The sequence below is a fragment of the Clupea harengus genome, chromosome 2, assembly GCF_900700415.2.
Source record: "Clupea harengus chromosome 2, Ch_v2.0.2, whole genome shotgun sequence".
Taxonomy (NCBI): Eukaryota; Metazoa; Chordata; class Actinopteri; order Clupeiformes; family Clupeidae; genus Clupea; species Clupea harengus.
Genome location: NC_045153.1, coordinates 11,397,834 through 11,468,299, shown reverse-complemented (window position 1 = coordinate 11,468,299; position 70,466 = coordinate 11,397,834). Strand labels below are relative to the sequence as shown.

Sequence of the window (70,466 nt, the reverse complement as noted above, 5' to 3'; positions counted from 1 at the left end):
TGTGTGTGTGCAAAGGTTGGGGGCGTTTGTGTGTCAGAGTGTGTGTGTTGCGCTGTGTGAGTCTGTGTGTGTGCCAAGGTTGGGGGTGTTTGTGTGTGTCTGTGTGCAGGAGTAGAGTAGTGATAGAGTTGAGTATTGAAAGACCGAACTGTTGAATGACAAAACTTGATTTTAAAATGGGAAATATTCTGCGGTAACCCAGTATATATTTGCCAATTGTATAACTCGTCATGTAAGAATGGTCTCACGCTCAACCCTTCTAGAAGAAGACTCGTAACTCCACACATAATTGCCATACTGCTGCCAAAGATTCAAGCAACAGAACATTCCTGTTCATGACTCTTGATTAGATCAGGGGGAAAAAAGAGTATACTCTTCTCTTCACGGCATCTTCATGACCTCTGTTTACCACACTCTGAGCTTTATCTAACTTTGCGTGTTCACCTCAGGAAATGCACTTCAAGGATGGGAGCTGAGGGAAAGGTACCCAAAAGAGTATCAGTGTTACTCAAGCTTGAGCTTCACAACGCCACTGAGCCGCAGCGGTCCTTGCCTTGTTTTTGATGTACGAATCCTTTAAGAACACTCAGAGGATAACAGAGTGGCTGAGTTCCTCCAGAGTTGTCTGCCTTAGACACTAGAGTGTGAAGTATATGTGAGGTTTGTTGTTGTTGTTTGTTGTTGAATGACAGCTAGAATGAAGTGACTTCACACCTTTATGTGTAAGCACTCTCTGGACCACCCAATGGTAAACATAGCATCTCAAAACACACACACACACACACACACACACACTTGCACATTCCCAAACTCACACATATGAAGCCTAGGTGGTCAGCAGCTGCACATACACACACATATGCACACACACGGCCTTCTCTGTGGCAATTGGTTCCTATTTAGTAAACTTTGGGCTCTTAAACACACAAACTGTGTGTTCTCCCCCTGCTCTTGAAGTCTTGATATTCACAGCAGTGTGTTGACTGAGAGCGGTGTGATCTGAAGGCACAGACAAAAGCCCACCATCCTCTCACCACACAAGTAGCTCATTACCAACACAAACACAGTAAAAGTGACCCGGTCTAGTAATACAACACACACACGCACACACACACACACACACACACACACACACACACACACACACACACACACACACATTCTTTCAGCTTGAGGGATGATGAAGTATGCCTGACACGATGAGAACCATTATCATTGTATCAGCTGAAAAAATAATGTGGTTGGTCCACTGCACATCTGTCTTATTTGAACGGCTGACACACTTTCATGTCTTCTCTTTCATGCAGTCACACGCACTCTCTCACACACACACACACACACACACATAGCCTACACAAAGTCCTCTTCTGAAACATCTTAACTCGGATAGCAAGAAGGCAAAGATTACACTAACTAATTTCGAACAGTTAATTATTTGACACCAGAGATCGTCTCATTAGTTGCATGAGGATTTCAGCGCGGATAAGCTGCGCGTCGGTGCCTTTTGGTGATTACTGATAATTGCTTTAATAAACCCAGTTCTACGAGGCATTTTTCTAGGATTTTAAAATCGTTTATGTTTTTTGAGGAAAATATACAAAATATACAATACAGTAGGCTATGGTGTTTCTTCCTTACAATGTATAGCGATGAACAATGAATTGTAACGGGTTGAAGAACGAAATTCAACACAATTTGAAATTCAGTTTCAATTTCAAAACAGTTGTTCACTCGTCAGCGGATATACTTTGCAATTGACTGGGAGTCGTTAATGCTGCATCATAGCATATATACAACAAAATTGGATGATAAAAATCAGGTCGTAAACTTACCTCGGCGTGGCAGCAAACTATGGCAAGCAGAACAACTAGAGGGAGACTTCGGAACATCTGCACGGAGAAATGGAGAGGGATAGACGGAAGACGGAGAAATGGAAACGGTAGAAAAAATACATTAGTTGTAGCTTTTCTAAACGATATGTATACAGTTATGTTTACAAACCTTGCCGAAGACTCACCATTCTTGATTTTGTTCCCAATGGGCGCCTGAAGAACAGCGAAGGAGAAAAAGCTGTGCTTGTCGTACAAAGCGGACGGGAGGAATGTGCTTAAAGGAAATTCGAGCAGCGCTCAGGAATCCGTAGGTCGGCGGTCTCTCCCCTCGGTATGACGTGGCCAATAAAAAAACCCCGAGCCGAAGGAACGTTAAAACTATTCAAAATGCCCCAACGTCGACGAGAACCGACTCCACAGCGCCACGGCCAACCACACAAGACAAGGAAAAATAAGCTAGTAGGTAGTAGGTCACAGTCTAGGGAATTGCGTTGTTGGCCCGTCGTCCCGAATTATTAATTACTTAGGAGGTAATTTTGTTTCATGGTTCGTTCTTGCATGAATAATAAATCAAGTGCTTAAAAAGTGCTTCCCATATTAGTGATAGATTCTACCCTGTAGTTATCATGCGAAGCTCATTCATCATAAATGTTAATTCAATCTTCTGAATGATCCAGCTCTATAGATTTTTTCTGGCAGAAAGTTGACTTACACACACAAACACACACACACACACACACACACACACACACACCCAAAGGCATGAGAACTAAAACATACACACTTATAGAGAAAATCCATACCGTTGCAGTTTCACAAATACCAGAATGTCCCACTGGTCCACAGGGCAAAAAGAGGTACCAGTCTTAACTCTTAGCATTTTTCTAATGGTCGTATGGAAGATGGCCTAATTATAATTGGAAGAACTGTAAGCCTCCTGCATCTCCCCCAGCTACAGCATGTCCCGAAAGATTGAAGCAATTAAAATGCGATTAAAAATAATGAAAAACAGTTCCCCCCAACACAGTTAGCATCCAATGTGTCATTTTCCATTATGAGATACTCTAAATTCAGAATTTAGATGAGAGGGGTGTATAAGGCTTGTGTGTGTGTGTGTGTTGGGTGCATTGAAGAAATTCTCGCAGGACTGATAAAATATAAATGAATCGCAATTCCACCAAGGTGGGCAGCAAACACACAGAGCAAATTAAATTTGCCAACGAGACAAGTGGGATAAACAGTGTTTGTGCTTTTGAAGAAGAAAGAGGACAGGTTTGTTTGGTGTTGACTTTGTTGGGACGTTGAATCATTTCCTCTCCTTTTTTCCATTTGTTCACAGCGATGTGAGATGCATGGGGGATGCCTCGATCTGTCACTCAAGCTCTGCAGAAGCTGAGTTCCTAAGCTCTTTGGATAACTAATGCAGCTACTCATGGTGATGATAATGCTGCTGTGACAATGATGCTACTGCTGAAATGGCAACCGCCAGGACACATAACAAGGAGCCATCCATACCTTCTCCTCCTCCTGGATGGATTGATGGAAATCATTGAAGCACCATAGAGTGCACGGCAGCCATAACCCAGACTGCAGCTCAGCTGTGCAATAGATCAGATACAGATCTGGCCCTGATGTGGCTCACATGTGGCCCAGATCTTGAGTGGATGAGGCCCAGGGCTGTCCTGCAGCTGGCCCTGATTCTGTGTGGCTGCGCTGTCAGCTGTTTACCTGTGAAGAGTGTGGAGCACATACTGTCACAGCACTTTGTTTGGGCTGCAGTGTGATGATGGTGTGATTGACCATAATGACCGTAATTCTGAGGTCATAAGAAGTTGTCACGCCACAGTCTGAGAACAAAAGGGATTGTTTACCTTTGGAACCAAGGATTAGTGCTACTTAGAATACTTAGAACATTATTTACCCTAACTTAGTTGTACTTAGAAAAGGTGTGTTCTCTTTTACTTAGTTCTACCCAGGAATCTCTGAAGAAGGGGTCTTTCAATAAAACTTTTGGAATCCTTTTGGTTGGCAAGTGTATAGAAGTTTTAAGGTGTGAGGAACCTTCATAAGCCTCCATGATTCTCCACGGTTCAAAAGGGGGTCTTCGTATCTCCTTAAAGAGTTCTCAATGGCATCTTTATTTCTCTCAGGAGTGTGCGACGGGTTAGGCTCTTCTTGGCAAACAGGCTTCACGCTGTGAGGTGACAAACAGGAAGTAGTTGTGCTGTGTGTATCAGCGAGGCCTGAAGAGAATGGAGAGGCCCAGGAGAGGTCTGGTGGGTCGTGAGGTGAATTGTGTTTTCCGGGGGAAAAAAAGCGTGTGTGTGTGCAAGAGTAAGGGGGATACGGAGAGCCCAGAGGCGGGTGAGGTGGAGATGGGAATTGTGGTGTTGTGATTCAGAGGGTTTGTATTCCACAGTCATGTTTTATCTCCCTGGGCCATACCTGAGTTATTATTATTACGAGCGAGTGACTCTGTGTTTATGTGTGTGTGTGGGGGGGATTTGTTTGTGTGTGCGTGTGTATGCTTGTGTATGTTGTGTCTGGCTGTGGCATTTGTAAAGGACTCTACTCTGTACAGCACACCTGTGTTGTCGATTTGATTTCAGCCACTGTCAGAGAGACATTATTTCAAATTGGCAGGGCTTTGACCTTTGACCTATAAAGCGAGGAAAAGGTTTTGTGGCACTCCGATGAAGCAGCCAGTCCCGGATGGCAGCTGTCAAAGAGGGAGGATATGAGTGCAGGTCCAGTGACACTGATCTTTGGCAGCCATGCTGGCCATCTTAACAGATTGACAGTCAGTGACCTACCAAGCTACACAGTTGAGACAATTCCGCTCTACCTCATTGGTGCGTTACCCTTACTCTATGGAGCACCAGTAACCACAATACATTATGAAACATTTGAATTCCACGTACAAGGATGATATTTGGTATGATATGAATATTTGAATTCTGTATACTAGGATGTTATTGGTTATAACAAAGACATTGAGTCCCTTATACTAGGATGTGATTGGTTATGATATAGATATTTGAATCCTGTATACTAGGATGTTTGTGCATTTGCTTGGTAGTTTGTGGTTAAAACATTGAGAAAAGGAAAGGGGAGACAAAACAATGAACTGTTCTCAACGACAACCTCTTCACAACAAGACATAAAATAGATTACTACATAAAAGGAAATCTATGAAATTTCTCTCTCTCTCTCTCTCACACAAACACATACACATACACACACACACAGACACACACACACAAGCAGACACAGTGGGAGCGAGAGAGACAGCATAGAGGGAGTCCATGTCGGTGAAAATCAGAGCAAAAGAAAGATCTATTTGTGATGTCTTTTGAAGCCCGACAAACACAAAAGGTCAGATATCACTGATGGCAGAGAATGTGATTATACCCATGAGTCTTTGCATCAGAGGGTGGATATTTCACCATGCTTCTTCTCATCAAACTCTGTAGAAACTGTGCAATCACATTTTATTTTTCTGAGGCGAGCAGAATAGAAAAGGTAACTTGGATTACATTTTATTATTAAAACACAACACAAAATATTGGTGTCACAAGACAGGGCATTTCAATCTTGTGTTTCTTTTACACCCAGACATTGGAACTCGTAAAGGTTGTAAAGACTAGTTTTCCTCTGCAAATCCTCCCTATCACTGAACATGAGCATTTTGATTTCAGTTCTGCATGTGATGGAGAAATACAAGGTAGTGTGTAATACTGTTTATTATACTTACATACATTTTATTTATTATTATGTATTACTATTCATTGTCTTAATGATCCCGCTTGTTTACACGGCTACTTTCCAAAACGATAAAAGATATTCCTCCAAAATATCTCTTTTTGAGTTTATTATTTAAATTTTTTACTTATTTTTTTATTATTATTTTGTTGCCGTTTTGTGGCTTCGGCTGAGAATAAATAGTTCTTCACACAAATAGAACTTTAAAGTTTCAGGTGTGTGTAGCAGTGTTTTACTTACTAACTTCAAGTTACAATGACTTTCCATTCAGATACCTGAACAGACTACTGTGAATCAGAAACACAAAATCCATAGTCAATACCAGCGGCCATTCATTTTTTACAGCAGTCATTATCATGAAATATCGGACCTCTGAACATTGTCATAGCCCGTTCAATTCATTCGAACTTTCTGCACCATTCTGAGGAGCCGTATAATAAATATACAATAATGCATAAGGAGCCATAAAGGAATGCATTACAAAACATTGTATTTACTCCGAGTTTACCTTCGCTTTTTGCAGGCACTGTCACAAAGATACTGTTTGATACTGTCCTGATATGCCCTGAACCAGCCTAAGGCTCCAGCACTAACAGACTATGCCGTTGTAACAATCAGAGAAAAATCACTTCAATTCACCATCTGCAAGTGATACATAGAGGCACTTGATATTGAGGGAAGTAGTGCTAGCAGTATTAGAAGTAGAAGTAGCAGTAGAAGTAATATAGTAAAGACTTAAAATGAACATCAGTGGATCAGAATGTAGCATTTGGAGCTTAAAGTTTGTAAATGTGATGTAGTATTATTATTATTATTGTTGTTATTATTATTATTTAGTACATCTGAGGTAGGATATTTCCAGATCACTACTGATCATGGCTGGACTCAGCATGAGCACACAGTCGTTAAACACAGCTAATTAAGATTGGCAATGACAAAGGTTCTGGACAGCATTCATTAATTAGGAACTAATCAATGTTGGGTGCTGTAATCATATATGTAATTTCACATTACGGCCACTCTTATTGGACAAATTGCCTGTCAATCATTTTGTCATGCACTGCTCAGCCTATAATTAAATCCCTACTGAGGGATGAGGGAAGGGCTTTTGATAGGGATATGCAGGAAAGGGGTAAAGTCTAAGTGTTTTTAACCTCCTCCTCTCAGTTACAGACTGTCGCAATCTTTCATAAAAAACATTTGCAGGGATGAACACCAGAGACAATACTGCTAACAGCTGGCTATAACACCTGGTTAGAACACCTGGCTACAACACCTGGCTGTAACATATAGGAATGCTGCTGGGGAATTCTTTAAACGGTCTAAGAACAGTGAGTCAACTTAATCAACCTTACAAAATGTGGATTCTGACACAGAGTGAATCGTGGGTGGCAAGCTAGCCATCATAGCTAGACATCAAAAACTCATATTATTACCAGTACCGATGTCCTTGTGTGTTATGAATAAAAACTAGCGAGTCGACCACTTTTCAGTCAAACATCAAGCAAGCTCCACAACACAAGACATAAGAAGCTAGCTGATACTGTATGTTATCACTAGTCCAAAAGGAAGAGGGCTAGCTCGCCATCTGTCTTTCATCCCTTTTATCTCGTTTACCTGTCACTAACGAGAAAAGGCCAGTCCAAGATTTACTCCTGCCAGTCTCTTGCTGGGTCACTCTTTCTTTCTCTCTTACTCGTTTCCTCCGACAACATTTCAACAACTTCAGACTCTTCACACCCTCTCCCGCCTCAGTCCTTACTGAGAATACCGAGCTAATGTTAGCTTATTCTTCAAGCTAGCTGTAGGGTCTGACTCATAGTTGTTGGTGCGTGACGTGTGCCATACAGCCTTATGCAGTTCTTGCGAGAGGTATCCTGTATTGGTCCACCAGAGTGACATAGTGCAATTCTAGGCACTCTGGGTGTGAGGACAATGTCTATTGCGAGTCAGTGTAACATCAAAATTATTCTGAAGCTGTTATTTTAAGGTCAAATTGTTACAAAATGTTGCTGTATAATGGTGCAGAGCAGAAGGCCTCCAGATGCAGAGAAGGGTGGAGAAGTTACATGCTTTAAACCAATCACAGCGTGCCACAGAGAGAGTGAGAGAGAGAGAGGGAAAGAGAGAGAGAGAGAGAGGTAGAGACAGACAGAAAGTAATCTCATTAGTCAGGCTGAGGCAATGCCCAACAGAGCGGTAGTACACACGCCATCGCCTCTTCACCCTATCCTGAAGTTCAGTGCACCGGAGGGTCTTTATAATGAACTGATAAACAGTGCCTGCGTAACCCTTCCACCCCACAGGCTCTGTGGAGGAGATTTACTTCCTAAGCCAGATGGTGAGAAACCGACTGCCGCTAATCATTCTGAGGTCTTTTTTTCCCCTTCTTTTCTTCTCTCTGAAGGCTTTTTTTTTTACCAACCAGTGATGGGTCTGATGTACTTGTTTTTAGACAGAAGAAGTTGCACGTATACGTCCACATGAAGAGTTTCATACCGTCTTCTAACTTGGTACAGAGAGGTGATGTACTCGTTTTCTAGACAGAAGAAGTTGCACGTACAGTATACGTACACATGAAGATTTTCATACATGAAGAGTTTCTTCTGACTTGGTACAGAGAGCTGATGTACTCGTTTTTAGACAGAAGAAGTTGCACGTACAGTATATGTACACATGAAGAGTTTCATACTGTCTTCTAACTTGGTACAGAGAGCTGATGTACTCGTTTTTAGGAAGAAAAGGTTGCACGTATACGTTCTGACTTGGTACAGAGAGCAAAGGAGGCGTGATGTAAACCTGTGCAAACCTTGCAGCAGCGTCAGCTGTGTCCTTGCCAGCTTTAGCGTTACTGTGCAGTCATGATATCATCGAGCAGATGAGATTTTCATGCAGCTCGTTTATCTATATGGCCTGCTATATGTGGCTTAAAAAGTGTGTTTTACAATTGCATCTCTTTATCTCACACTTATGCTTAATTTGACAATAAAGGTTGGTAGACACATTTAAGTGGAAGATTGATAATGACTTTATGTGGACTATCAGATACCGGAGTCCTTTCAATTATGAGATATCAATTATGTATCAAGACAAAATGTCATGGTGTTCCAGAGTTAGTAAATCATTATTTTAAAGATCTGTGACAGTATTATGCATTCATTTTTCTATAATGCTTTTTCTATAATACCTCAAGACTGAGGCTGCTACAGCTGCTATTTTTTTTCGTGACTTGCTATCAGGATTTGACATATTGTCTCCTGTTTGACTATCAAATATATATAAATATAGTACATGATCCATAAAATGATGATTTATTCCAACAAATGTTTTAAAAGGTTTCCCTCATATAATAGGTAATTTATATAACATTCATGAAGTGTTTTAGAAAGTGCCCTCTTGAGCCTGACGAGTCTTCTTGCATATAAACGAAATCAGATCACTGCCTGTGTTACTGAGCAACCCCATCCCTATATGTTGCCTGCTGCAATTTCTTTCTGAGAGACTGAGGGAGTCTCCATTTTAATGAGTTAGTGAGAAGGAGAAGGCAGTTTGAGAGAGTGTGAGCAGTGGGGGTGGAGAGGGGGAGAAAGTGAGGGAGAGAGGAGAAGGGGAATGGAAAAAGAGAGAGCATGAGAGAGAGAGAGATGGAGAGAGAGATGGAGAGAGAGAACAATGGTGAGATAGAGCGAAAGAGAGAGAGCGAGAGAGAGAGAGAGAGAGAGAGAGAGAGAGCGAGAGCGAGAGCGAGAGAACTAGTGAGAGAGAGGCAGGCAAGGTAGGCAGCGGCATGATTGAAATCTTGCCCCTGCCCCCTGTGCACAGCGAGTCTGTGTTTTACAGCAGATCAGTGTCAGCGCGGGGTCGCGATAAAAGCCACCGCCTTGTTTCCCTTCGCTTTTGTCTTAATCCCGCTATCTCACCCCCACACACCTCCACTAAACTGACTGCACAGCAGGTAGACAGGAAGAGAGAGAGGAAAGGAAAGGCATGAGAGAAGAGAAGAAGAAGAGAAGAAAAGAGGGGAGCCGAGGGGAAAAGAAACCATGGCATATTTTAAAATACATTCTGAACACATTTATATTACTGATCCACACACTGCATGTAAAATGTGACTTTGATTATACTTTTTACCCCATGCTCTCTGTTACATTTTAACAATATGTTATATATTATATTATATATGATATTATATATTATTATATATTATATATATATAAGTAATAACAACAGTTATACATTAATGATCATTAGGTAATCTGTTTGTGTTCTGTTACTCATTGTTAGTCACTATGTGACATTGAACTCTAACAGTGTAGTTACATGGCAACACAGACTTCTGCATGTGATACCAATGTTGTACCAGCAAGAATGCAATTCACCCATGTCATCCAAAGGTCAAAGGTCATGACTGGTGATAAAAGTTGGCTGGTGTACTGTATAGGAGAGGAAGGGACCAAACACAGAGAATGGAGGAGATAGGAATTCTAGAAAGAGAAAAAATAATTAGAAGAGAAAACAACATGAACAAGAGGATGAGAGGAGAGGAGAAGAGAATGGCAGGCCTTTCAGCAGAGAAAATGGGTCTTATTTCAATACTATTAGAGAAGGGGAGGCCTTTCAGCAGAGAAAATGAGTCTGTTTTCAGTACTATTAAAGCAAGACAGCATAGGAGAGGAGATGAGAAGAGAATGGGAGGATTTACACCAGAGAAAATGAGTCTGTTTTCAGTACTATTAGAGAAGGTCAGGACAGCAGAGGAGATGAGAGGGGAGAAGAACAGAATACTGAAAAAGAAACCGAGGTAAACAGAAGACCAATGGAGAAGTGGTTCAACCCAGCACGAGGTGAGCACAGTAGAGATGTGTGTATGACTGCTTCAGATGCCACCACCATCACACCGTGACAGGAGTGACAGCCTATAATTTCATCAGCGGGAGTGTGTCGTTTCCTCCATACTGTAATCCACTCTGATGAATCACTCCCCACTCCCAAATTACATGGAGACAGAGGGGGGGGGGGGGAAGAGAGAGAGAAAAACTGAGATATGACAAACAGATAAAAGACTTGTGAGATGCTGCCCCTGCGCTCCATATCTGCTGGGACAGTGAACAGCTGTTTCCGGAGCGAGGAGGAGAGTTTTGTTGGCACTGGGGATAATCCTCAGGAGAGTGTCTGCCGAACTGGACGCCCACTTGGCGCCTTGGCAGACCTTGTTGTGTCACATCCAGTGACAAGGCACTGGCAGTGATAGACTAGCCTGCCTGCCTGCCTGTTTGACACGGCTTCTCTAGGCTAGATCACACACACACACACACACACACACACACACACACACACACACACACACACACACACACACACACACACACACACACACACACACACACACACAATGACATACACACAGACACACAGACACAATAATATACACACACAAACACACATGCGACACAAGGGACACATATGGAACAAAGATGAAAACAAGTTCAAGGTCACATATGGACAAACACACACATACACACTGCCATGTTAAAACACACACACACACACACACACACACACACACACACACACACACACACACACACACACACACACACACACACACACACACACACACACACAGAGGGCAAATGCACTATTCTATGTAGGCACATGCACACACACACAAACACATTTTCAGTTGCTCACACCAGTCTATTTAGGCCAAAGCATGTACACACAAACACCCACATACACAGACACACACACACACACACACACACACACACACACACACACACACACACACACACACACACACACACACACACACTCACAAACACACACACGCACAAACCAAGCCACTCACACACGTCTCACTAGTTGCCTGTCAAGGCCAGACAGCCTGCCAAAATGGAGAGAGAGAGAGAGAGAGAGAGAGAGAGAGAGAGAGAGACGGCATGACAGACACATCAAAGTTAAAGGCACGTCTTCAGAGCGAATGCTAGATGCCGTTTCAAGAAAGCCCCCGAGACACCTAACGCCACCGACACCAAATCAGATTAGTGATTCTCGTCCCCACACCATACCGAAAAGAAATATCGACATCTGAGTGTAATAGAAGAACCTTGGCAGATCTGTGTGCCCGGAGCTTGGAAGTGAGATACTGGACGCACACGCACACGCACACGCACACGCACACGCACACGCACACACACACACACCTTTGTGCTCAGAATATCAATCGCTCAATGGTTGGAGGCCAGCAGTTATCTAGTCACAGCAATCGACACGGCCAGCTCTCACTGAATAAGTGCTTTTCCACTGCAGGAACCATGGGCCATCTAAGGGAAGCTGGCAGCTTTAGGTGCTTTTCCACTGCAGGAACCATTGGCCATCTAAGGGAGGCTGGCCACTTTAGGTGCTTTTCCACTGCAGGAACCATGGGCCATCTAAGGGAGGCTTGCCACTTTAGGTGCTTTTCCACTGCAGGAACCGCCCCAGTGGGACCTCTTTGCGGGCTGTTTTCAAGGGAGAAATAAGTACCTACTCCTACATCTGCGCGGCCCTGAAACTGCGGGGTGGCATTTGCAGTGATGGCCGAAGCTTATTGTTTACCGCGGTGTGAGTGAGAGACAACAACAAGCCTTATTTTTTTTAAACGAGCAGGATTTACCAGAGGTTACACTGTGAATACAGAAAAATATGTTATAACTTACGCAGTTAGCTTGTTTAGGTTACAGTCTTCGAGTGAACATGAGCGAAAATGTAATCGATTGTTAGCAACTTTATAGCAAAATTCAACTGTGGACTTGACATTGAGGTAATCTTTAACATTATCTAGAAAATCTCTGGTTTAACGGTCTAATGTTTGCACTGTGGAGAAATCTATCATTATTTTGTAGCGCTTGAAGAGGAAAATATTACAGTACGTAAGGTAAGTAAGTACGTAAGGTCTGTAGTTCCTGTAGGTCTGTAGTTCCTGTACCGCAAAGGCTGAACAGGCCGTTTAGGGGCCATTCCTGTAAATGTTCGGGAGGTGGGAAGTGCTCCGAGCTCTTGCAGTGGAAAAGCACATAACAATATGGAAAAACTAATATGGAAATTCACCCTCATGCTTAATGCATGCAGTGCAGGTACAGGTACAAACTCTTAAAAATGAATTTAATTCTTGTCCTCTCCTTTCTTCACACATAGACACACACACACACACACACACAGACACACACACACACACACACACACACACACACACACACACACACACACACACACACACCAAAGACATTGTAAGGCCTTGTCTCCTGCAGTCAGAGTACTTGTTAAGACATCAGTAATTAGTGAGTTCAAAGAGACTGGGACTTGCTCTTGATCTACTGGATGTGCTCTCTGAATACTGCAAGCCACCCACTAGCAGAGTAGAGTGTGTGTGTTTCTCTGCATGAGTATGTGCATGTGTGTGAGCGTGTGTGTGTGTGTGTGTGTGTGTGTGTGTGTCAGTGAGAGTATGCATGTGTGTAGATGTGTGCGGTTGCAGTGAGAGAGTCCGTCTGTAGCCTGTGTGCTGTTGTCTCTCTTTGTGTGTAGTGTCCGACCCTGTGGTGGTCTCTGTGTGCGTTGTCTGTGTGTGTGTAGTGTCTGTGTGCTGTTGTCTCTCTCTCTCTCTGTGTGTGTGTGTGTGTGTGTGTGTGTGTGTGTGTGTGTGTGTTTTGTCTCTGTGTGCTGTTGTCCTGTGTGTGTGTGTGTTGTCTCTGAGTGTGTGTGTGTGTGTGTGTGTGTGTGTGTGAGTGTGTGTGTGTGGTCTCTGGCCCTGTGGTGGTCTCTGAGTCATTGAGGGATTAATGCACATAATGGGTTTCCTCAGCCTAAGGTCCCCATAAACCTCCATTCTCAATTTTATATCCCACAAATCGAACAGGTGGCTTTTAATGGCCTTGATCAGAGAAGCAGTGGAAGAAGGACAGAGAGGGATGGGATAGGGCAAGGGAGAGAGAAGGTGAAGGACAGAAGAGAGAGAGAGAGAGAGAGGCAAAGGTAAACAGAGGAGAGAAAGTGAGGGAGAGAAAGTGACGGAGAGATAAGAGAGGGAGAGATAAGGTGAAGGACAGAAGAGAGAGAGAGAGAGAGAGAGAGAGAGAGAGAGGCAAAGGTAAACAGAGGAGAGAAAGTGAGGGAGAGAAAGTGACGGAGAGATAAGAGAGGGAGAGATAAGAGAGGGAGAGAGAAGGTGAAGGACAGAAGAGAGAGAGAGAGAGAGAGAGGGAGAGATAAGAGAGGGAGAGAGAAGAGAGACAGATCACAGGAGTCTTAAAAAGCGAACAATGAGGACAAAGAGGTTGGGAGTAACAGCGACAGATGGACAGGAGGGAGAGAAGGAAGAAATAAAGAGAAGTAGGAGGAGTAGAATGTTTCCTCCACACACACACACACACACACACACACACACACACACACACACACGACAAGGTGAGGTGATGTTGAGAGCAGGATGGTTATTAAAATGGTGATGTGCTCCCAGGGTGGAAGGTCCAGCTGAAGTCTCTTTGAGGGTAATCATCTCTTCACCTGTGATAACAAACAAACACACACACACACACACACACACACACACACACAAAAGGGCACACCTCTGTCCCCCCTCTAATTTATGTGGTGTACAGTTTATGGAAACATGTGCAGGCTGAATAACACTGATATGTGCACAAAGTTACACGCACACACACACACACACACACACACACACACACACACTCTCTCTCTAATAAATTACACATAAATGCAACCCTTGATAACCAGTCCAGTCCTTCTTTCTCTATCACTCAGACACCATCCTACCTCCCCCTACACACACACACACACACACACACACACACACACACACACACACACACACACACACACACACACACACACACACTCATGCACCCCCACACATACAAACATAAACAAAAGGTCATGCTCACAAACGAATACACATAAGGAAATACAACCAAACACCCTCACAAACTCACACATAGCTGCACAGGTGAACTAAACCAAACACTCTCACAAACTCACACTTACCTGCACAGGTGAACTAAACCAAACACCCTCACACTCACACTTACCTGCATAGGTGAACTACAACAAACCGCCTCACTAACTCACACATACCTGCACAGGGGAACTAAACCAAACCGAAACAAAGTCATAGAAATACAAAGACAAAGCAAGCAAAGACAAATCCACATCTTTAGCTTCAAATTTACAGCTTAATACAAAATCACACATAATTATAAATTCAAAAAACAGATAGACTAATCACATTCAGACATGCATATTCTATTCTTGTCTAGTTTAATCTATTCCCTCAGAGTTGGTAGTAGGTTTGCTTATTGTTTATTCAGTACTGTTTTCTTCCCTGACTCTCAGAGAGCAATCTTCTGGGTCTAGAGCGAAACTTATTTCTGAAAATGCATAATTCATGACTCGCTCAGTTTGGGGTGGTATCCCCATAGTATACAAACACCTTTCCAGACAGCTATCCCTCTCCCCAGTGTGTGTAGTTACATACACACCATGCTGAGATTCACCCTTCTGAAGCCTCCCTATTGAAGCTACACAGTTTATATCCTGGTTTGGGAACTGGGCTGGCTTCATGGCGGACTGAAACAAGAAGCTATTGCTACACGCTTCATGAAGGTCAACCTCAGATACATATGTTGTATCGTAATACATTACAGTACCATTAGGCATGGTTTATTGGCAGCGTTACACTGAAACATCTTGACAATGGCAGTTAGGTCTACAGCGGTATAGAAATTTCCTTAGTGCTGTATTTGGAAAATGCCATCTTGTGGTTTGCAGTAGTACTGCAACTAAACCCCATGTGTTTAATCACTTCTGCCAAAGAGGTTATGTTTTCGTTAGTTTGATTGTCTGTTTGTCTGTCTGTAAGCAGGATTACACAAATAATATCGACCTGATTTTCATGAAACTTGGTGGAAAAGTCTAGCATGGTCCAAGGAAGAACCAATTCAATTTTGGAGCAAATCCGAATCCCACAGGGTGGATCTACAAATTGATGCACTTGGTGGATACAACAAGCTACACGAGGATGGCAGCACTCTCAGATAAGGGGAAAATCTGTTATGCTGTTAATGAGGCTCAATAATCAATAATGTCGTTGATAGGTTCAACACCGCGGGACACCTCCTAGTATCACGGAAAGGCGGTGATGCGGTTATTATTACAGCCCTAATGGCAATGATAATAGAGTTTAACAGGTTCAATCTTTAATGTGAATGAATATACATGCAATGATAATAAAGTTTAACAGGTTCAATCTTTAATGTGGATGAATATACATTCAATGATAATAGAGTTTAAACAGATTCAATCTTTAATGTAGATGAATATACATTCAATGATAATAGAGTTTAAACAGGTTCAATCTTTAAAGTAGACGAATAAACATTCAACCATCATGCTGGGTTACCATAACTCAACAACTACTTGCTCAATTCAGTTCTCAATTTGATTCATTGATATCGCGCCATTGGTTGCCATTGTCTCAAAGCTCTTCACAGAGCCCAAGGCCTGAACTCCCTAGAGCAAACATGTAGCTGACAGTGGCAGGGAAGAACTCACTTTTAACAGGAAGAAACCTTGGGCAGAACCCAGTTCAAAAAAGCGTGTGACCTATCTGTCCGAGACCAACATATTCTTGCTACCTCCCCTACCTTCACAGAACACTCCGAAGAGGTCACTAGAACCAGCACCGCCATAAAATGTATTCTTCAAATCACACCGCGGTCCGATTAGGGTTTGCCATCCAGGTTAGATTTGGTGGAGGCGATGCTGACACGGCCCTCGACTGGTAGCGTCGTGCCCTTGGACAAGGTTAACTCCGGGCAAACGGCAGCGAGCAGCTGTGCATGAGTTTCACAATTACCCATGAATACAAAGCACGGCCTTGGCAGCGCCGACGCGCGAGCCTTCGGTGCACACGGCCTCATGAATCATGTAGAGGCGTAATAGGATGAGCTCTGGACCACTGTTTTAGCCCGGCCGCTGGATGTTTTATTCAGAGTTTCGGTAACATGGAGGGAAAAAAGGGGGGGGATGTAAAAGATAGGGGGGAGGAGAGAAGAAAGCTGTAGATGATAAGAGAGAGAGAATAAGAAACGAAGAGAGGGTAAAGTGAATGAGAGAACAGTTCTCTCCATGCCTTGTGGCCTCTGACTTTTTCTCTTTCTCCCTTGCTTTCTAAGTTTCCACCCTCCTTTTCTCACTCTCTCTCTCTCTCTCTCCCTCTCCCTGTCTCTCCTTCACTGTCCCCTATGGGACAGAGAGGCAGAAATGAATCACGGAAGCATCAGCATCAGCCTCAGCATCCTCCACTCCAGAGCTTGGCTCCAAGCACAGCACAATTCTTCTCCTTCTTGGAGGAAAATAAATAAATAAAACAAGCGTTTGACCTTTCTGAGTTGTTCACCTTCATAGTATCCTTGTAAAAAGAGCTGGGTTTAAAAGCTGAATCAACACAATCAGGTCCAGCCTCCACACCAGATGGAGTTTATCAAGAATACAAATGCATTGCCTGCCTAGAACGCAGAGGGTCACTCTCAATTCGGTGGTCGCTTATGTTTCTGTCTAGGTGTGTGTGTGTGTGTGTATGTCTATAAGAGTTGAAAGTATGAACACAAAATCCTAAGTAACTAACTGCCTGAAAGCGACGCCAATGCTGATAGAGCGCACACACACACACACACACACAAACACACACACACACACACACACACACACACACCACTGTACCACTGAAGTTTCAATACACAACTCTGAAAACATGGTGCTCATGAAATCCTTTCTAAATCGCTGGCAGCCCAGTGCAACTCTGCCATGAGCTCTGATTGATGTAGTGAGCTGCGCTGGCCAGGAGAAGGCTGGGTGTTCTTGCCCCGGAGGGAGGCTACGTCTCTGCAGAGGCAGATAAACTCATGCTAATGCTATTCGCTCATCTGCACATGCATGGGGAAGCAGGCTTGTCACTCTCAATCATTGGTCTCTTTTTTCTCTCCCTCTTTCTCCTTTCAATCCATCTTTCTTTTTCTCTCTCGCGTAGTTCATTGTCTTCCTTTCCATCACCGTCTGTTAGGTGCACGTGTTTTTTTACTCCTTGTCTGTGATGCTTTTCAAATCTATCTTTCTATGCCTCAATGTCACAAGAACACTCAAACTCACATTCACACGCACACAGACACACACACGCACACGCACACACTCACACAAACACACACACACACACACACACACACACACACACACACACAGACAATGACACACTCTCTCACACACACACACTCACAGGTCAAGTCAGTAACATCTTGTCAGAACCATCAAACTGCCAGTAAGTATAGCCCTCCATTGTCCACTGTAGACAATTCCCCCATGCCTTAGCATAGAGTACCATTAGCGTCACCGTAATGGCACTGCGTCAAACAAGCTAGCAATTTTCACATGGAAAAGCAGGTCATAATAAAGGACATTATGGTGGTTAGCATTGCTGCATATCCGCGCCTCCCACGGACAAGCACTCATAGCACTGCTGAATCGGTTAATGGAAGTAAAGATGGGGGAATGACAGCCGTTCTTTTTACAGCCAACAAATTAAACACTAATTAAGGAGAAGTGGCTAAATAGGCTTCAACACCTTTATAAAAATCTCTACACGCAGTGTAGCTGTGATGCAGGCCATTACTTTGATTTAGCTAGAAATGTATGCAAGCCCTCCCTCCATATCATCAAAGGAACGATGGGACACATGTATATCATCAGGCAGTCTGCCAAAGGGCTCTTCCAATGATGTTTCCCACACACACACACACACACACACACACACACACACACACACACACACACACACACACACACACACACACACACACACACACACACACACACACGATGAAACAGACAGAGGCCCAAATTAGCTTCTGAGAATGAGCAGTGTGCCATGCAAAATCAGGGATGCAGGGAACAGTCTATCTCTTTTTTTTAGCATTTTATTTAAATGTTTAATTGACTTGCCTGGTTCAAAAGACTCACATATCAGTTATGACTTCTGGGCAGCATACATTCAGTTAAATGTAATTAAAAATCAATCACAATGTACAACATTAACTCATTTAATTTCCACTGAGCTATCCTAATCTTGTTTTTTTCTTTATCTGTAGTGTCATTGCACAATTCAAGTTAGTTCACTTCAGCTTGTAACTTACAGTAGATATTTCAGCTGAAAGTCTACTCTTTGGACTTTGTGATGGGGAGTTTAAAACTCTTCCTGTGACAGTGTATTGAATGCACTCAAGGGCAAGAACATCATCATCTTGGCCACAATGTCATTTATTAATAAACTGACACATAAAAAGAAGCGTTCACGCCCACAAGGGCACGGAGACAGGGGCTGGCGAAGCAGCATGCTCGTATAGCCAGGAGCTATCAGCCAGCAAGCACTTTCATTACAAAGAACCACACACACACACACACACACAATACACACACATACACACACACACACACACACACACACACACACACACACACACACACAAACACATACACACACACACACACACACACACACACACACACACACACACACACACACACACACACACACACACACACACACTGCTCCAGAACAGGCCCTGCCAGGCCCGGCTGGAGATAGATGGACAAAGATAACTCGGCCAAAGAGGAAACCAGGCTGTGAACCCAGAACTGCGTCCACTTTGATCTGTAGTTCTGCCGCTGCGTGGTCATTATGGGGATTTATAGAAGTTGGTCCAACACATTAAAATGCACTGGACATGGCAGGGGAGTTGTGGACGGTGGGCTGTTGACTTGCCCACTTGTCTGGCAACCCCCCCCCCCCTCCAGGGCAGCAACTAGAAGCTGGCCTTCAATGGTACATGGAACGTTGGATGATTCTAAGGGAGTGGAGCAACTGGAAACAGTAGGACGCAGGATGGACAATTTACATGCAACACATATGGCTTTCAAGCTGACAGTCAATTTTGATGGCCATGACGGTTTACTGGAAATCTGTAGTTCACAGCAGAGTCCTTTTTTGAGGTCAATCTCTATCCTATATTTCTGATCAATTTCATGTTATTTTATCAGAAAAAAAAAATGGACACGTGATTCCAGAAAAACAAAGTTTAGAAAGTAGTGGAAAAACCAGTGAAACCAATGTTTAGAACGTATTGGGGACAGTCACAGACAGACCCTCTGTAAGGTAAAGCTGTTTGGCCTTCCCTCTCCCCTGTCCAGGTCCAGTCACTTTTAAAATATTTGGGACAGTGTTCTTTACTTACAATCCTGTACGAATTTGAATCGAATGGAACAGTTCCAGACCATAATAAACACAGTACATGACTCTTGACACAGTACATGATCACTTACAAAAATAAAATTTTTTGCTAAACAAGACAAACCCTGACAGCACAACAGATTCTGAGCCACCTCTGAAGTGCAATGTGTAGATTTCTGGTGTTAAAATGTCACCAGACAGACACATTTTAGCAGTTCTGAATATGAATATATGCTGTATGCATCAAGCATTTTTAATAGGTTTTTTTTAAACTGATAGTCAGTATGGGGCAATAGTGCAGAAATTCAGAAAAGCTCACATTTATTTGACAGTTAAAACACAATACACAGATTCCGTACTTAATATTGAGGAGAAGGTCTAAGAAAAATGGATGTCATTATAGCCTTGCAATGTGCTCAGGAACTCAGTCCTGAGATAGACAACAGACCTGTCACAAGGCATGTCATCCCTGAACGGTCTGGCCTTTAATTTTATTCGTTCCTTAAGTTAATGTCCACAATGACTAATTCGTTTCACATCACCATGGAAACATGTAACTCCACTAAGAGACTGCCTGTCTGTTTGACTTACATAGCAAAGGCAGCTGGGAGCTTGAGACAAGTCAATATGAGTGTACTTTGTCAGGTTTCCCCCCAATTAGTATTCTGTGGGTGATTCTTAACACAAGCAAAGAAATTGTCACATGTCATACAGTATCTTGTCTATGAATACCATGTAATGATAAATATTTCTTTGCATAATTTATGATAAAGAATTATGCATTTGTATTTGTATTTTATATATATGCATTTGTAATTTATTTTTTAAAAATTCCAGAAAAATGCTCCAGGTGTACTACTCTTAGTAAAACTTTTCAATAACTTTTCAATAACTCTACCCCGAACTATAACTTTTCAATAACTCTACCCCGAACCTAATTCAAATCTTCACTTAATACACACCCCATACCCACAACTAACGCCTTATTTAAAATCCTAATCCTAGACCTATACTTACATACACACACCAACTGGCACCAAGAGTTTGCAGAGTACTTGATGCAGGAAGAGTGGAAGAGTCTGTAGCGCCATCTGCTGGCAGGGTTAGGGTTAGGGTTAGGCAGAGTAATTCCAGAGTTTTTGCTACAATGGCTACAAACCTTTTTTGCTTTCCTGTTAGCGCCATATCTCTTTTTCTTTTGCGGTACTTTGAAGAGTGGCTCCTCAGTTTCCATTAAAGAGCTTCTCTCTTCATCAACATTGTCCAAAATATTTCCAATATCTGCTACTGAGCTAGTGCTGTTTGGGGTGTTTTGCATGCACTCATCGCCCAAGGACTCTTTCACATTGTCCTGGTCGTAATTAAAATCTTTTGCCAAAACAATCAGCTCCTTCGACACATCATCTTCCACTGCTGGTCATCACTAATGAATGGTAACACATTCAAGAGGGCAACTTTTTTTAGAAGTTGTTGGCAAGGGCAGAACAGGTGTATAGTCGCCATTAGTAACAAGTCCACTTTCAACCACGGAATTCGCCATTTCCATTCAGAAAATAACAGTGGCATTGTTCATTCGTTCTGCAGATAAAATATTCCAATGAGCAATTATCTTCCCAATTGCAAGACTACAGTGTAAGAAAACCTAAGTCCTCCATACCTGGGGCAGTCATACTCACATAAATGAGGTGGAAGCAGACACGGCTACAACATGCAACATGACACATAACCTCACCTAACACATCATTAATCATATTGCAACATGCAGAACAAGAAAATTAAAGCACACAAAAAATAAGCATAGAAGAAATAGAAAAAAGATAGAACAGACAGAGAAGACAATTGTTCGTGGCACAGCGGCCACGCTCCACAGCCCTCCGCCCACTCGCTCGCATCAAGCACTCAGAGAGAGAGAGAGAGAGAGAGAGAGAGTGTGGAAAGTCCCATATACATACATACAACCCACCAAACTGACTGACCACACATGCACATTGTCACTACCGGATGGTAGTGACACACACACACACAGTCTCAGACATCTGAGAACATGTCTGTGCTGCTGATCAGAGATTAGTTTATTTGAACCATTTGATATGTACATATTTGGACATGTCAAAAGTTCTCTGTAATCAGTAATAAAAATGTATGTGAACGGTACTATTTCAAAAGTCTTAACACAACAAGCAACACTAAGATGTTATGGACTATCTATCCATCCATCCATCCATCCATCCATCCATCCATCCATCTATCTATCTATCTATCTATTTACTCTCAAAGGCTTTCCATAAACAGTAATACAAATGTACCATGTGAACCGTGCTGTTTTAACAACAAGCAACACTAACGTGTGATGGGCTTGAGGGTGTCAAACCGCCAGTCAAAGTTTCGAGCCCACAGGAGGCTGAGCTCATTGAACACATTTGACCAAAAAGTCTTAGACCTGCAAGCGATGACTTAGGCCTTGTCACCGAACACAGCACATCTCTCTGTAGAGTTATCCATCTATCTATCTATCTATCTATCTATCTATCTATCTATCTATCTATCTATCTATCTATCTATCTATCTATCTATCTATCTATCTATCCATCTATTTATCCATCCATCCATCCATCCATCTATCTATCCATCTATCTAACGGTGCTGTTTTAACAAGCTCGACACAACAAGCAACACTAAGGTGTTACTTCCTGTCAAATAGGTGACCCTAGGTCTCTTGAGTGCAGCTCTTCTGAGTGCTGTAGGGTGAAGTTCACAGACGCAGCAGACCGGAGAGTTATGAGTCCTGCACGCTGTCGCTACAATGAACTCCTGAAGTTGTTCGTCACAGTGAATTTTGCCACCCTAAATCTTGCCGCTACAGGTACTGTTCCAACACCGTTGTGTGATATTTATTGTTTGCTATATAACAAGTTTCCAGGTGTCTTCTGTTAGGACACTGCACGTGTATGTATCCTAAATACTAAATAAGTCTTCTGTTAGGATACTACAAGTGTATGTATCCTAAATGCTAAATAAGTCTTCTGGTAGGACACTGCACGTGTATGTATCCGAAATGCTAAATAAGTCTTCTGTTAGGATACTGCAAGGGTATGTATCCTAAATGCTAAATAAGTCTTCTGCTAAATGCTAAATCACCTTCCTGGACACATTTGAGTGATATTGGGAAATCAGATGCCCTGGAAAAGTGGAATTATATTTTGGGAGATTTTTGACTTTTGTGTGTGTATATAGTACAGTATCATACATTTATTTGTATACATATAGTTCCTGATTAATTCACTCAATGAACGAATTCCAGGTGTACCTACAACTATAGTGTAGCACAAAAATAGTAAATAATCTGATAGAATCCAGTTATGCAATAATTGCCCAAGAACTTAATAACTTTCAAACCTAGTCACAACCAATGGCCTATTATTTGACTTATAATGTAGGTTATCTATAAATGTTGTTATCTGGTACTGATTAACACTGGACTTCATGCCACGGGTAGTCCATGGCTCTATTATCTGTGTTCACATTTGATTCTACTTGAAACTGTTGTTTGATGTTGTGCTCTTGTGTTCACCAGTATTTCAGAAACGTGTTACCATGTGGTGAGAAATACAGTGAGGAACGTAGTATTACTACGAGCATATAATAATTGCATTGATCGTGTTGGATGTTTGTGGAACAGATGAAGTGCTTTCGATCAACAAACGTCTTGGAGAGAACGTTACTCTGCACTGTAACGGATCTGAGAGTCTGATTAAAATCAGATGGGAGAAGGATGGAATCCAGGTGCTTTTACATACCCCGCGCTTGGAAACACACCATACCAAGACAAACTTCACTTCTGAAAGGATGAGTGTTGATCCTGCTAATCCAGCGATACTGCAGATATCTGATGTGCAGGTGTCTGATGAGGGAATATACATATGTGAAGTAACAGATAAGAAAAACGTGAAGACAGAAAAATGGAGCCTGACCACTTCTCCAGGTATGTCCTTTGCTTTTTAAGTGTGTGCATGTATGTATGTTATGATTTTATTTTAGTTGTAGTTCTCTTGCTTTGTTGATGTGACTTAGTTGGGCACGACTTATGGTATGTGGCACATAATTGGTAGGCTACAGTGTGTGTTTGTGCTTTCTTACGTACAAATAAAACACATTGATCACAAAAAGGAAGAAGAAATGGCAAACCTTTCTGTTCAATGTACTTAAGGAGCATCGCTAATGTAGCATCCCTAATGGTTCATGCCTTACAGATCATTGGCTTTCACCAAACCGATCCAAACTTTTCTGCATCAGTACTGCAGCCATATTCTCGACAATGATCATCGTGTTGTGTATTTATCAGTAAGTGCACACAAATTGTTTACCAAACCTATTTCCTCAAACACCAAAATATTTCATGTTCTTTAGTAGTGCAAACTGTTTTTTTTATAAATATGTTTGTAGGCAAAACATGTTAATGTAAAGGTGTACATCCTGTTTTTCTGCTTTTTTATTCAGCTTACAATTACAATAGGCAATTGTCCCTCATGACTCATGATTCCCTTTAGAACAGGGGTGTCAAACTCAAATACACAGAGGGCCAAATTTAAAAAACTTTGTCCAAGTCGAGGGCCGGACATATTCAATATTTATTGAAAAAAAAAAGAAGATATATTTTTGCATATGTAAACATGCACTTAAGTTTAACATAGGCCTATTGAATCTGGGACAAGCAGGCTTAATCTTAGGCCTATTAGTTATTGCCTATAAACAAAGAGATCAAATTTCTAAATAAAATAAACATCAGTGGCATTCATTTCTAATGCCTCTCTTTTCTGCATATCGCAGGCGCTCCATTTGTGGTCAGTCCAACAAGTTTGTCCCTAGGCAGCCCCATTTTATTTACACATTTGGATACCTCTTCAAATAGATCTTTCCCCGTAGTTGTGCCATGCATTGATTTGAATCCCAAAAGTTCCTCTATAACGCAGAGAGTCGAGTCCACTCCACGGATGAAGATTGACAGCTGGGCAGTATCAGATGTGTCGCTGCTCTCATCCACAGCAAGGGAGTATGCGATTCAATCTTTTCCCTTTCCCATCAGCTGTTGTTGTAGATCGGGGGCAAGGTCACATACACAATCAGCAACGGTGTTTCTGCTCAGTCTCACATTTAAAAATGCTTGCCTTTTATCAGAGCACACGATGTCGCAAACATTTATCATGCAGTTCTTGACAAACTCTCCCTCGGTAAAGGGTTGGGCTGCTTTAGCGATCTCCGCTACTACAATAGAGTTTGCCTTTGCCTCACTTTGTGATTTTGCTTTTACCAACACAGTCTGCTGTGACACCAGTCTTCGTTTCAACTCCTCTAACCTCTGGAGGTTCCGTTTCATGTCCAGATGTTTGTACTTGTCTTAAATATATTCTTTCATTACAGCCACATCGAATCCGCCCACAAAACAAACAAGTTTGCCCTTTACATCGGTAAACATATATTCTGCCTCCCACCCCTGTTTTCAAACTCCACCTTTAGTTTGGCCATTTTTTGGGGGGAGAGAGACAGGCCACAAGCTAAACTTTGACTTCAGGTGATGAGGCTGCAGACAGTGGGGCACGGGCTTGCGCTTGCACATCTAAATTGACGTAGGCTAACAACTAGGTGACAGTGTATTGTGGGACTTGCAGTATTTGTGGTGCGTGCGACATACCGGTGGCCGCGGCAGACCAGCACTGATAGACATTCCATATTATCCGGCGGGCCAAATAAAATTACACCGTGGCTCATTCAAATCAATGGATTTTTTTTGCAACATTCTGAGGAGCCTTGAGTTTGACACACGTGCTTTAGAACATCTTAAAATGAAACAACTTTTACTTTCAACACTTTAGCACTTTAGCATTATTTAGCCATTACTAAAGAATGTTGCCATGAGTCTGAAAATGTCACCCTATTACAGCATTTGACCCCATCTCATTTGTTGTACTGCAGCAAAATCTCAAACCTGAACCATGCTGCAGGAAATGAAGGTGAAGATGAAGAAATGGCAGCTGTTTCTTTTCACAATCAAGCATCAAGGCATGTTTAGTTGTAATGTGGACCTCACAGGACCTCACAGGACCTTCATTTCAAAGAATGATTACCGCCTATTGGCTCTGGTATCGTTGTTGTCATTGCCTCAATGATTCGCATGAATAAAACGGCATTATGAATGCAGTGCCGTCTGTTGATAAAACTGTGTTGTGACTCATTACTCATATTGCGTTTTCCACAGTTCCAGCTCAGTGGATTTCATAGGCCAACAGTTGCTCATCGGACAGAACAAATATCAGTTAGTTGTCTGCATTCCCTGGTGTTCCATAAAAAAGTAAAGTAGGTGAAAGGTAGTTCTTTCTGACAATTTTAAATGTATTTGCAGGCACGACAAGCAACAACATTTGTAGAGTTATACCTAATGGCCATCATGATAACATGCACTGCATTACAGTTGGACTGTTCTGCTCACCACTTCCTGTCACAGACTGTCTAGCTGCTTGGTGGTACTGAGCAACATCACTGTCACTCTGAGGGCTCGTGCTGGCCCTGACTTGGTCGCCACATTTATAGAGTTATACCGAATAGCCTTCATAATAACGTGCACTGCATTATTTTCCACAGCAGTGCATGCATGTTTGTACTTTTGGGATGCAAAAAAGTATGAAAGCTATGCAATAACAGTGTTACTGACTCCATAAATTAAAATAGCCAAATACAAGCTAGTTAGGTATGTCAACACATCTATGTCGTATCAGTGCTTATGGGAAACATCTCATCCAAAACATGCACACATGCAGATAGAAGAGGCCTCCTGTGTCTCTTTTCCATCAGCCTCCACTGTGTGGTGTAATGGAGGAGTTTCCTCTGAGAAGTGACTCTCCCCCCTCTCTTTCTCTGCCCTCTCTCTGTCCTCCCCCCTTCTCTCTTTCTCTGCCCTCTCTCTGTCCTCCCCCCTTCTCCCTTTCTCTGCCCTCTCTCTGTCCTCCCCCCTTCTCCCTTTCTCTCCTCTCTTTATGAGTGGTAGTGACCTGAGCTGTCTTAACCACACAACAGCAACTTTCTGTTCACACAGATTTGCGCCCAAAAGATTAGCTTTAGCATATTAGCATTTATTATCAAATATCTAGGACAACAAGATAAACATTATGAACACTTTTATGTAAATAATCTTTGCCTGATGTGGTTCTGAAATGGTTCTCATTTTGAGAATTGCACATCACCGACATTTAAGGGTGGGCAGGAATATAATGTGCACAATTTCCTGTCTCTGCACTGACATCTCAGCTTGAGGGCTGTGTCTTTGCACTGAAACCTCAGCTTGAGGGCTGTGTGGGTAAAGGCCACTTGTAGGTGGGTTTGCTGAACTCCTGTGGTCGCCTAGACAGATGAGTTCACAGCGCCACGTTGGGTTGATGGAAAAAACAACGAAATGCATGTGAACAGCACAGCATGTGGTAACACAGAGACATGCAGGATCGTTTTACATTAATAGCATTTTAACAGTTACTTCATGAAACACCACTGTGTGGATGGACAGTGCACAATATCAACATCTTATGTGAAGTTCACGGCCAGGTGCTATTTTGCAATCTCTGGCCTTAGTGACCCAAGGGATGCTTCTCTTTGCAAAGCTGCCAAAACATTCACCACTTCCTCTCTACTACCCTTCTGAACACAGCTCAGATTTGCTTTAGCTCTAGCACATCCTGTGTTATTTGCTTTAGCTCTAGCACATCCTGTGTTATTTGCACAACATTGAAACGGTCAGAGGTGGTGGAGGTGGGAGGAGGGGGCTGCATGGGTAAAGGGGGCCTACAGGTGGGTCTACACTGATGGGTTCACAGTGCTACCATGGGTTGATGGAAAGAAATCGGTCGATAATCGTGGACTGCATTTTTATATTCAGTGCCCTCTCCCTAATGCAAAAGGCAGCATCCGAAGCGTCCAAGACATGTTCATGTAATGTTGTATGCCACCCTGGGTTTCCATGATAGGATGTGGGATGAAATATTCAATGTATTTTTATATCTCACAGTTTTAGCCTAGCGGCTCGCATACAGCTCATTGGACGGAACAAATGTCAGTTAGTTGTGTCTGGTCCATTTAGGATAAGGCATTTGAGCATAGATACTGTATATTTGTGGGCCATTGAATGTCATGAATTTTTCAAGGTCATGGGTGTTTAAGGGACTTAATGGCAATCCCCATGGTGCCACACTTAATCCACCCGTCATGGACTGTACATTGAAGGTCTGTTGCATATCTGTAAAACTGGCACTTTAGTATATGAAAGGAGTTGTCTAAGAATATGTCTTTAGTCTCTATTAATTGTGCTCTTCTATTAGGTTTTAAGTATTGTTGTTTATGTCTTTTTTTCCTTTACACGTTTGTTCCTTTTTATTGGTTTTAGTTGTTTATTTTACTTTTATTTCCTTAATTCTTGTTTATTTCTATTATCAATGTATATATGGAAAGCACTTACAACTCCTATGGTTCTAAAGTGTATGCTACTATATATAAAGTTGACTTGACTGTTCAACCATCTTCCTGTGGATGAGGTCAGTATGTGGTCAGGATGTGGTCAGAAAAGTGTGACAATAATATAGTGTTTTTTTTTTCTTTCTTGTGTTTCCTTATGTAGGTCGCTTATCAAAATAAACTTTGTTGATTTATGTTTGCCTAATTACAGCGCAGGCCATTAAATGTAGCCCGGTTATAAAACACAACACTGACCCCAGCTATTAGTTAAATGAATAATCTCACTGTCGAGTAGGCTACTTGAGTAATAAACAAACTGTAAATAGGGCTGTATGCTGCAAATAGTCATTCTAATAGTGCCCACCAGAGGGCAGTAGCCTATTGCCTTCAGCATTCGTATCAGAGGTTATTACCAAAAGTCCTTACCTGTTATAAATACCTATAGCTGTAGCCTACGTCATTCATGCGTAGCCTATCCTGAATCAAAGTTATGGGTATGCGTTTTAAAATCCGCGACTGCATCAACCTGTCCTGAATGCCCTGTCAGAAGTTATAGAAGTCGCTTCATGATTTCCGATCACTATAATTATTAGTTGCATAATATGTTACGGTCCTCCACAGTATTTTATCAAATATTAGGAGAGGTCTGCTTGGTTTGTAAGCAGCCCACTGCCATTTTGAAAACAAACTTTGTAAAGACTATAATTTACAGAAATCACCTTAACCATCCCTATTTTGGGGGGTACTAACTTTTAATATATTTGTGGGTAGTTAGAAACAACGATACTTTCACCGACTTGGCTTACAGCATGCTCCTCTGGAGTTGCATGCCGCTCTTCACAGACGCGTGGTAAACTCTAACCAATGTCTGGTATTGTCTGGACCATTTGAGCAGGCAGGGGGTTTTCAGGCTATGACGTTGAGATTTTTCGGGATTTGACCATTGGGAATAGCTTTCGTCGTAGCCACCAGAGGTCACCGCAATACTGAAAATACAGCAGACTGCACCCAAACTGAATGGATGTCTCGTTTCCAACAGGGCTTGTTTTGTATGGTAATGTTTTATATGCCAATAATAATACTCACACACACATATATATATATATATGATATATAATTCGATGTAAACAGATATATTATCATTATACCCAAGGAAAAAAAAGTCAACCATGAGTGACATACATCAACCATTGTTTCTTAAAATCGATTCACATCATCATATACCACAAGATAAAATAGTCCATTCTGTTTCCATCATGTGACTGTTTTCACTAACTAGTCGTGTACAGTGATAACGTCGCTGTGCACCTCTAATACATACATCACCCCCTCTGGCATTCCTCTATGCATACCAGCTCCCCAATATTAGACTGCCACTATCACTATGATAACCCACAATTGTATCCCAGTGCGTAACTATTAATGAAACCTTAAGAGAGCACATATTCAAGTGGGTGTGGTGCAACAGGAAGGAAGCCAGATGTACTATCAGGCACTCAGCGTTATCTGACATGTCATGTTCTATGCCAGCAGCGAATTCACCCAAGCAGCGGTACTCTTCTGGTATGACTGAAGACCCGGAGCAATGAGGGAACTCGTTTGCTTCTTGAGTGTAGTGTTCACACGACATTGACTGCAGCTTTACTAGTTTAACTTTTCTGTACTGCCATGAATTAAACTCTATTTGAAGACAATTTAGTCCAGTGTTTTGTTTGGGTGGTTTATTCAGAGAGTGCAAACCTCTTTGTTTTAGCCATTTTTGTGAAGCGCCGTCTTTAGTGACCTTCCTTTTATGGCTACGAGTGTTTTAGAAAACACATAAATTAACTTTACACACTCATTACACATTTTACACTCTCCAGTTTCTCTGTTACGGTTGTTAATATTATTATAATATCAACCATTCAAACATCATTGGTTCCATTTGGCATGTGGAAATGGTTAAAAAAAACGTGATCACACAACAACTCTACCTTAAGAAAAAGACACCTTTATTTTTCCTAAATGTAACCTTACACTTAAGTTTATGCTCTCAGGAAAAACACCTCTGTGACTGTCTTTTTCCTCTGTCTGTTCCTGTTCCTGTTCCTGGCCGGTAATAAAGGATAATGCAGGGAATCTAATTTTACAACCTTGAAAAAGGCCCAGCTGTCTGTGCTTCTACAGCAGTGCTGCAGCAAACATGCAGAAGTGGATGGACTCAAACACCACGGAAGTAAAGAAAGGAGATTCGTGAGGCTGTGTTTCGACAGTCAGTCTCGGAATACGGGACATGACTTACACTTTGTTTTGCTTAGCCTACCCAAATTACACTTACACAACTGAAAGTAGAAAGAAAAGTATTTGCATTTTGGTCAGCAAACGATGCTTGACTTCCCACAGAGCAGCTTTTCTGTTGTTACCATGGCAGCAGTATAGAGAGAACGTTGAAAATGTGTTTACTCTGGCTTATCGATCTTGTGATTTGTAACCAATACTAAAGAAACACCTGTCACCACTGAGGGAGTTCCCACACTGTTTATAAAGCACTGTTTATGACTTCTTTCCTATAATATTTTGGTAATACTAATATTTAGATAGCGTGTGCCTCCCTAGATCATGATATATGCCATATGTCAGGCCTTTAAACAAAAAAGTATATTCAGATATAGGGATCGTTCTGCTAAGAACTACATTCACCTGACTGCACCTTTAACTGCTCCTTATCTACAAGGGTCAGACACCACTGATAACAACGGACACATCTGTCGGAAAGGAATGTAGTGGTTTAAGTGGGAGTGTCAACACCCACATCCAACATTAAAGGGGTCATGGGAACCTGAGTTTGAGTTCAACCTGTTTCTCCCAGTTCCATTTCCTATTTTACACTACCGTATCAAATTGTTTCTTTTTTCAGAAAGTTTCCCTCAGGCGTCACTCACCCCTGCAGCTCTGTTTGTTCCTTAGAGATCTGGATTTGAATAAAAACATGTTTTACCACGTCTTACCATGACATCTCTGTAATTAATTAGGAGATTTTAGTTTAGTGAAATCTGTACAATACAGTTTTATCCAAATCAGCAGGTGTCTGTGAAAGAGGGGTAGGAAAGCAAAAAACCTTTGCCATCACCTGTATAGAGAGTGATCGCTACCTGCTACATTTTCTCCAACTGTATATTTTGTGTGGTGTAACCAGAAATTCCGGTTTAATGCAAACATCATAAGGGTTGTGGCTTGAGAAGCGTCTTCTCTTGTATCAGTGACTGAAAAACGGTAAACGTTATGCTCAATTTGTTACTGTATCTGTGTCTGTGCAATGGTAGCCGATGGGCCTATTTCACTCAAACTCGTATTACTACCAGACAGAATGAGGAAACAACGGACAATGTACAATGAGTCAATAGACTGTCTAGACCAATGCCAAACTATGAATTTATTTTTGTTCAGAAAATCTTTAAATGTCACTGTGCTCAAAGCTTCTCAGTGTGTAGCCCATTTGTAGTGGCCTTGTGTTTCATGGTCATGAGGTCTCTGTAATACACACCTCCTATGTTCTTTATTTTGCCTTCCTGTTCTGTTAAGGAGAACATTAATCTCAGCCGAGGCAATAGCCATGGTTCCCTTTGGCCTGTTCAGACACTCACAGATACAGCAAAAGAAACATATCTCCATCTGGTGTCTGTGACAGTAGGGCCCTGTAATATAATTGAACAGAGGAAGTATTTGTTTGACTTTGTTAATGATTGACAGGATTGCTAATGGCACCATTTGCTGGATCAATACTAATCAATTTGAGTTGTCCTGGGAATGACCTGCACTTTTTTTCTTTGCTTACTAGAACTGCTGAATGCGGAAATCGTAGCATCCTGTTGGCCGTGAATTGATGTATATCCACCTACGATGCTGCATTGCTTTCTGGCATGACAGAGCAGGACATGAACTGAGTTCCTGGAGTTATTTAATTTCAGTTCAGTGTTACTAGCATGCTTCTACTGAGTTGTTTACATCAGGGGTCCCCAACCTTTTTTACACCACGGACCGGTTTAATGTAGGCATTATTTTCACGGACCGGCAGATAAATACAGCAAAAATAAAATAACGCGACCGGCATAAAAACGAATGTTAAGTGCATGAAAAATACAACTCACCACTGTACTGACTTGTACTTTATCCTATAAAGCAGTGGTTCTCAAAGTGGGGGGCGGGGGGCGCGCAATGTCACAGACGGAGAAAAAAAGTTCTTAAGGGCTTAATTTGTGAGAAACCGTGGCGATTGCGTTCATGTCAATTCTACAGACATCCTTAAATAATTATAAAAATAAAAAATATGAGAATATTTTAATCATTAACAATTACGTTTCACATTTAAATTCATGATTCTAAGAGGCATCGTAATATTCTAAAAAAAGCACTACACGAACACTGCAAATGTAACTGAATAAATAAATAAGCATTAAACTCAATCGCGTGGATATAGCCATATTGGAATAGAATGGACACATCTACATTCTGTAACAGTATACCTCCACCTCTGCACTGGTGAAGTTAGGTCCGCTTTGACATGATTTTGATCAGTCTGAAGTTGATTTCGCGTTGCTGTGGAGTCTGTGGATGGTGCACACGTCTCTTCAGGCCTTTTCCCCTTCGCCAAGAAGCTCTCCAAGGACGTTTGTTTCTTACTAATTTTCGCTAGTTTGCTGGTTTATTTTTTGAGTAACGTATCACGTGACCGAGACAAGCGTCTTGACGTGTCAAGAGGCACAGGCGAATGTTACGTCGGGGAAAATCCGATCGTTTTTTAAAATAAAACACCTTTCAGACTCTAATAATTAATACAACGGAAATTATATAAATTATGTATTCTTTCTTTGCGGCCCGGTAGGAAATGCCTCACGGACCGGTACCGGGCCGCGGCCCGGTGGTTGGGGACCACTGGTTTACATCATTTAGCTATGACAACAGTATAGTAAGAAGTTATTGTTGTGAACAACAAATAAAGAAATACATAAAAGCTTCAGGTTCATAATATATTATAATGCCTCATTTGTTGATGTGACTATTTCAGGTAAGTTCGTGTAATAACCCACTGTGATTATCATGGGAGCAAATATTAAAATTGTATGAGTAAGGATGTGATGTTGAGGATTGTACTACGACTTTAAGTTTCCTCATCCTCCCAATTCCATGTCCTCATTCATGCTCAGACTTACTGTAGCCAGAGACACTATAAGACCTTTCTGTGGCTCACAGTTGGCATTCACTGCAGTTTGTATGGGCTTGTTTTTCTTAGCAACCATGGGTGGTTGGTGTATGCATACTGTGATAAAGACATTGCTCAGCAACAGGGGAAGATAGTGTGAGTACAAGGAGGAAGACACCGTTTTACTGTTGGCACACCGCTCTAGAGAGCCACCCCATACGGTTCCCTCTTCTATAACTAAACGGTGAGCATTATGCTTGTTTCCAAGACTCAGCCCGAAATTGTCCTGAGCCTCAATATATTCTCACCTATCAGCTGAATGTGTTTAACACCTCATTATCAGTTTCTCAGTTACTGCTTTGAACAGTGAAGCGCACATCTCCAAGGCAACATTCATGCACGTTGAGCATAATCATGACTCTTTATTATGCGGCCCGCTCACTGGGAACTGAACTTCAAACAAGTTAGTGAAGAAATTAACAACATAGTTACAGTTACTACTGCCCCAGACATGCATTTTCACACTTTAAATACCTCATGGCCCCAGTCATTTGGTGTGTGAGGAAAGCTTATTGTTGGAAGGTTATGGGTAATTTAATCTTCTCCAGACTCAGTGATACCTGTGTGAAATATAGAAATATCCCTGAAATTAATAACACTAGGAGAAGCTGGAATGTACACAACCTACCGTGTACATTATGTTGCACCTAGTAGTCTATTTATGAGGGCTCCTGACTGTCCTGGGGGCTTAGAATCATCCTACCATCCTTATAATTAAACACAAGAGTGGGAACTTTGATGTTGTTGTCCTTTTTACAAGCTATCTCGCTACTTTTAGAAGAAAACTCCTTACTGCTGCTTTAATGATAATGATACTCCTGTATCATGTCACTGTTAATGTGAAATAGATCGCTCTGCTGTCACATGGATAGAAAGTATCAGCCTTACAGTTTTTTCCAATCATTTTAGTTCTTGTACCTATACCATGTTCACATTCCCAAAACACTTAACACATCGAGCACACCAGTAGACCATGTGAACCAAACTCTGGATACTTGCCCCTATGCTAAGATACAAATGCTGGCAATGACACCTTCTTCCAAAATTCATGGATACCTGTCCCAGTCAATGTTTACTACCAGCAAAACACTGTGGAACTACAGCATTTTTTGCCAATGTTTAGATACTCTGTTCAGAACAGTTAACTTTCAGTTCAAAACCTTACTTACAGTAATTTAGATCACTGTAGATGGAAAGATGCTTTGTTTAGACAGACAAATTAAATTATATGCTTGAATAAGAAAAAGTATTCTTAATTTAGCAGAAAGTTTATTTAGATTATTTAGTTTGTTTTGGCTTGCAGACTTCTCACTATCTCTAATAGTAATAGAGTCTATAGAAGGCAAACATAGATATAACTGTTCCTAAGAAAAGTTGTTTCCACTATTACAGTACTGCTCTTTATGTAAGTCATAGGCTATCAGTGAAGGACAGTGATTGAAGAATGCAATTCTTCAATTTACAGTAATTACAGTAAATTTGCCACACTCAATTTTGACATCTATTGTGAGAGGCAAACCGACATATCAACACTGTCTTCAGATACTTGGCTTGGATTGATGTATTTCCAAGATGCAATGCAGAGGAGAATGTTCCCGTAAATGCCGTAAACACGTACATTCGTCAGTACACACACACACACACACACACACACAGATTTGTTCAGCCACTCCCAACTCCCCCAGGCTTTACGTACAGTATACGGGGTGTGGCTGGGCCTAATGGATGCCAGCTGCATGACGCCAAACTGTCTGAACTCTGAGAAGCTATTCATCCAGGCTTCCCACAGGGGACAGGGTAGGTGTGGCCAAACACAATATCGGTCCCCTTCCACCAGTAAGCCAGTCCATGGAGGACTGTATTTGAATTCTGTGAATGTATCCAGTCTGCTTGGAAGCCATACACGAACACAGTTATTATCATATATGTAGAAATATAATTTAAGCAAGACATCAAAAGCATCATAGGAGTCTTCCTATAGCTCTCACTACTTGCTCCACTCGACAGCTTTTATTTACTTAGGCTGCACAGCGCACCGGCCTGTATTTGGGGCAGGCTTTTATTAGGGGCAGGCCTTTATTTCTTACTTATTATACGGCTCTTCAGAATGTTCCAAAAAGTTCAGTTGATTTGAATAGGGCACCCCAACGTTAGCAGGTCTGCAATTTCTTGATATTCACCACTGCGAAAAGTTAATGACTGCTGTCGTTGGCAACGGGTTTTGTGCTTCTAATTCACATCTTTCATATCATTCCGCAAGAAGTCCTGTCATTTAACGTAGCGGAAAGTCATTGTAACTTGAAGTCAGCAAGTAATGGGTTGCTACGCAACACCTGGGACGTTAAAGTTCTATTAGCCTGAAGAAAAAAAAATTCTTAGCGGAAATCACGAAATGCCAACAAAATCATTAAAACGAGGTATTTTGGGGGAATGTCTTCTATCGTTTAGGCAAGTAACTGTATATTAACAAATTTGCCTTGTAGGCTGAAACGTTTCTTTTTTTATTGCAAGCAGCCATGAAATTAGCCAACAACATTAAACATGAGGTGAACAGGTATTTATGAAATGCATTCAATTAAATTGTGATGTCTGCTTTGTGCTGATGGACTGATGCTGGTAGGCTACAGTAAAATAGGCTACCGGCACCTTTTTTCACCCCCGGCTTGTATTTGGGGCCCGGCCTTTATTTGTCTGTATCGACCACGTCCCCGGCTACTATCTGAAGGATTTGAGGATTTACGGTCTCTTGTTCTGTGTACTGTTTGACTATTGCTGCTTATGGTAATGTGCCATTTCAGTGTAAATATTTCAGGGTAAATATATACAACATCAATCATTGTTATGCCACTACACAGCATCGGCTGTAATACCTTTACCACATGGTTCTTATGGAGGAGGGTGCCAACCATGTATTACCATTGCTATAACACTCATAGGGAGTTCCAATGAAAGCAGAATTAGGCTCGATTCCTAATCGAAGACAGTGATATCCGTTCCCATGAGTCAGCCTTAGACAGGCCTCCTGAGAAAACCGTTTGCATCACTGGTATCACTGGGTTTAGAACTCAAAAACACAACATTCTTAATGATTCACCTCCATTAGACTTTCATTTACATCTGCTCTTCTGAGTCAGAGACATCATTTAGAACACTGTGAACATATTTGATAAATAACTACATGTTTCAACAGACAACAAATCCATGTCACAGTTGACAGTTAGGCCACAGAAACCAATATGGTACCAACACAGGATGCAAGTTTGAACCCTTTAACAGCCATCCTAAAATACTGTCACTGAAAAATGAAAAATAACCCTGACAGGTCTACTAATGTCATATGCAATAAAAAACAATGTCACATGGTTTGTCACAGCATCAAATGTCAAAGCCGGGCTATTGCTGATAATGGTAATGTGCTATAACACACCCACTCACACACACACACACACACACACACACACACACACAAACACACACACTCACACACGTGCACACTCACACACAGACACAGACACACACACACACACACACCCCACACACACACACTCACACACAAACGCATGTTCTATCAGCACACAGCAAGAAAGCTCTCCTCTCCCACACACTAATAAATCCAAATACAGCCCAGTAGTAGTAGTAGTAGCCCCACCACATACCCTCCCCCAACAAACACAAACACACGCACACACCAAATACCCTCCCCCAACAGACACAAACACACACACACACACACACACACACACACAGGTCTACTAATGTCATATGCAATAAAAAACAATGTCACATGGTTTGTCACAGCATCAAATGTCAAAGCCGGGCTATTGCTGATAATGGTAATGTGCTATAACACACCCACTCACACACACTCACACTCAGACACATACACAGACACAGACACAGACACAGACACAGACACAGACACAGACACAGACACACACACACACACACACACCCCCAACAGTCGGTTTAAGCTATTTGGCTTTTTATCTGCAGTGCCGTAAAACGAAACCTACTGAGTACGTTATGTTGCATCTAGTAGCCTATTTATGAGGGCCCTGATAGTCCTGGGGGCTTAGTATCCTTAAATCTACCATATTCAGCTTATCTCTGTGAAGGGAGACCTACGGCATGTAACCTATAGCGATGTGTGCTCCCACATTTATGACAGACAGACAAAGTGGCCCTGGCAAATAAATATTATGGCTTTTTTTTACTATAAGCGAAGGCTGGCGCTATTTTAATACATGTCTTATTTTACCTGCTAATTGAACCAAGGCCAAGTTTGCATACTGTAGGTACAAAGGGATGACTGTTTGAGCCCTTTATCTCCACTTGCTTCCTATGCGGTTAAAAGAAGTAGGCGGTCAAATGTGTAAAGCGGACACCAAAGAGATGGCGAAACATTCAGAATTTTCCCTTCTCCAACTGTTGAAAACATAATTCAACAGTCTTCTGTGTGCCAAGGTAGATTTTCTGCCAAATGCTCAAAAAGTATCATTGTTTTCATAATGAGGCATGCGTGTGTGCATGTATGGATAGACAATATGTGACAAAAGTGTTCTGAGTAAACTTCAGTTAACAAAATAACACAAAATGTTTTGACAAAAAATACTTATATACCAGTAGCTTTAAAGCAACGGTATCCAACCATTTGTTACTTTGATGTATGTATGTATGTACAACTAATGTTGGTATTATTTTCAATAATGGTATATGGGCATGGGAAGGAGGACACTTTTCATTCCCACTAACTGGCCATGCTTTGCACTGTGTACTTCTGTGTCTGGGATGGACCACCAAACGGCATTGTAAGAAAAGCTTTCACAGCACAACACTACCAACTAGATCACCAGTTAGCATGCTAGCAAGTTTTTATTGGTGCTGGTGTTTTCACAGGTTTTGACAAGGTAGTTAGCTTACTAGTTTTCAATTAAAACTCTGCACTGCTGCTTTAAGGAGTTCAAGAGACAAGTACACCCCACACACTCACACACCCACTCACACACGTGCACACTCACACACACACACACACACACACACACTCCCACACACACACACACACACACACACACACACGCGGACACAAACACAAATGCATGTTCTATCAGCACACAGCAAGAAAGCTCTCCTCTCCCACACACTAATAAATCCAAATACAGCCCAACTAAAAGTGTAGTAGTAGTAGTAGTAGCCCCATCAAATACCCTCCCCCAACAGACACACACAAACACCCTCCCCCACAGTCAGGTTTAAGCTATCTGGCTTTTTATCTGCACCTGCTTCCTATGTTGATAAAACAAAAGCAGTAGGTGTTTAGCTGTGTAAAGGTTAGATGTGAACTTCCCCTCTTTCTCTTACTTTTAACCAACACTGGGGTATGTGCCACAGCAGATATTCTACTCAAGATTAAGTTCTCAAGTTATTTATTCTTTGGGCGAACTAGTGGAAACGTCATTAAAAAAGTGTCTGGAGGGGGGTCATGGGACAAGGGCAGACAAGATTATCTCAACCTTGGGAATGTAGGTGCAGCATTATGAAAACAGATTGTGTTTACATACAAAATAGTAGGGGTGTCACATCAGGGGGGTATTCGTTGTATGTGGTTTAGTGACAAACCTGGATAAGTTAACTCAGAGTAAGGGGTAAACCTCCTAATAGAAGAGCCCTCTGACGTTGTTTTGCTAGGAGAATGAACCAATGGGGGTTCTTTTATTAGGAGTTTTACCACTTACTCTGAGTTAACTTATCCAGGTTTGTCACTAAACCACATTACACTAAAGTGAAGATATTAAAGCTTGAACATGGATGAAAACCCATATACAGGAGCTTGGAATAATGACCCTATTGCCTTCACCCAAGTGGCCATGCTGCCACAGTACAAATTGGCGGTATGCCGCATGTCTGTACTGTCTCTGCTCCACCCCTGGTTCCTGTTAGTCATCAACAGCAAACACGTCGTTCCATGCAGCCCGTGCCAACCGTAAAACGCCCTGGTCAAGAATATAGAACTGCATATGTGCCATGCTGCTGAGGTAGTTTTCAGGGGCCTGGCGGCAGCAGAGCCTTTCTCGGTCTGTGGTCATCTCCCTGCAATTACTGCAGGTGCACCTGGCACATCAGGACTTTGGGGAACCTCTAACAAGGTCAAGATGTCAAACATCAGGCCTGGTAGTCTGTACATCACGTTGTCCAGTTGCACATCTTTTTGGAGGCTGGTCAGGGAACGAACCTTTGTCTTTTTTTGTTATTATTTTATTTTTTACTTTTGGCAACTGATAAATATTTCCATGGAGGATTGTTGACAAATAATCAAACCTGTAATGCAGCGGTTCTTCTCTCCTTTAGCTCCTGTAGCCTGATCAGGTCATCTGGGTCAATATCTCTGACCCTAATGCCTCTGCCTCCCCTGCTCACACCTCCCCTCCCCCGTCTGCTCCTCTGACCTGTTCCTCCACTCTGGGTTGTCTCTACCTCAGAAGAGGCAGAAGTTGGTTTATTCCTGCAATACAACCATAGACAAAAACTGTTGTTGACATCCAAACCTCATACACCATTAGCCATGCATGAATTATCCTTTCGAATTATAATAATAATATAAATATAAATATAATAAACTGTTTCTACTGTCTTTGACGTTAGCTATTGTGATCTGTCCTATGTCGATAAAACAACGAAAATTGATGTATTGTGATGTACATCCCTGCCAATGTAATTTATGAAAGGATGCAACGTAGGCTGTAGCCTTATCAGTGTCATCCCTGTCTCACAGAGATATGTAGTTTTAGTAGATGCGAAAAAGTCATCGACCGTTTCAGACTCGCACGCAAATACGTTTCTCACACGCCAAGAATTTGGTTAGTCTTCGTCAATCTCACGCAAAGTAAGCCTTGGAAGTTTACAACCTTGGAAACCTAACTTCAGTAGCTTGTAATAAAGCAAAATTAAGCAATGTAAATTATGAATATGTAGCTTTTTGGTGTTGTCAACAATATTGTATTCGATTACACGTACTCCACATTCAAACACTTAGAAAACAATGTATATAGGCTGAAAATGCAATCAGTATTTCATCTTAACTAAATGTTGTCATTATTTTGGTTATGTTAGCATTCATCTCTGATATCACAATAAATAAAACTATGTAGTCATATTTCTGTAAAATCTTTCAATATTCTTACCTTCTCGGTCGACATAATTTGTTGGTTTCCGACTTCACGTCTAATTTGATCTCCAGGTCATCAACAAATACATGTGTATGCGAAGCTGCGTATATCGTAAATGGGTATTTACGACACTGGCGTAAACGTTTAATCCCTCCTAGACTTTAGGGGGAGCTCCAAGCCAAAAACTCCATTGTGGGGCTTTAACGTTATCTAACATGCTAGTTTTTCTAACGACTTTTTAAATCCCCTTTTAAATCTTTTGCTCTCATTAAATGGAGAATAAAGTTGTCAGTGTCAGTCCTCTGTGTATTACACCAAAACATTATCCTGGCTATCACCAGACCAAGCTCAATCTTATTTAAGATTGCAGATCGGGCTGGGTTTACCCAGTCTACTAGAACATAATAGTAGTCAGTAATTGCAGACCATGCCGACTCCAGGGAAAAACAATGGAAGAGAGAGAGATCATTTTCTATCTAAAAACAGGGTAAATGCACCAGAATGCAGGAAATTGCATCTACATCTTTCAAAATGTTCTAGGGGAAAGCCCCCAGACCCCCATTCAAAATATGTCCCCCCCCCCCCCCAATCTCAAAATGCTGCTGATGCCCCTTACCTGAGACCATCAGAAAATGAAAACAAGACTACTAACCTGAGATCATATCTGGCACAGAGATCTAGGGTGATCTTCCAAAATCCAGCTACAGGCAGGTGGAACAGGCAGAAAACAAGACAGGAAGAAATGCTAGATGGACACAGTCAAAAGACAGGGCAAAACACTAGATGCACATAGTCAAAAGACAGGGCAAATGCAAAAGGGTTAGACGATCTGACAAACTGGGACTAACAAAACAGGGTGTAACTAGGCTGAGTGAAAAACTGGTACAATAACAACACACTTGACTGAAAAATATTATTGTGCTCATAGTGAGGCCTTATGCTCTGACTGCCATACCATGGAGCCTGGCTCTTTGGCGTTGAGGTCAGAGTGCAGGTATGGCACCCTGTAGACCCGGGTTCAAGTCCGGCTGGGGTGACTACTCTCTCCCTTCACTACAAATGGTCGCAGAAGTGGGATGGGTTGCCGTGAGGCGTGCCCGTTAACCATATGAGGGACCCCCTGTAGGTTGACCCCTGTGTGAGGGATGGGTGAAGCACTTGTGTGTGGGGCGCCCTGAAATGGGAGAAGTAAAGTTGGTGGATGCGAAGGGGAATGCCTGTGTGAGTGAAGCACAAGGGTGTGCTTCCCAAAGGGGAGGGCAGTGTGACAGAGTGCCGTCACTAAACATGAGTATGTGCCATCCCATCGAGAGTGCAGGCGCACATACACATACATTACATATCTGTCTTTCAGCTCATAAGGGTTCTTCATAATATGATACAAATTAAGTAAGAAAGATAGTCTTTACAGATGGAATGGGTTTGGCATTCACCCCTCCTTCTCCCAGTCACTCCCACCAGTTGGTCTGTGGTGGACAGGCTCTCTACCCACAAGCCCACAACCATCAACTGCCATCTGGTGTGTGATGAAAGCTTGTAGTTGGGAGGCTAGGGATCATTTCATGTCTGTGAGACTGAAATGTTTATCACTAGGAAGGAAACTGATCTGCTGTTACTCCTACGCTTGTCTGTGCAGGTTCTGGGAAATGGAACTACATGATGAGGCCTGTCTAGTGATCTTGTGGTCCGCCCTAAGGGATAAGTAAATACACAATCCATGTACACACCATGCCATGTACACAGTCCTAAGGTCCAGTTAACAAAATAACACAAAAAAAATACTTAATATACCAGTAGCTTTAAATCAACGGTATGCAACCACTTGTTACTTTGATGTATGTATGTATGTACAACTAATTCTGATATCATGGTTTGCTTTGTTTCCAAGGGTGTTAAAAGGGTTTTTGTCCCTTTGAACAATAGCCAAGGCTTTTGGTGTCCAGTGAGTAATGTGGAGCTCAGAGAATAACCTGTACAAGGCAGGGCTGGACCAACATGCTGTATAGTTCTCAGGCCATAAGCTTAATACTTATATCTTGTTCTGTGTACGGTTTGATGGAATCTCTTTCCCCCACTGAAGAACATGATCAGTGTGGCTCAGTGGTAACTGTGCATGTGAGAAGCAATACGTCTTATCAAGCATGTTTGTCTTATCCTGTTGAGCCTTCTGGAGGTGTCGTGGGCCTAATTCAATGAAACAGGAAGATTGAAAACAAAAGTGCAATGCTCACAAAGGCAGCTTTGTAGAAGTATTTATATAATGCCAATACAATAAAATGTCTCAAGGCACTTTACAGAGCCTAGGGCCTGAACCCCTCTGTAGCAAGCACAATGGCGACAGGGGCAAGGGAAAGTTCCCTGTGGGCATGTTGAGCCATGAAAGAGTGCCTTTAAAGATCCTGGATACAACATGCCTTGTGTGTTTTGTAGCGGTCTCCAGCCTGTTGTGCTCTGTTATATTGGTTAGGTTAGGTTATTGGGCATGAGTACTTGCATGTGACAGTGAGAGGATTGGCCGCTGTGGGAAGTCAAACAATAGCACGAGGAATTTAACATATTTTCATGCTATTACCCCACAGTCAGTGATGACTGATCTCCCAGATCCTGTGATTGTCACACTGCAGATTCATTTTGGGAAAAACATGATGTTCTGTACACAACAATATATACCACAAGACCAACAGAAAAGAAATGGTTGATGGAGCCGCTCTCATGCCTGCCATCATCCCATCTCATCACAAGGACACACACCCTTACGGGAGGATAGATGCTCATCACAAGGACACACCCTTACGGACGGGAGGATAGATGATCATCACAAGGACACACACCCGTACTGGAGGATCTTTACTCACTTTACAGTTACAGGTGGAAAGCTATGGAAGAAAGTTGCATCCAGGAGCCTTCATAAGCAAACATGATGTGGCTCCACATGAAATTATCCCACTTTTTCATTATCTACATGTCTCAAATGTTGTATGATGTAACATAGCTTAACAGGACACATGATATGTCCAGTAACAACATAAAGAAGGGGGCAACATATAAGTCAAAACCAACAATATGTATTGACTGATCTTGAAAGTATTGGCTTACAAAAGCAAAATAAGTCATCACATAAAAAATAATTCAGTGTTAGTGTAAGAAGCGAACTGTGAAACACACTGTGAAACCTATGAAAAGTGACAGTGGTATATAGAAATACAGACCGCGTTAGCCACTTCACGACCGCGATTTTCTTTTCTTTCTTTCTTTCATCAATTCTTGGATGTAGGATTTCCCTCCCTTTGTAGAAACCTGTTGAATTGATACATTTGGTCTAGGAAGTCCTAATTGTTTTGTTGTCAATTTATCTTCATTAGTACGCCGACTAAAAAGGAGTTTCTGTCAAAGAGCGAATCGAGTTGTTGCACTGAACAGCAGCCATCTTGACAGAATATGCCTCTGTCGAAGCTGTATGACGTGCTTATAGGCTTTGGCGTTGCGGTCAGAGTACAGGTTTGGTACCCTGTAGACCCAGATTCAAGGCCGGGTGCGGTGACTGCTCTCTCCCTTTACTACCTTCAAGGACTGACACTTTGAAATGCTACAAGAACAGAAACATATAGTGGCCTATCAAGCAAGCTGTACATGAACGGTATGGATACGAAACTAAAGTTGACTACATGGACTCAGTATATGAAATATGCATGTTTGAAAGGCTATTTATTTCTAAAAATGCAAATATAGACCGAATAAAGCAACCAAACAATACAAAATGTCAGGGCCGGAGTCAGGAATTGAACTTGGGCTGCTGGATTACTGGTTCAGTGAGGATCTAAATGAGCAAAGTAGGACCCAAGTGCAGAATAGCAAAAATCATTCTCTTTTATTTCTTCAAAAAATAAGGAATAGTCCGACGTACAGAAGATTAAGGCAAAAACAAAAAGTCAGAGTAATGTTAAAGCTGAGAGGATTTGAATAAAAAAACAGAGAGCAACTCGAGGGAAAAAACTCGTTGGGCAATCAGCGCCTTACTCCCAGAAACATTAAGCATCACTGAAGCCCCGCCTGTAAGTCAATACTTTCTTTACTACGTATAAAATATAGAATTTGTTCTCGAAAACAGAATCAAAACGAAAGCCACATTTTCTTAAACATCCACAGCAACCCATGCAGAAAACCCACCCCAAAAAGTCTGATTGGAGAAAAAAATCCGATTTGCCTGCAGCCTTGGGTCAGGGGCCCCTCTTGGATGGACTGGTCTAAACAGAAATAACACACGGACGGTGGAACACTGATAATCGTACACTTCAATATTCATTTTGTAATACATTGAGATGATGGATGCATGGCGCCTCACCTGCATCGTGTTGCACGTGGCCATCTCATGTGGATTATGAACTTTGGATATCACGTTTCTTCTCCGAGACTCTTTGCATCTTTCTGCGTCAAGCCGGAAGACTGTTCCGAAGAGCCTTCTTGCAATTCTTTTAGTGATTGTGATGTGTGCTAAGAAGACACAACAACTTGCATTTCATTGATCTACAAAAATGTAATCATGAAGTCTTCGGACTCCCAACAGTGAATCAGACAGGACAGGTAGCAAAATGTGTAATAAGCTGTGTGGTGACAGCACTATTAAGCCCTGATAAGAGGGGCTTGAGAAGGAGGAGGTCAATACTCAGGTATGGCCTATAAACAAGAACATGTTCAAAATCGCAAACCTGCTACTAGAAGTCAGCTAAGTTTGGTCAGTCATTGTACCTAGCTTACAGACCAGCTTTCCCCGAGCTCACTAACGTCCGTACCTTCTTTAGTTCCGTAACCTGGGAAACACATGATCTCTCTGCTGTGCCGTCCAAGTGACTGTAACATACATGTATTTCCAGTCATAATGCAAATGACACAGACAATCTCTCCTGTTATACAGATGTGAAAGAGGCCCTGATTCTTCATATGTGAATTTTTTTGTGTGTGTGTGCGCACACACATATGGGGAGGAGGTATTTTTGCTTTGTTGCCTTATATGATCGTTTCCCAAACTGGGGTATGCGTACCCCCAGGGGCACGCAAAGTAGTTCAGGGGGTACGCGGGGAAAAAATTTGATTTGCGTATTACATTTTCAAACTGAGCTATAAATAGACATGAAATTGTAAATAGTCTGAATAGCCAAGTCGCATTGGCAAAAATACTCATGTATGCCCATATTCAGCAAAATAATTACACTGCCAAAAATATCTACAGATAGGTTAGTGACCCGCCATGACGGTTTCAAGTGTTGAATACGTGCTGAATATGTGCACGGGGGGAGGGGGCGTAGCGGCGGCGGTTACAAACATGATTAAAAAAAACGGGGGGGTACGTAGCTGGACATATTCGCAGTTTTGCTTTTAAAAATTACATAAAATTATTATTATGGCTTATTTACATTGCAGTTAATACTCTGGGAAAAATAGTGAGTCATATTTGTAATGTTAAAATAACATGAAACATTTTCTCTTATACTAAAAAAGGGTAAACAAAAAAAGCTTACCTGTAATTGACTGGGAATGGGAAGAAAGAATAAAAGGGAATTTTAAACAAATCAGAACAAATTTAGCATTACATTTAAATAACAAAATAATTTAAAACATGACTAACTGTATATTCAAGTACTTCTACCTTGATTCTTCTGACTCCTCAATGTCAGAAGGCTTCTGCTCTTGCAGTTCTTGTGGTGTGTCTTCACTTTCCCCTCTAGAAACCAGAGCAGTCACTGCTGTAAGCTGGGAAAATACATGAATTCCCTCTAAATGGCAGCACACAGTATACATACCATATACAGTATACACATTTTATGATCAATATTTTATACGATCAACATATTGATTACAGTACTGATGGACAGGCTGATGCCTAGTTTCCACACAGTTCTGTTAGGTGTTTGTATATCCATATAACATACCCAATATGGGCTCTAATGTGCTCTAAGGAAATGCATTTCTTTACAGATGGCTTCACCAGATCCTTGGGCTTTTCTTGTAAATGCTGCCAATGCAGACAGGCAAAAGTGTAGTGGACTCCATGGATAGCTGTCACTCATCCCACTTCCACTTTTGAGGTGATTTAGATCCTCCTCATCTGTCTACCACATCCCTTGTTCTGGCAGGAGTTACAAGTTTCAGCAGCTGAGATGGGAGAGACTCTGCATACAACAACTTTTGCCCGGGTTCTTCACCAATCAAAGCTTTATGGAAGAGAGCCACTGCACTGCACTGCACCCAGCATAGGTGTCTTGGTGGCCTCTCTCACTAGTCTCCTCCTTGCACGGTCACTCAATTTGTGGGGACGGCCTGCTCTAGCTCTGTGCCATATTCCTTCCATTTCTTGATGATGGATTTAACAGAATTCCAGGGGATGTTTAGTGCCTTGGACATTTTTTTGTATCCTTCCCCTGACTTATACTCTTCAATAACCTTCTCTCTGAGTTGCTTGGAGTGATCTTTGGTCTTCATGGTGTAACAGTAGCCAGGAATACTGATTACTGAATACTGACCAGTGAATGGACCTTCCAGACACAGGTGTCGTTATACTACAATCACTTGAGACACATTCACTGCACACTGATCCCCATTTCACTAATTGTGAGACTTCTAGCACCAATTGGCTGGACCTCCGTTGAATTAGGTCAGTCACTTTAAAGGGGGTGAATACTTATGGAATCACTTATTTTTCATTACATATTTGTATTTAATTGACATGACTGTGTAGAAATCTGTTTTCACTTTGACATTAAAGCTTTTCTGTGAATTCTTTTGTCAAAAAAGCCAACTTATATTGACCATGATTGATTTATAAAAGCAATAAAAGGGTAAAACATCCAAGGTGGTGAATACTTATGGGAGGCACTGTAGATTAGATTAGATTAGATTCAACTTTATTGTCATTGTGTACCAGTGAAGATTTGGTTTCTTCCACTTGCATCCTTTTTGTGCTATTTAATCACACTAAGCATGTGCAGAAGTCATGTTGTTGGGGAAACAGTGACCCCTAGGTGATATGCAGGTTGTACAGAGTGGCTCTCCTCAGAGTTCGGAGATATAGAGTCACGGTGAGCTCCTACATTATTATTTTAGAATACAATAACTGAACGTCCTAAATCCATACTGATTATAGAGAGGTGTTCCACATTCTATCCTCATGTAAATAGTGTGTTTGGTTTAGTAATTATGCACCTCTGAATGTATATTTTAATCGAAGTTCAAAATCACACGTGTGAATAGCTAATGTTTAATCTCCCTCTTAGATTAGCACACTGTAAGGTGTCCCATGCTGCTGTGCTAAGGAGTCCCGTGATATTGTTTGTGCCAGGTACATGTTTTGTGTTTTATTATATATATTTCAATTAGATATATTACTTTGTAATTAAACTTGAATTAACAATATATGAGAGTTCGGAGATATAGAGTCACGATTAGCACACTGTAAGGTATCCCATGCTGCTGTGCTAAGGAGTCCCGTGATATTGTTTGTGCCAGGTGAATAAACTGGAGAACTTCACCCACGTCTCCTGGCTTTCTCTATGAAAAATCTACACAACGCAGACAAATTCAGAGGGGTTACAATTGCACAGAGTACAAGTACTGAGACAACGAAATGCAGTTTAGCATCCAACCAGAAGTGCAAAATAGCAATAAAAGTGCAGAGTATGTGCATATGTAAAGTGAAATAAGTGAATAAATAAATAGATGTACAGTAAGAAATAGATATGTACTATGAACAGAATTGGGACTAGCAGCAATTGAGGTAAGAAGTGTAGATATGATATATAAGTATATAAAAGTGCAGGTGTAAGTATTAGTGGTGGTAATAAGTGAAATGAAGTGAATGAGGTAGTAGTAATATAATTTTTAAGAAGTATTGTATGGTGTAAGTACGATTAATACAGTTAATACAGTAATAAGTGGGATATACAGTAGTAAAAAAGTGTAAGTGAATGAATCACTTCAAAATCATACATTTTTAATAATCCTTGAATAAATAGAAATGACACTGGACTGCAGGGTAGCAAAAGGGAACACAACTCTGTGCCCACATTCTGTTGATAAAGATAAAGCTGAAAACAGAAACATAGCTCACCACACTACTTTTCAGCCCAGATCTGTTGAAAACGTAGAGAAAAATAAATGTTTAAACTTCAATAACTTCACAGAACCCTTACACACATGTGTTTATATAGGATATATATTTTACCTGTGATAGAAAATGCAAAATGTAAGGAAACACAGGAACATGGTGAATGGAATCAATACACAAAAAAGTCCTGTAATGACAGAAGTGATGTCACATTCCAAATGATGTACTTACTGTTATACCTCATATATACCACTAGCAATATATACAGTATATATATAAATCATTTAAATTGAACAAAATACTCACTGGAAGTTCGATGAACATAAAACTGCAATGAACCTGTTGTTGACCCATGCTTGTTTGAGACTTCACAATCATAATGGCCATTCATGTCGGATGAAATTTCTTGAAAGGATAGTTTGTTACCATCTGCTCTAAATCCATTATTGGAGAGAGGAAGTCCATTCCTGTGAAGGAGCAGAAGAGACAACAGCAATGTTTTGTTTGTGATGACATTACCCCTGATCTAATTTGACAAAACTATGTTGATTGGTTAACTGTTAAACATTCACATTAGCTCTCCTCTGATCTCTGTACTTTCCTCTGTCATTTCCACTAGTAAACCAACTGTTTCTGTTGTGTTGCGTAGAGAGGCTAATTGTTGAGATGTTGCTTCAGAGAGTTAAGAATGATTGCCATGTACAAACACCCCTCCAACAAACTGTACCTTGTCCATGTGTAATCTACTGGTCTTGGATTGGCATAAGCTTCACACTGAGACACTGGAGATGAAGAGGGACTCTCGAGAGGAGTCACCTTAGCTGACTGAGGGGGGTCTGTAAGAGAATTTCAGTTGAACACACAATAAGTTGAGAACTTCCCTGTGCTAGTGTTTAGGGCCTAACACAATGGCCAGATAAAAAAAGGGTTTTAGTGAATAATGAAAAATCACCTTTCAATGATCAACAACAATATCATTAACAACAAAACGTATTGTCAAGGCAGTGAAAACATGTTTTTTTATCCACATTTAACATTCTACCACTCTGCTGAAGAACAGTTCAAACAACTCTTCAACAGAGTTGTCAAGGACTGGAATGTTTCAAAGGGCCTCCCTCAGAGCACGGAGTGTCACTTCGTATTGTAAAATTAAACTTGCTGTATTTGGTATTGGTACAATTTCACCAGAAAAACAAAATGTCAAGCTTCAGCTGAATCACACCAGTGTTTTTTTTTGGGTGTGGTGACCTTTTGACCTATATTTCGACCTTCAAATTGACCCTGTGGGAAGTGTCTGAGATGACCTTTCATGAATTGTAGGCCGACATGTTGTCTACAAAATTAGAAATTTAAATGGAAACAAAACATGGAGAAGTAATAGAGGAGAGCTCCTCAGTCTTGAGGACTGTCCTTTCTGTGTGCAAAATGATGTTATGAATTTTAAGGGTTTATCACGGCAAATATATCTTTTTCTGAAACCCAGCATCAGTCCTCAATTTCTGGCCAGTGGAATTGTTTTACGTGTCAGTTTGGATGCATGAGGCCTGCACCCTGGGGGTACCACAGGACTAGCTCAAAATAGTGCAGGGCAGGACTAATTATGATTGTGGAGTACAGGCGGAACGAAACTTGCGCAAGATATAAATGTATGTATACAATTTTAAAAGTATGTTTTTTGTTCTTAAAGTGCAGAATATTATATGTATTTATTTGAGAACAGCAAGTTTAATTGAAATTGGAGTGGTACAGTTTAGTCCATTGAGTGATCTTAAAACATAGAGATAGAACACAATAGCTACAGCACTGCTACTCACAATGGATGTTGATAGAGTAAGGGATCGTCTGCTGTTCTTCCAGCGTTGGGTGACTGACCAAACACAGGACCTAAATGTTAATTGGTTGACTATAAAATTGTTTTATGAAAAGCAATATAGTACTCATGCGAGTGGGGTAGGTAAGGGATATTCCCACGGGTGTTGTTGCCTGCGAGTACTATATTGCTTAAATATTCACCGTTGCGAAAAGATATTGACCGCTGTCATCATTGGCAACAGGTTTTGTGCTTCTAATTCACATCTTTCATATCATTCCGCAAGTAGTCCGGTCATTTAACGTAACAGACTCATTGTAATTTTAACTCAGCAAGTAATGGGTTGCTACGCAACACCTGAAACTTAAAAGTTCTATTTGCTTGAAGAACTATTTATTTCTTAGCTGAAATCATGAAACGCTGCGTGTCGGGGTGCTGTTCGCCCCGTCGGGATTTATTTTTGGATAATGGACCTCCGGACAATACATTATCCCTTACATATACAGTAATTTGTAAGCCCTCTGTTTTGTGAATGAAATAGTATACCCTTATAGGCAAGACCTACATGTACTTTTACCTACCTTGCCTTTTAATGGAAATGTTCATGTAATAACCTAACATCATCATTTAAAAAATGAAATAGGCCTCCAATGATAACAGGATGAAGGAAAAGAAGAATGCACACACATCTTAAAACACCTGAATCAGTCCATTATTTTATCCGAGGCTGTTTATAAAGACTTGCGGAAAACACTGAACACTGAATTTGTGTGATTTATTACATGTATTAGCCTATTTAGCTATTATCCTATTTATTAGCCTAGCCTATATTTCCTCAGTCATCATGTCCATCTCTGTGAAAATAATGAGGGTGTCAACCATCCACTGCAAACAAGGAACACGGCTAAGTTAGACTGTTTGTCATAATGGCTGTCTTTTAAACTCCAGCCTGATTGGGACAGGTTGTTCTTGCTTACAAGCATGGCAAGGTGAAACCAACACGAAAGGACACAACAGGACTGGACACGAAAGCTTCCTGGGTCCTCCAACTCCCAGGTGTGCTGGACATGACATATTTAATACCTGTAGATTGCCTACAGGAATCACACCACATCAGCACATGATGCAATAAGCTCTATTAATGTATTTGAACTGTCAACAAATAGCACATTTACTGGACAAAATAGAAATACACTTGTATAGCCCATCATACAGGATTTATAAGACTAATATCACAGATAGTAGCTGTGTCAGTCTGTTCCTGGCCCAGTAGCCTGAACTTTCACAACCAATCAAACAAGGCAGGCTTGCTTAACGTATCAGAGCATTATTTAAATCCCAATTATTTAATTTACTATTTACAAAATGGAAATAAATATACCTGTGTCCAAAAATTAAGATTTGTTTTCCAGTTTGCTTGCCAGGCATGATAAAAGATTACAGAGACATAATCTGCACAGCATATCCAATCAGATATGTAATTTTTTGAGCTATTGCTCAAAGACGAATCCGCATCAGCCATGTGGGGTTACGTTCACGCCAATTTATACGTGGATCAGTTAAGTCTTAATATATGATATCTGACCAAAAATCTGAAGAAAATAAAACCAAACAAAAAAAACTTTGACAAACATTTTATGAATGCTGTGCTGTAGTGCCATTCCTAATAATCCAACAATCAATCATCACTAATCAATTTCCTTGATAGCATCATTATGTTGTCAGAGAGAGCAATCATACCTTGGACTTTCAAGTGAATGGACTTGGTGACAAGCCTGCCGTCAAACAAAAAAAAGTGGCATGAGTAAGTCCCAACATCCTTAAGTCTTGCATCCTTTAGTCGAATATTTCCGATGCCTTGTGGTATACTCCCACTAAATTGAAGGCGATCCTTGAGTCCGTTTTCCTCTTCAGGAGTTGCATCCTTATTTCTTATGATTGTGAAAATCTTTTTTTCTGGTTTCTTCAGTATTGTTCTCATCCAGTCTACTTGAAGAACTTTGTAACCATCTCCAGTTAATTCACAAACTAGATCAACAGTTTCTCCAGCAATTACTTCCTTATCATCACCAATAATGTAGATGTTGGCTGTTGAGTAAAGAAATAAAGTAAAGAAAGTTATTTGCCAACATATGTGACAAGAGCAACACAACTAAACTAAGAGCAAACTCTGTTTACATCCAGGAAGACCCTGCAAATCCCAGATATAACTGACAGTATTTACCTTGAGAAATCCTGAGAAAGCTCAACAGGAGAAAGTTTAGTGCCAGGGCCTTCTGGTTCTGCAGATAGGAAGAAAGAAAAAGGTAAATAAAAAAATGGTGCCTTTGGAGTTCTTCATTCTCTGTTGATTTTCAGAGGGGTGTATATGCTTCTATGGTTCTTAATGGTTTGTTTAGACATTTATACTTTACATTAAAGTTAAACAATCAAAGTTAAACGTTTTTGAGTTTTTTATTTGTTAATTGTTAACGGTACACATTCGCAACTGAACACGCATCTGAGATGGATTAGGTTTACCAGAATTATTTTTGTTCTTGTTTGATGGGTATGACAAAGAAAATAAAGCTTTGTGAATGATCTGAAGGACATGTATCCTTTTAGACTGAATCAAGAGGTTTCAGTTTCTTTCTGCATACACCAGGCTGCATGGTGATCCATGCGGTCTATAACATCAAACAATGTAATTTGCCCGACAACGGAATTTGATTGGATAGTTAGAATGTTACGCAGCACATCCTGTAGGTTGAAAATGATGAAGGTTCCTACTCCTACATGAGGTTCTAGCTACAGCCGAGAAACAGAGTATCGCAAGTAATCAGGTAAATGCTTGTTTCACAATAGTTGTTGAGAATGACAGAGAATACAAATGGTGATATTTAGCCCAGCTCTGATTCTTAGATATTTAAGGTCAAGCCTAGAGAGGATTTTACCCTCCAGTTTATTCTGTGTTGATGTTCTTGTTCTTTGACGCTCACTGCTAGGAGAGCCTCACTGATTTAAATGGGAGCTATTTCCATTTGTTGTCGTTCGCTCATGTAGTTGGCAATTGGGACACAAATGTAAAACTGTGAAATGTGAAAGCAAACCACATCTACATTATGCAACAGTGTAAGAATGTAGTGTGGTGAACAAAACAAATCATCAATGATAGGTGAAAATTCACCGTAGTTACCTCAGGACTCCGGAGCTGCATATAAGTATATTTATTAGACAAACAACAATTGCAATCGGGCTCACTCTAATGAAGGGACCGACATTTGATAATTAGTTTAATAGATATATTCCATAGGCAATAATTCAATATATATGACCTACTGGTCATTTTAGTGTTATTATTCTAAGTTTCTCATGTGTATTCTGTTCCCGGCCTACATGAGGTGTGAGAAAGCCGTCACAGCTTCTCCCCCCCCTGACTAGAGACAGATACTAATTAGCATTTAGGTATCCACCCATCCCTTGCTTTCCCAGAGTTTAAAAGACTGTGATTTTCAAGAGACAGGCAGTGAAGGAGATTTAGGTGAACACACTCAGTGAAATCTGGTTCTCTCTTCCTCCTCTGGTGCGCACCATTGAAAGAATAAAACCTGGACTTGGTTTTTCATCACAATCTGACTGAGTCTCCGATACATTTGGGATATAGAAATAATTCCTTTCAATTGGAGGTCCACCACCGAGATATTACTTCTTGGAATTTTTGCTGAGATTTCAGTTCTGCTGTAAAGATTCCTCATTACCCTGGTTGACACAACGCTTTGGTAAGTAAACTTACCTAATCTTGGGAAAATATGTACCATAGATTTTAGTCATTTCCAACAGGCAACCCCCTGTGTGGAGATAAACAAATTCGAGCTTCCTTGAAGCTCCATATTTGAGTGTTCTGCCAGAAATTGGAGTAATTCTCCCCTCTTCTGAAAGACACTCCACGGACTTACCAAAGTTCCATTCGAGCTCTATAAAGAGACTCCACGAGCTGTCCTGAAAGACACTCCACGGACTTACTAAAAGTTCCATTCAGGCTCTAAAAAAGTCTTCACGGGCATCTGGTGCAACACAGTCGGAGCTGGGGTTGTGCATTTGTTCCACAGATCTAGATTTGTCACTCAGATATTATTCCCAAGAGAATAAAAGTGTTTGTGTCCATAACGGGTGTTTGGAAAAGAAATCTTCAGTGTTTAATATTTGAATTTAGAGATTGCTCTACAGTGTTTCCCCTAGGTTTACAGCTTTTGGGGGGGGGGGGGGGGGGGGCACGGTGCGTGGCGCGGCGCGGCCACCGACACAAACGCTTAAAGGAATCATGGTGTTCATGTATTTCTTTTAATGACAGCAGTCAATATAACAACTGAACAATTATTTTAACTGTACATTGAACTAAACATCGGAACATGTCTTTTTATGACAATTATCCCCAAAGTGTGCAGCTTTTGTCACTGCAGTTTACCTTTTTGGCCTTCTGGAAGAAAATGTTTTGAGATATTTGCGGCCTAAAATTCCTGATTTCGCAGGAGCTTTTCCAAAAAGTTGCGATGAAAGTTTTTATTTGTAGGTGTTTTTTGCAATGAAATTGCCGAAAACAAGTGAAAGTTGGGATATAAAGTTGCGAATTGTCCTCTTTGTAATTATAATTGAATTATATGTTGAAAAATAACAAATAATAAATTAATAAACAAACATTAATTCATCAAGAACAAAACGATTGAGAAATGGTCCTCTTAATAACCTCACCAATATGCCAAACAAAAGATTACCAGGACTACAAAAATGTAGCAGAATAGGCTTTACTTATCCACAACGAAGTGCACATGTTGGCATTACAAAAGGACCATCAGTAAGACTGAATAAAATGTTATGAATGTCTCAGCCTTCATATGACGAAAAAAAAACAGCCTGTGTCACTATGATCTGTCTCGTCATCTACAGTCCTGCCTGTGTTTCTGCCGTTCTCATTCTATGCTTATCAATCTGTTTTGCTATCCTTGTTTATTTATTTTATCCGTATAGGTGTTAATGTTCAATTTCATATATTAATTTAAAGTCGTCCAATTTAAAGTCATCCATTCTTCAACACTAGCTGCTACCTTATCTTCAAACAGAAAGTAACGTTAAATCTCCATGGCAACAGCTCTTGAGGGTTTGGGAAATAATCAGATGTATTGCTTCCTTCATTATTCACAGCAAAATAAATAATGTTCATTACATTTCATAGATTTATTACCAGACTCTATGTAAAAAGGGCCACGCACAACTCGCGGAAAATGATAACAAATGGAAGCCAGATCTATTTCTGAATTTTCGGTGCGGACATGGGCGTACGTTCTGTTTCCACGTCTGTTGTAGCCATTCTCATTAGGCCTCATTCTCGACCCTACCTAGGAAAAGATCGCTGGATTCATGAACGCCTGGAAATGTGTTTTTTAAAGCTTAAGTGTCCGTAGCTGGGCACTGATTCTTAAGCCCAATTCTGTCCGCTGGTGGGAGCATGCTCACCTGTGTGTGCGCACGTGTCTGTGTGTGTGTGTTTGTGCGCATCGTGGCGGAACTCCGCCATGCGTGATACAGAGAGCAGAGAATTGTAATCGCGCGACCATGTAGAGACAGAAATGACATGCCGTCGTGTAAATAAGATAAATAACATAAGGCACTTTATTTTGTTTAATAAAATAACAAGCTATAGACCTGTTCTATAGGAAAGTTAATCTTAAATGACTTCCGTTGTGATCTGGCGCTTTATAGAAAATTAAATTGAACAAAATTAACTTGACCTTCCAGGAGGGGCGGGGGGTGCCGTTGGGGGGGCGGGGCGCCCCCCTAATATAACGGTAGGGGAAACACTGCTCTAAGTTCATTCGTAAATTATTTACATTAGATTGTGCAGATTCAGTCTTTTTGAGATGGAAAACAAAGATTCAAGACTTAAGGTCCCTTTGAGTGTTCAGATTGCAATGGCCAGTGTGGGAAATGATATAAAACATGAGAAAGTTAAAATTAAGATGATAAAAGATGGTTTTCAGCTAATTTGGGGAGTCAGGAAAGCCAGTGAATGGGTTTTAGACATTAAGTCTGAAAAGAAAAGACAGCGATATTCGCGCTACCTCATGAGCAGATGGACACAGCGTTCACAGGGTTTCTTGGTGGAATCAGATGGCCAGCCAGCGACCCTTCCTAGACTGCGTGAAAGTATGAAACAGAATGCTGACAAACTTCAGGAAATTGTTCAAAATTTACTGGGAAAAATCCCACCTACTGATGTAAAGGATCCTAAAGGCATTGCAGATTATGCCAAGCTAATAACTAAACTGGTGGCCAGTGTGGGTAAAGCCGTTTCACAGGTAGAGGAGAGATCATTTCAAATTGCCGCTGTAACAGAGACTAATGTGCCTACAGCCCCTCCCCCACCTGCGGATTTGAGGCCACAGGTAAACTTATATTCCACTGCTCCGTTTGTTTCACAGAATGTGTTCTCAGATACCTCAGATGGCTCCCATTAGACCTGTGACACCAGCAGATGTTCGGAATAATGGGGTTGAGGGTGTTAATGTTACTTATAAAGGGCCTGGACTACGAGGTGACTTGGGAATGGCTACTCCAATTACACCTGGAGCGCTTAGCCATATTCTGCAGCCTCTGCCGCCACTTAAAACACAAGATCCAAATGTTGATTTTTGGGTAAAGTTAAAAGATGCCGTGATTACCTTTTCTCTTGAATATAGTGAGGTACTAGTACTGCTGGATAAACTGTTTCACAGAGAAACACAGGACCCTGGCTGCCTGTCGTACAGACACGCCAACTCTCGGGTCAAGTTTTATAATTGATACAGCTTTTAGAAACATGAATGAAAGATACCAACAGATGTGGACCTTAGGTCTGCCAGTAATCAGAGACTGGGAAGAATTCTTGATTTGGGGACAGAGAGCTGAGGCGAGTGTAGCTCAACTTAATGACAATAAGATCAAGATAGCTGCAGTACAGGACGTACCCTCTCACAATAGTTATCAGCAAAGAAGGCAGAATATACCCCCACATACACCTTGTCACAAATGTGGGAAGTCAGGCCATTGGTCTAGCTCTTGTAGAAATAGACAGAGAAACACAGATAAACCTGTGTCCTCTCAGCAGCGGGGCATGGACTCTGACACAACCTCTGAGATTTTAAATCTTCTCAGAAGTTTGGCTCAATCTAACATCACTGATCAATAGGACTAGTTGGACTCCCTGCATGCATCATATTCAGACATTCTTCCCCAATAACTGCATTCTCTGTCAAAGTTAATCAGGTGCAAGATTACAAAAGGCTTATCCTACTACTAAATACATATCCTAAATAAAATGATAACTGCAGAATGTTCTTTCTCAAACAGGTCTTAGCCTGGATGAATGTCTGACTTCATCAAATGATCCAGGAACGCTGAATTAATTATGAAGAACAAAAATCAAGGGCCACTGGAATCTGGATACAAAAAGGGGCTTTATGACATAAATTCTGTAACTTAAACAGCTTGTTTCCTTTTCTCTAGGCATGAACATCTGTCACCGGAGCAAGCAAATGAATGTGTGTGTGTGTGTGTCTGTGTGCCGGCCGGCTGTATGAATGATTTGACATGACTTTTCACTGACTTGTTTTCAGGGTAAACTGTTAATTACTTTCCATTTATTTCACAGGATGTTATGTGTTGATTATGCAAACAGAAACATTTGGCTCCCTGTCCTTAGGGAATGGACGACACCGGATGACTCCGTTGGGCTCATCTATCGCAGATTAAACCTTTTGCATAAGATTAATTCTTTTGTTAAGATCTCTTTCAGAAGCGAATCAGGTTCTAATGGCCTTTTATCATTTTCACATCAAAGCTCCTGCTCAATCAACTGATATAAGGTGAAAATACTAATGCCACTGTTTAAATAGTGTCTTACATTTGTCTATTAAAAAGAGTATAAGCACAAAACATTGAAAGCTATCTATTGCCATTAGGTAAGACCAAGTGGTTATGAAATAACAGCACTAGAGAACAATTATTTCATTTTACATTTATTTGTATCTTAGTTGCACATTTAATTATATATTACTTTATCACATTTGTATGTCTGTATCTGTATGTCACAATTTATTTAACAAGTAAAAATGCATTCAACTTGACTTGTGTGAACATCAGTGATATAGCCTCTAGTGGCTATAACACTAGCTTGCTTAGCTAAGTGGGTGCGCAAACATCCCAGCTAGAATCACAAACACTCAAAAGTGTGCCCCCCTACCAATTTCAGTATTTACAATTTCAGTATGCAGGTACATATTCTACGAGCTGCAGTGAAACGGTACTAAATAGCATTCACATGTATTGTATTGAATCGGATATTCTTATTCTATCTCCTTAGAGCAGTATGATACAAGCTATGCTAGCGTATAGCTGCTAGTTAACTAATTTAGCCGAACACACAATGCAGACAATGTAGGTTAAATTCAAAATAATTCGGTTGCTAGTCATCAAACCTACCAGAATAAAAATCACTTAACTCAACGTGTTTCTTTAAATTGGAGGGCAAATTCTTGAAAGAGGATATTGTATTGTGCTTAGGCAGGCAGAGAAGACACTTAAAATAAAATAAGTCCTTCTTCCTTTCTTCCAATTAAGAAAGTTCGCCCAAATAAGGCCAAGGGTGTTCAGGCAAGTAAGTGTCAGCCGTTTCTTCCATCATTTCCATCATTTATGTAGCGTTAAGTAAGCATGAGCATAAAACATCCTCAAAATGCTGCAGCGGCATTGTAACAAATTCAACGTAGCTCGTGCTCAACGAACGAACGAAACTGATGAAACCGAAAGGAGCAAATAACGCGCTGAGCCCTGATTGGTGTGATTGTGTACTCGCTTTGACCTCTCATTATTTGATTCCTTGAAAAAGGAACGAGAGGTTTCACTAAATGTAATGGAGTAAAAAGTATGAATTTTCACTTTTGAGTCAAAGTATAAAGTCTCATCAAATAGAAAGACTTGAATAAAGTCTTACTTAAGTACAGGAACAGTAAAAAACACTACAAAAACGTGACGCGCAGCGCATAAGTGCCGCACACGAGATCCCATTTCATTGTAGGGGGGGGGGACAATACACGGTAACATTTCAGAGGGTAATTCCTGGGGGGGGGACACACAAAAATTGCTGTCTGGCCCTATCGCCCTCTCTCTCTCTATGCTGTCCTCATACTCCGTTTGCTACCTTGCAGGGCAGTGTGTCTGTGTCTGTGCAAATGCCTAGTGTATGTGTGAATGAGTATGTGTGTCTGTGCATAAGCCTAGTGTATGTGTGAATGAGTGTGTCTGTGCAAGTGCATATGCCTAGTGTATGTGTGAATGAGTAAGTGTGTCTGTGCATATGCCTAGTGTATGTGTGAATGAGTATGAGTTGTGCATGAACACGTTTTTCATTTTTATGAGAACGATGAACTGAACGCAACTTAATGACAAATAATGAATTTGAACGGTGAACACGTTCATATTATCTGAGGTCCGGCGCCACTGAGGTCTGGCTAAAACGTTACGTAATGTTTTCCTTCTACTGAGGAAAGACGCTGTCTAAATCGAATGGTTGCACCATGTCATTGCTCAGAACCTGTTAAAAAGGCCATAGTAATTATTTGTTAAGTTGTCCAGACAGAGCATGTTTTGGTAACTGACCATATTTGGTAATTGCGTTGGTCATGTGACTCCACTCCGCAAGGTAGTGTTTTGATTTCGCTTCATGGCACATTTAGATGGAGTGGCAGTTAACTTCGGGCATATTTTCACATAATTGAACGTTGCACTTTGTTGAAGTTGTGTGCGTCCATGTATACGTAAGTTTGACTTTGTAGCCTACCTTGTCATTATGTGTTTGTTATAGTTTAGCTTGCTCATAATTGTTACGAGCACTGTCACTTAATTAATCTAGCATGATGGCACTGTTCGTGAACTGCTTATGTACAAATAAGAGTGTTACAGGGTTTACCTATGCTAACTTTTGAGCGGTCTTTCATTTAGTGTACATGCCCTTGTTGATCTTAGATTAAGCCAGTAGCATGTCATTGCTGAAGAGGTTGAATTCTTACCATTAGTTCCCTGTATAATGAATTATTTAAATGGTACTACAGGGCTGTGTAGGCTATTAATGTAGGCTAGATTTTACTTTCACACACACACACACACACACACACACACACACACACACACACACACACACTCACATACAAACATACACCCACCTACAATGTATCCCTTTCATTGTTGTTAATGCAATACAAAGAGTGAAGAATCAAACTGAATATCCAAGTCTCCATTCTTTTCCATTCTAATTGGATGACCCTCGGTGATTACACATTTCCCGAACCCCCTCTATAACAGTACCCGTATAATTTCTGCGATGTAGCCTTACCTAAACCAACTAACTCGACTTCGCACTATGTTACCCATGAATCATCGCACACACACCAAACAAGCAACGTATTCCAAGACAACAGCTCTCGGTCTCATAGAAAAATGGCAAGTGAAAGCGAAAACATCCGATCCACCTTATTATTATGTGCAGGATTTTTACACACTGTCTGATAACGTTTCCGACAGTAAAAATCTAACCTTTCTGTGCAAATGATGTCCTCCTGAAAAATTAGCAATAATTAAAAAAAATAAATGACATTGAACTGAACTATGAACTAGTTCAGAATTTAAATGGTGAACTATGAACGATTCATGTTTACTTGTATGAACTGAACTTTGAACGAGTTCATGAGAGGTGTGAACTTGCACAACACTGGTGTATGTGTGTCTGTGCAAGTGTTGGTTATTTTAAATCTGATCTCGAAAAATGTTGTGTCTGTTTGTGTGGAGGCATATCGGTCAACCACTATAGTGAAAGCCTCTCCGGGGGCTGCACCTTGCCGTGGTGGAGAGGCTTGAGTACTCCGGTGAACCGGAGAACTATGACGGCGGGGATGTTATATCACTGGCAGGTTTAACCAAGCCGGACAGGTCAAAGGAGAGGAGGCAGACAAAGCAGTCCCCTGGTCCTCCAGGTTGGGGGTTGGGCGTGGGGTCAACTACCCCACCCTAGAAAAATAAAAGCCAGTTATGAAAACTTTGACGAATGAAATCACACGCCTGGCAGAGGATGGTGACCCTGAAAGGAGGATTATGACGCTTCCCAGCCAAACCCGCAAGGAAGCTGGGAAGCCGATACACCTACTGACGTCAAGAAAGTCGATCCTTGTGGGGACATGGAACATCAGAACCATGTTCCAGGCTGGAAAGGCCGCCACAATTGCCAAAGAAATGGCGCGCTACAACCAACAACAGGCGAGTGAAGGCCCACATAATCCAGGGTTATGCACCCACCAACGATGCAGACGATGAGGTCAAGGCCAGGTTCTATGATAGCTTGAACCACCTACTTGGTAGTATCAGAGCCAAAGACCTCATCATGCTGATTGGGGACTTCAACACCAAAATTTGAGGCCAGAATGAGGGATATAAATCAGTGATGGGAAAACATGGAGTGGGAAAAATGAACGAAAATGGCGAGCTGCTAGCAGAGACCTATGCCAGCAAAAACCTAGTGATTGGAGGAAGTGTATTCCCCCACAAAACAATCCATAAAACAATGTGGGTGTCACCAGACCATGTCACAGAAAATCAAATCGATCACATCTGTATCAGTAAAAAGTTTAGAAGGTCCATGGAAGATGTGAGAGTAATGAGAGGAGCAGACGCAGCCTCAGACCATCACTTCCTGGTAGGGATATTCAGACTAAGGCTGAAGAGACACCAGCAAGCAAAAAACCTTGAGAGGTCCTCTCAAGACGAAATGCACAGCTACAGCAGAGGAAAACGGAGGGATGGACCCTAAACGAAGAGTGGGAACATCTAAAAGCTGCTTGGACATCAACCTGTGACGAGGCCTTAGGAAGGAGGACCCAAAAGCACAAAGAGTGGATGACACCAGAAACCCTCAAACTAATCCATCAGAGGAGAGAGCTCAAAGCGAAAGTTAACAGCTCAAGAACAAGATCTGGAAAGACATCTGCCCAAAAGGAGTACAACAGATGCCACAAAGATGTGCGAAATAACATACAAGTTACAAGTCTTTAATTGTCAGATGCAAAGAATGACACAGGGTCAGACTGGGCACTAAATTACTACTGTTGCAGTAATTGTAACAACTACCGCGGGATCACCCTACTTTCCGTACCCAGCAAAATATTCAATAGGGTCATTCTCAATCGTCTCCAGGATGCCGTAGACAAGAGGCTTCAGGACCAGCAAGCAGGATTCAGGAAAGATCGCTCATGTACAGACCACATAGCAACACTACGCATCATAATTGAACAGTCTATTGAATGGAACACCTCCCTCTACATCAATTTCATCGACTTTGAGAAAGCGTTCAACAGCTTGGACAGAACAGGACTATGGCACCTTATGGACTACTACGGAATTCCCACCAAGGTCACAAACCTAATCAGGAACTCATACGAAGGAACATCATGCAAAGTCATCCATGCAGGCCAACTCTCCAGGAGCTTTGACGTTAGGACGGGCGTCAAATAGGGATACCTTCTATCTCCATTCCTGTTCCTCCTGGCAATAGATTGGATTATGAGGGAAACAACTGAGGAGAGAAAGAACAGGATTCAGTGGACACTGTGGGAGCAGCTGGACGACCTCGATTTTGTGGATGACTTGGCTCTCCTCTCACATACACAAGCACACATTCAAGAAAAGACAGACTGACTCTCACAAACTGCGTCAAAACTTGGTCTAACACCCAATACAGCAAAGACGCAGGTTATCAAGATACACTCCAAATCCAGCAACCCCATCCTCATGAACAGCAATGCCCTCAAGGAAGTGGAGGCATTCACATACCTGGGCAGCGTTGTGGATACCACCGGAGGTACAGAGGCGGACATAAAAATCCGGCAAGAGTGGTGTTTAATATGCTCAGGAAGATCTGGAGCTCAAAGAACATATCAATTAACACCAGGTTACGCATCTTTAACTCCTACGTGAAGCAGGTGTTGCTGTATGGATCCGAGACATGGAGAACCACTAAGCAATCAACACACAGGCTGCAAACATTCATCAACACTTGCCTCAGAAGGATAATGAACATCTGGGGGAAGGACAGAATAAGCAATGTGGACCTGTGGAAAAGAACAAGCCAGGATCCAATCGATATGCTAATTCTCAGGAGAAAGTGGAGTTGGATTGGACATACCCTCAGAAAACCGGCCACAAACATCACTCGGCAAGCCCTGAAATGGAACCCGCAGGGAAGAAGAAAACCAGGTCGACCCAGGAACAGCTGAAGAAGTGTCCAGGCAGAAATGGCTGGGAAAGGACTCAACTGGGGAGACATTGAAAGAACTGCCAACAACCGAGCGAAATGGAGGACATTCGTCAATGGCCTATGCACCCAAGAGGACTACAGTGAAAGAGATAAAATGAATGCCAGCCTTTTTAGCATTCCTTTTTGTTCTTCATGATAAATTCTGTGCCCTTGGATTATTTGGTAAAGTCAGATTTCTTTCAAGAATAAGTTCAGCCGGGCTAAGACCTGTTTTGATAAAGCACACTCTGCAGTCATCATCTTATTAAGAATTCATTAGTGGTAGGATAACCCTTTTGCAAATCCTGCAACTGTTGTTATGATTGTTTTGATTTGCAACTCACTCTGACGCTCATCCCCCTTTTTGATCTAAAAGCAGCCTTATGCTGCTGCAAGATCATTACCTAGACAACGGATCTCATTCTCGAGTGTCTTCTTAAATATCTTTTTCCAAACTTCAAAAGACCAACCAAAGAAAAGATCTCCGCCGGATTCATGAACGCCTGGAAATGGGTTCTTACACGGCCAAAGTGTTCTCAGCTGTGCTCCCCCGAATGAGGATTCTTAAATGTAATGCTCGTTCTCGTACACCTGAATTTGCATACATTCACGCCCCGCCAGCTCCTTATAAGGACACGCAACCGTAGTGCCGTGTGCAGTCAGAATCCACGCGAAAGCAACTCGAAAGCAACACAATCGAAAGTCATGTCAAAGCGGAAAGCAAACACTGTTGGTGCACAGGTCAGTAAACGAAGACCTAACTTCAGAGGTGGAGGTACTGTTGCAGAGACGTGACGCTCATTTTTTGAGAGGATGAAATAAATCTAAAAGTTTTAAAATTTGAGAATAATCTATCAAATCACTTTCATACATACTTTTCTTCAAGACCAAATCTAAAAGTTCTGGTTTTATCCAATTTTGTGAGAGTATTAAGAGAATAATGGTAACATTGTCATTATGGTGTAACCATAAAAACGTAGTACCAAGAAATAAAACTTGCTGAAAAAAATTGAAATTCTCTTCAAAATAGGCGGTGATATACTTTGGCATAATCTTACACAAGTTCTTTTCAATACCAAATAATAGTAATGAAACTTTGATGTTCGGAATATTTGAATTAATATGGGGAATCATGTCTGCCAAGTCAACCTCTTGAAATGTCAAGTGGTGTAACCGCATTTTAGGAGCCATTTTGTAAATATTGTGCCAGAAGATCATGTGACAGGATATGATGTCACAGAGAAGGACCTCTGAAGACACTATCTGCAACAAGTCAAGGTTAGTAACTCTCTTTGAAATTTGACTTAATTAAGTGTTTTTAAGCCATGGTCAGGCATGTTTAGATTACATGTCAAATGGTATGACCTCGGTAAAAAAATTATGAAACCATAATAATCAAAGTTATTATATTCAATGTAAAATATGGTTTTAAATATTCACACCAAGGTTAAGTGTTGACATAGTTGTCCATAATAAATAAATAAATAAATTGAAAATGTCAAATGGTGTAACCGGTTACACCATTTGACATCTTCCTGTTTGAGGCCAATTTGATCAATTAAGGGCCAAAAGATGTATTTGTGATGCTGATGATAATATTTTTTATAGTTTAAATAGTGACCCCTACTGTTCAATATAAACAGCTGGTTGAAATGTGATACAAAAAAAAAGATTTATTATTATTTAGTTTTTTTGTATTAATTTATTTAATTATGTAAGTATTTAATTATTTATTTATTAATTCATTCAATCATTGAAATTCACATTTCTATAATACATTGTATGTATGTAGACAGATTTTTTTATATAGGTCTAGACATAATGTGAATGCAAACAATAAGCTTTCTATCCTCTTGTCCCCTAACGGGGGTGGCTCGCCATAGAGCACGAGTAAATGCAGACCCTGCTGCAAGGGCAAATTACCTGGCCAAAAGGCAGGACATGACTGCCCTCCTCAGTCCATAGGAAACCTAGATCATGACTATGTACAGTCAGAGAGACCACAGGCCTCATCAACTCCGTTAAGGGCAGCACAGACAAGTGTCAGCATAAAAAGGCATCAGAAAGGGATCTTACTGACAACGAGTATTTCTGAACTGCTGGGGCTAATCGCATGTGATACTTCCAGGAAACTGTGCATGTATCGCATGTGTGCAAAATGCTGCTATGATGAAGTAGTTTGAGGGCCCTCTGGATGACCAAATTCTAACATGGGAGGAGTGGGACATTTCTTGTTTCTGTGCAAGGCCTGCAATTTGCAACTGCTATAGTCCATCCTCGGTAGATTTCAGTACTCTACCTGCCAAGCTCCCTGCAACATCAGAATCAACAAACGGCCTGGAGGTTCAGAGAGGAAAGTTTGCTCTGGTCAAGTATGAGGGCAAACCTTTTGTGGGACAGATCCTGCAGGTGGTGGGTGATGAGGTTGAGGTTACTTGTATGAAAGAGCTGAATGGGAGGAATGTTTTCACCTGGCCTGACCCACCTGACCTACTCTTCTACTATGAGTCTGATGTGCTACACATGTGTGCTGAACCGGAACCTGTCAACTGCCGTCATTCAAAACTCACGGTAGATGACTGGAAACGATTCCAGACTGAGAGCCAGAAGGTCTAGTAGTTTTTTCACAAGCACAACTTTTAGGATAGGGATTTTTAGGTGTTCACAACCTATTTATTATGGGGCGCCGTTTGTAAAATGTTGCACGTTCGAAAATCCTGGTCAGTTTTGCTACATTTAGCATTTTCATATGGAACAAAAAGCACGACAATATTCGAATGTCACTTTTTCAAGCATTTAGAGAGAAATTCATGTAAATTCATGCGATAACTTTTCGAAGGATATTTTTTGGCAGTAACACAAAGTTGTTAAATAATATAAATATTTCATCTAAATGTTAATGTTAAATGTTAAATGTAAATGTTAAATATAAATGTAAATGTTAAATGTAAATGTAAATGTTAAATATAAACGTAAATGTTCGATGTTATATATAAATGTTAAATATAAGTGTTAAATGTAAATGTTAAATGTAAATACAAATATCAAATGCTAAATGTAAATGTTAAATGTAAATGTTCAGTCTACATGTCAGACTTGACGACAGAACATTAGAATATTTACGGTAATTCATAGCTTTCAGTAACACTACCAGGGATACCTTGCGGGCAAAATGTGTCGACCAACAGTGGACATCGTCGAGCAGTGCAACCTACTCAATTACGATCGCCATCAAACACAGATCATACCACAATAGCCAGACAGAGATATCTAGAAAAAAAATACATTTTGGGAACCTGTGATCCCTTTACTGCACCCGCTGATATTTGTATTTCTATAACGTCGTAGAAGTCCCTGCCTGAGCTCCAGTTTGGAGATATTTACATATATCTAATAGAAAATCCGTCCCCCTACACACCTCAAAAACTGAAAGCCTACCAAAAGCACAGATAGTAATTTAATTTTCAGAAGGGGATGGGTTAATAACGATGTCGTCTGGAAGGTGAAAACTAATAAACATCTTCATTATCAGAGCAAAGATGATTGCCATTTAATAGCTAGCTACCAGCTAGCGAGCTACATGCTGTTAGCTAGCAACCTTTAGCCTACCCAACACTGTTCTTTATCATTTTACACAATTTCCTGGTTAACACAAGTACAACCACCTGGTCTGGCGAATGACAACTGAAATTATCTTCCCAAGTATTTTCTACTGGCATTGTAGTATTACCAGTTGGATGACAAAATACAGTAGCCTAGCCTAGTTGCTTAGGTACTTGTCGCAATCTCAGAGCAGAAACCGGGTAATCCAATTTGAATCGTATTGATGCTTTGTTTCTTGACTTTATTTCTTGATCTATTCCCGTTTTAGGTAGTTATTCTGATGAATGAGGCGACCAAAACAGGGTTAATGCTTTTATTGCAAGCTCCAAAAAGAAGGCTACTTTACTGCCCGCCTGAGAAAAGTTGACCCAGAAGACGTCTACAATCAGCTGGAAACAGCCGGGCTTGTCTCCTCGCCAATTTGAACAGCCAACCGAGCAACAACTGTCTGGCATTTTACTACCTATGTCAGACAATTTTAAAGCGGATATATTAAATAATCTTGAATGAAAGATGGTCAGTTCCAGTATAAATTCCAGTGGTAGACAGCTGTGGAGTGTATTTCTTGCCCGCAAGCTGGTAATTCTGACGTGACGTGAAAACTATGAAAGCCAATTACCGTAAATATTGTAAGGTTCAGTCTTCAAATCTGACATGTAGACTGAACATTTAACATTTACATTTAACATTTAACATTTACATTTACATTTACATTTAACATTTACATTTAACATTTACATTTAGCATTTACATTTAACATTTACATTTAACATTTATATATAACATTGAACATTTACGTTTATATTTAACATTTACATTTAACATTTACATTTATATTTAACATTTACATTTAGATGAAACATTTATATTATTCAACAACTTTGTGTTACTGCCAAACATTATTCTTACATGAATATCTCTCTAAATGTTTGAAAAAGTGACATTTGAATATTGTTGTGCTTTTTTCCCCATATGATAATGCTAAATGTACCAAAACTGAGCAGGGTTTTAGAACGTGCGACATTTTACAAACGGCGCCCCATAATTTATTACACTGTTTCGTTAATGTATGTAAATTGTTTGAAAATAAAAAGTTTACACACACACACACACACACACACACACTCTCTGTTTACTGTTTGTTCATTGTTTTGGTAAATGCTTTTTATATAATATGAAAAATAACATGATATGTATTAAAACATCTCATTCATTTTACCTTGATGACTTGTTATTTGTTTTTCTGTGTCAATTACTTGTTCTTTGACTGTAGAAGCAGTATGGTCATTTGGTGTAACCGATTAATGTCAATTGGCGTAACATAGTAGTATACATAGTATGGATACTATTCCACTATGACAATACCCACGCGATTGAGTTTAGTGCTTATTTATTTATTCACTGACATTTGCAGTGTTCGTGTAGTGCTTTTATTTATGTTAGGACATCACCATGCCTGGTAGAATCATGACTATAAATGTGAAACGTAATTGTTTATGATACAAATATTCTCGTATTTATTATTATTATAATTATTTAAATCCGAGGATGTCGTAGAATTGATGTGAACGCAATCACCAACGATTTCTTACAAATTCAGCCCCAAGAACATGGGCGCACTCCAATCTGGCCGATTTACGACTGCTATTTAGCGTTCTTAAATTCTTCTTAAATTCTTAAATTCCACAACATATCAAATGTTTTCTCCACATTAACGTCACATATAGGTAAATGGCAAATGAGAGATTAATGCACTTTATAGAGGAAAAGGGGATGATTGCCAACTATCATAGTGGCTTCAGGAAAAGAAAAGTGACCTAGTAATATGTTTGGAGGATTAGGTGAGGAAAGCCCAAGTAAAAAAAAATAGACTGTGGTTGCTGTATTGTTTAAAGCATTTGGTCTGTAGTTTGCTGAATTGCTTGCCTCTGTTCCTGGTTCTCTTATGGACAGTAACTGCCTCCTTCCGCCCTGATGTAATCTCATAGGCGGAGATCCCGGGGGGGACAGGGGGGGGACGTGTCCCCCCCTACCATAAAGTTGTCCCCCCCAACAATCATTGAAAACTAAAAAAAAAAAAAAAAAAAATTTGATTTTTTTTTTTTAATAAAAATACGACGACACAAGCGGTGCTAATTATAGACGTAAAAAAATGTGTTTTTAAGTGTTGAAAAATCATGTTCCCCCTATTCCTCAAAGTGGTTTGGTTCACATGCTGTTTCCAACGGGCAGGGCTACCGGCAGCTCCGTGTTTCAGTTAATCAGCCCAGTAGCCTACACGGTCAGATTGTCAGACTGTTTCCTCCTCTGTCCCCTGTCGCTGCCGCTATGATACACGATATGTAAAGAGATTTACCTCATTCTCGAACGCAGTAAGAACATGTAAAGAAGAAGTTGTTTTCTAAACTCCATTTATGAAGTTCCAATCGATATGCACAAGTATACATAAGCTTATTCATGGATTGGCATGACAACGTGAACGTTTGCCGATAACACACGCATGCCGGTAATTAACACAGTTAAGATAGCTAGCTAAGTCTAGGACAATGTCCTGTCAGGGCAGGTTCATGCTAGTTAATAAACGTAGGTCTACATCTCAGTGCCTCTCCAGATTTGTTAAATTATCTGAAGTTAAATTAATGTCATCTTTTTGTGCGGTCCATGAACTATGCTGGTATAGTAATATGGAGTGACAGTGGCGTATGAGGTAGAGAAGTCGTATTGTAATCAAAAGGTTGCAAGTTCGATTCCCTGGTGAGCTGTTTTATAACTTATTT

At 41.0% G+C, this 70,466-nt stretch overlaps 1 protein-coding gene, 1 long non-coding RNA gene and 1 pseudogene across 2 annotated transcripts in view; 2 read left to right on the top strand and 1 right to left on the bottom strand.

Annotated features, from left to right (window-relative positions):
* The window catches only part of fstl1b (follistatin-like 1b), a 46,834-nt gene extending 44,662 nt beyond the window's left edge, over window positions 1-2,172 (bottom strand). Inside the window, exons 1-2 of the mRNA XM_031582620.2 lie at window positions 2,018-2,172; window positions 1,833-1,889 (exon numbers count right to left, since the gene is read on the bottom strand). Coding sequence (XP_031438480.1) covers window positions 1,833-1,889; window positions 2,018-2,020 — 60 coding nt within the window. The 5' untranslated portion in view covers window positions 2,021-2,172. The remainder of the gene's footprint in view (window positions 1-1,832; window positions 1,890-2,017) is intronic.
* Window positions 2,173-23,507: 21,335 nt separating this feature from the next.
* LOC116223131 lies at window positions 23,508-26,146 on the top strand. Its single transcript, XR_004164926.2, has 3 exons — window positions 23,508-23,914; window positions 24,183-24,273; window positions 25,903-26,146. It is a non-coding gene; the product is annotated as an uncharacterized LOC116223131 (long non-coding RNA).
* A 35,535-nt stretch (window positions 26,147-61,681) lies between these two features.
* LOC116222825 overlaps window positions 61,682-70,466 on the top strand; it is a 35,026-nt pseudogene continuing 26,241 nt past the window's right edge.